The sequence below is a fragment of the Canis lupus genome, chromosome 24, assembly GCF_003254725.2.
Source record: "Canis lupus dingo isolate Sandy chromosome 24, ASM325472v2, whole genome shotgun sequence".
NCBI classification, from domain to species: domain Eukaryota; kingdom Metazoa; phylum Chordata; class Mammalia; order Carnivora; family Canidae; genus Canis; species Canis lupus.
Genome location: NC_064266.1, coordinates 33,151,971 through 33,207,978, shown reverse-complemented (window position 1 = coordinate 33,207,978; position 56,008 = coordinate 33,151,971). Strand labels below are relative to the sequence as shown.

General features: G+C 48.3%; 4 protein-coding genes across 8 annotated transcripts; 2 read left to right on the top strand and 2 right to left on the bottom strand.

Annotated features, from left to right (window-relative positions):
- The first annotated feature begins 1,928 nt into the window (after positions 1-1,928).
- TNNC2 (troponin C2, fast skeletal type) lies at positions 1,929-4,603 on the top strand. The gene is made up of 6 exons (XM_025470246.3): positions 1,929-2,075; positions 3,497-3,548; positions 3,672-3,815; positions 3,904-4,018; positions 4,155-4,291; positions 4,423-4,603. The coding sequence occupies exons 1-6, from the start codon at positions 2,073-2,075 to the stop codon at positions 4,452-4,454; spliced, it is 483 nt and encodes a 160-aa protein (XP_025326031.1). The 5' UTR covers positions 1,929-2,072; the 3' UTR covers positions 4,455-4,603.
- Positions 4,604-9,021: 4,418 nt separating this feature from the next.
- UBE2C (ubiquitin conjugating enzyme E2 C) lies at positions 9,022-12,867 on the bottom strand. 4 transcript variants are annotated; one of them, XM_025470239.3, is made up of 6 exons: positions 12,682-12,867; positions 11,928-11,955; positions 10,644-10,730; positions 9,744-9,981; positions 9,570-9,629; positions 9,022-9,271 (listed from the first exon to the last, which is right to left on the bottom strand). In XM_025470239.3, exons 1-6 carry the CDS (start codon positions 12,780-12,782, stop codon positions 9,213-9,215), a joined length of 573 nt encoding a protein of 190 aa, XP_025326024.1. In that variant the 5' UTR covers positions 12,783-12,867; the 3' UTR covers positions 9,022-9,212. The 4 variants fall into 4 exon arrangements, with proteins under 4 accessions (XP_025326024.1, XP_025326026.1, XP_035561562.1 ...); XM_025470241.3 differs by having other exon boundaries at positions 9,744-9,948; positions 12,682-12,864; XM_035705669.2 differs by lacking the exon at positions 12,682-12,867 and adding an exon at positions 12,489-12,609.
- An 847-nt stretch (positions 12,868-13,714) lies between these two features.
- On the bottom strand, positions 13,715-38,231 carry DNTTIP1 (deoxynucleotidyltransferase terminal interacting protein 1). Of its 2 annotated transcripts, XM_025470234.3 has the most exons (14): positions 38,062-38,218; positions 37,410-37,480; positions 36,442-36,538; positions 30,224-30,322; positions 24,587-24,655; positions 24,262-24,318; positions 23,948-24,004; positions 23,291-23,340; positions 23,061-23,106; positions 20,794-20,852; positions 20,632-20,692; positions 15,909-15,980; positions 14,187-14,242; positions 13,715-14,076 (listed from the first exon to the last, which is right to left on the bottom strand). In XM_025470234.3, the coding sequence occupies exons 1-14, from the start codon at positions 38,164-38,166 to the stop codon at positions 13,938-13,940; spliced, it is 1,038 nt and encodes a 345-aa protein (XP_025326019.1). In that variant the 5' UTR covers positions 38,167-38,218; the 3' UTR covers positions 13,715-13,937. The 2 variants fall into 2 exon arrangements, with proteins under 2 accessions (XP_025326019.1, XP_025326020.1); XM_025470235.3 differs by lacking the exon at positions 23,291-23,340 and having other exon boundaries at positions 23,946-24,004; positions 38,062-38,231.
- A 45-nt stretch (positions 38,232-38,276) lies between these two features.
- WFDC3 (WAP four-disulfide core domain 3) lies at positions 38,277-53,009 on the top strand. The gene is made up of 7 exons (XM_025470242.3): positions 38,277-38,389; positions 40,754-41,071; positions 41,549-41,680; positions 42,276-42,422; positions 50,668-50,799; positions 52,018-52,202; positions 52,781-53,009. The coding sequence occupies exons 2-6, from the start codon at positions 40,993-40,995 to the stop codon at positions 52,200-52,202; spliced, it is 675 nt and encodes a 224-aa protein (XP_025326027.1). The 5' UTR covers positions 38,277-38,389; positions 40,754-40,992; the 3' UTR covers positions 52,781-53,009.
- Positions 53,010-56,008: the final 2,999 nt, after the last annotated feature.

The following is a 56,008-nucleotide window of genomic DNA, read 5'->3' as shown; positions in this document are numbered from 1 at the left end:
CAAGAGTTTATATAAGTATATATATAAGAGTTTATATATAAGATCAAGAGTTGCATGCTCTACCGACTGAGCTAGCCAGGCACCACAAGGAAGTGATGTTCAAGTTGAGAAAGATGACAGGGATGTAGGCAGGTGAAGAGAAGATGGGGGTTACGGGCAGAAAACAAACAGCATGTACAAAGACCTGGAGGCTCTAAAGGGTGGCGTTTGGAGCTCTATTTTAGCTTGACCAGACCAGAGCAGCATGCAAGATGGGGAGGAAAGGGGATTGAGATTGGGAGGTTAAAGGGAATAGATAAATCTGGACCTTATCTATTTCTCTGAATAAATGCAAGAACAAATTAATGAACAAATGGTTGTGGAGGGTTCCAAACTCTCTGCTTCAAAGAAATCATTGTGGTTCCAGGGCTCACATCCAAATTGGACTCCCCTAGTGTCGCTGCCCCTTGGCCCTCTGCCTGGCAGGGGGAGGCCTTATGTAGCCCGGCTTGGCTCCACTGAGCTTTTCTTGGGAATGTCTATAAATAGAGGAAGATGGCAGCCCAGCTGCCACTGTCTATCTGCCTTTCCTTGGAATCCAGCCTCCTTTCGCTGGCCCTGGGCTCTGCGCTCAGTTGCCTTAGTGCTCTTTCTGTTGACTTAGCTGCTGTCCACAGCCTCGGCTACCTCTCCAACACCCAGCCCAGACCCTGGGTGTTGGGCTCAGTATGGACTAGACTTGCTCTGCCCATCCCTTCACTCTCCAGATGGCCGGCCAAGCTGCTCCAGACTTCTTCACCGAGCTCTAGGAAAGGGCCTGCTGCCCCTTTACCCACCTAGAGAACCTGCCCCCAGTCCCCCTCTCCCTCAAAAAAAGTGAATCACAAACACCGTTTCCCTGGAGCAGGTAAACTCGAAAGATCTGCTTTCAATGTTTATTTATTAATTAAAAGATTGTATTTATTTATTCAGAGAGATACAGAGAGAGAGAGAGAGGCAGAGACATAGGCAGAGAGAGAAGTAGGCTCCCTGTGGGGAGCCCAATGTGGGACTCCATCCCTAGACTGGGATCATGCCCTGAGCCAAAGGCAGACACTCAGCTGCTGAGCCACCCAGGCATCCCTCAATGTTTATTTCTCTTCCAAATGCATACCCATCTCCTGGATCTGTAGATTTCTCCTTTGGACAGGTCCCCTCCTGGCTGTCCCAACTTCCCTTCAGGAATAATAAGAATCATTGACATGACTATAGACCTTTGTGATTTAACAAAGCTCCCCAGTAAAAAGGGAATAATAATAGCTTCTCCCCTATAGATGACGACTAGGTGAGATCACATGGTTAAAATGCTTAGCATGGAGTGTGAACCTAGAGGTTCAGTGACTGGCTGTCATTCTCTCCTCCTCCCCTCCCCTGCCCTCTAGCATGGTTCAGACAGGACATTCCACTTGCCAAGCACCAACCCTATGGAGCAGGCACAAGCTCGGCGACTTACACCTGGGCCCCATTTCTCACTGGTCTCTCTGTGAGGGCGGGTCATGACTGTCCCCATCTCCACCTCACAGAGAAGGAAACTGAAGCTCAGAAACTGAAGCTCAGAGTGGCATGTCACCTGCCTTAGAGTACACAGCTTGCAAAGAAAGTATTGGGTTTAAGACTTCAAGGCTCGTGCTCTTTCCTGTCTGCCATGCTGCTTCAACTTTTCTGGATTCTGATTATCCTCACCCATCTTGGAGCAAGCGTGTTTCTTGAGCAGGGGCTCCCTAAAGCAGTGGAGCAGGGCGGGTTCTTCTCCCAAGAATCTAGGACGTCAAGGCCTGCCACCTGCTCACAGGCTTAAATTTCTCTGCAAGGGCCCTTGGCTAAATTAGGTAATGGGCCAGGACTCTGGAATGGGGGTGGGGGAGGAAAGGAGGAGGTGCTCACTGACCCCAGGATCTGATTGGCCAGGGCAATTAGTCCTGGGGAGCAGAGAGGTGGGAGGAGAGGGTGCCCCTACAAATCCAAGGTGCTGGAGCAGGCCAGGGTATCTTTGGGTGGTGGAGTGCTGAGGAGGTGACTGACCTGAAGCAGGGGAGGCCCAGTGACTTGCAACCATGGTAAGGACAAGAAGGAACTTCATCCCTTTGCTTGCTGGAGCACTTCTGGACCTCTTCCAGGCCAGATCCGGGTGCTCTGTAGTTCAGTAATTGGACGTTTAAAGATGGAACATGTAGGCTCCTGGAGCCTAGATGTCTAGGAGGAAGCCTGGGAAGAAGGCCTTGGACTTCTCTAGGAAGGGGAGGGCTGGGTGCTTTGGGATTGCCAACTCCCTGCAGACCTAAGGCTTTGGCAGTGTTGGCCACGGAGCTGTGAGGGGGGTGTTAGCTTGTCTCCCTCACGGTGGAGGTGGGGACCCTGAGGGCCAGAGTGAGTCACCTAGCAAGCCAGTGGCTGGGGTGAGCTAGCTGGAGGTCTTGCCAAATCATCCTACTGCCGGTGAGAGGAGTCCTCTAGAAGAAGGGAGGCCTACAGAGCTTCAAGCCAGCTAAGGTGCAGGATCCCAAGAGCTATGAGGGAGAGAAGGGGCAGAAGATGATAGACCAAGGTTAGAGACCCCGGCCTCCCAGAGAGGGAGGTCATTTCCCCTGAGGTCCCTCTCCCCACTTCAAGGGGTAACTAGACCCCACAGGACAGCTGCTGTTGCCCATGCCAGGCTAAAAATAGCCTGCCCTCCTGCATGGTCAAGGAGGAGGGAGGAGGGGAGGGTAAGGAGGAGGGCAGTGGCTAGCTGGCCGCCGAAGAAGGCCTTGGCCACCTCAGCCCCTCCTCCCCGCCAGCCTCAGTCCAAAGTCCCATAGCCAGATGGCTTGGCTTGGATGTGGCCAGATCGCCTCCCCCAAAATCTTATTTCCACCTCCACAAGGCCCCCATTATATTCTGTCCAGCATGATTATGATTTACTCCAATGGCTAAGTGATAAGAAGGGAGCTTAAAATCTCCATCTCCACAAGTTGTTGGAGGGAAGGGATGGGTGTCTGGGTCTTCTTGGCCTCAGTGTCCAGTGTCTGGCCTGACGCTTAGTTGGGGCTCAATGACTCTGCCTTGCATTATTGAGAACATTTACTGAGCCCCTATTATAGTACCAGGCTCTACTGGGAGCTGGGGGACACTGAAAAATGATGCTGGAATAGTGCTGGTACTTTACAAAACTCTTTGACGTCTCTGATCTTTTCATTCTTGAAAAGCAGCTGAGAAGAGCTAGAGTAGAATAAGTGACTTGCCCAAGGTTAGAAAGGGGGATTCCTGACTTGACATCTGATTAGCAGGTTTGGAGACCCTGGGCATAATCTGTTTCCTCCTTGTTCTTCAAAACTGGGGTTCAGGTGCTGCGGGAGCATGCAGAAGGTGTTGTTAGTTTGGAACTGTTCTTCTGGAAGACCAAAGGGCACTGACAGAAAGGGGTTGAAGAGAAGGGGGTTAAGGCAAGAATGAGCTCTGGGGCCACCCCTTCTGCTGGCTGACTCTGTGTCTCCTGCAGACGGACCAGCAGGCGGAGGCCCGGTCCTACCTCAGCGAGGAGATGATCGCTGGTGAGTGCGGGCCGGCGGGCGGGTGGCTGCGTGCTGGGCAGTGCTGGGGGCTGGGCAGGGTGGGAGGGAGGGTGTGAGGCTGACAGTCCAGCCAGGCCCACCTCGGTCCTCTGCCTCGCTCAGAGTTCAAGGCTGCCTTCGACATGTTCGACGCTGATGGTGGCGGGGACATTAGCGTCAAGGAGTTGGGCACGGTGATGAGGATGCTGGGCCAGACCCCCACCAAAGAGGAGCTGGACGCCATCATCGAGGAGGTGGACGAGGATGGTGAGCAGGTGGCCCTCCAGGGGCTGCGACTGCGGCGGGCGGGGTGGGCCCGCAGGGCTCAGGCTCACTCGCCACCTGCTCGCCTCAGGCAGCGGCACCATCGACTTCGAGGAGTTCTTGGTCATGATGGTGCGCCAGATGAAAGAGGATGCGAAGGGCAAGAGCGAGGAGGAGCTGGCCGAGTGTTTCCGCATCTTCGACAGGTGCACTGAGGGCTGAGGAGCCGAGAAGGCGCTGGGCTGGGCGAGTGCGCGGACCAGGCGGCGCGGGTGGGCGGTGTGGGGGTGTGGGGGGCGGCTCGCCCCCGCCTGTCCTGACACCCTGTCCCTTCGCCCCAAGGAACGCAGACGGCTACATCGATGCGGAGGAGCTGGCTGAAATCTTCAGGGCCTCCGGGGAGCACGTGACAGACGAGGAGATTGAGTCCCTGATGAAAGACGGCGACAAGAACAACGACGGCCGCATCGACTTCGACGGTGAGGGCGGGCGCGGGGCGCGGGGCGCGGGGCGCGGGGCGGGGCTCCCACGCGGCCGTCCGTGGCTTTGTCCGCAGGGCGGGAGCCCCGGCGGTGCGTGCGACTGACGCTTCCGCGCTCCATCCCCGCAGAGTTCCTGAAGATGATGGAAGGCGTGCAGTAAGAAGTCGCCCCCGCCTCCGCCCCGACGCGCGTCCCTCGGGCGAGGGCGGGCCCGGCACCCCCGCCCCGCCCCGTCACGGCCTCAGCCCCAGGAGGGAGGCGCGGCCCCTGCGGGCTCTGTGTGCAGGGGAATAAAAGCAGACACTGCGAGCGAAGCGCGTAGCCTGAGTGAGGGTGTCAGGGCCCGCCTGGCTGGGCCGCCGTCCGGGGCACCACCCGAGCGCCTCGGGGCTCCAAGGAGCGGGCACCCGAGTTGCGGGACGCACCGAGGCGCGGGACCCCGGGCAGGTTCCCGGGCGCTGGCGCTGGGCGTGCACAGCTCGGCCGGCGGGGTTGCCGCGGCGCCTGGCGCTGGAGGAGGGAGGCCGGCGGTGGGGGTGCGGGTTGGCGCTTGGAGCTGTCGGGGTGAGGGTGCCGGGGATGGCGGGTAGGGTGAGGGCGCGGCAGGAGGCTGGAACCCGCGGGAGGCCGAGGTGAGGCCCCTTTCCTTCCCCGCCGTCGTTCCTTTCTGGAGCCTTTGGGTCTGGGGTGCAAGCTACCGGGCTGGCGATGGAGAAGCGGGTATCGTATCCATCCGTTCCAGGCAGCATTCACTCTTGGTTGACTTTTTCTACTTCGTCTGTTCTGAGCGTTTATAGGTGCTCCATACTGGAGATGGGAGAGGAGGGTAGGGGCACACAGCCGGGAAGGAGGTTCTGACGTCATCATCTCCACCCTGCATCCCTGCCTCCAGCTCCCGCCAATGCCAGTGTGCTCAACATGGGGCCATTAGCAAGATCTAGCTAAAAGAAATCTGACCTGGCTGCTCCCTTGTTGAAATACCCTCAGGGCTCCCCTTCGCTTCTAGAATCAAGTCCAAATTCCTTTCCCCTCCTACCCCTCTCAGGTTCCAGCCACACCGGGTAATCTATCCTTACTGCTCTGGACAGTGGAGGTGCACTTTGAAGCTTTTGGGCTTTTGCTCATGCTGGAATGCCCTTCCTCCTCTAATAAGCCTGGCAAATTTTTCAGCCCAGCTCAGATACCATCTTCTCCCTTGATCCCTCTGCCACTGGCTGTGCTCTGGCTTCTATAGCTCTTTGCACACAACTCAGTTCTAGCAGGCCTCAGGGCCAAGCTGACTCAGTGCAGCGGTGCTTTAGCTTTAGTGTCAGGCTGCCCGAGTTTGAATCCTCATTGCTGGGGACAGATCACCCAGTGCTTCAGTTTCCTTTACTCTGTAAAATGGGGACAATGATAGATAGTATCTACCTTGCAGGGTTGTGAGTGCAAGCTAGTGTGCAGAGTGCTTAGAATGGAGCGTGGCACAGACTAAACACTATTAATAAATGCTATTATTAATATCATTACTGTCACCTTGAAACATTAACCTGTACTATTATTGTCATGGTCCTCCCTGTCCAACTCCTTCGTGTTCTCGGCTGCCCTTTCTGACACATTAATTTCCCAGTTCACGTTTCCAGCCAGGATCAGGGCTTGTCACCAGGACTGATTCCTGTGTGCAGTGCCCTGTGCTTTGCAGGCGGGTCTCATTCGTCCACACAACCGGAGAGGCAGTCGGATGCTGTTCTCCCTATTTTACTGTGGAGGAAACTAAGGCAGAGTGAAGGTACCTATCCAGGCACACAGACATTTGGTGGAAACGAGCAAGGCTCTTAACCATGGCACCGGCTACCTGTTGACAGTTCTACCTGCATATCCTGAGTACTTCAAGCTGGTCCTGTGCTAAACTGATAAATCCCCTCACCTTCCATCCTGTTCTGCAGTGTTCCCTATCTCAGAGATGGCACCCCAAGAGATCGGCCTCCTTTCCACCTGTAATTTACTCTGCCCTGCTACTTTCTCTCTTTTCCTTTACCCTTTTATCCCTCCCTTCTGAGCCCACTGGCTGTTGTGACTCAGGCCAAGCCATTGCTCACCAGGTTGCAGAAGAGTAGTTAACCTCCTTGCCAGTCACTTCCCGTAAGGCATCCAGAAGCAGCTTTCTGAAACCAAACCTGATCACATCATTGCCCTACTCAAGGCTTCGTTAGCTGCCTCAGGGTAAAGCCCCCGCATTTTAATTAAAAGCCTTAAAGGCCTTACAAGCCCTGTGTGGCCTGACTTCCAAGCTATTTTGCCTGTGTTCTATACCCCTGGACTTCTTGCTGTCCGGAGTGGCCCAATCTCCTTCTCCAGAAAGCCCTCCTTGACCCTCCTGGTCTTCATTAGGTACCCATTTCAGAGTTTTCATAACATGTGAGTCTAGCAGCTGACATTCATTATCTAACATGTCAGGCACTATTCTAAGGCCCATTGAGCCTATGAGGTAGCTATTAACACTTCCATTATACAGAGAGGTTAAGTCTGAGTGTATGCACGTAGCATGGGGTGGTGTGGGGATTCTAACTGTTCTGCCTGCTGGGCCTGAGCTCTTAACCAGCACTCTGTATGGCACTCCACCCCACTGACATGCCTATCTGGCCCCGGAACCTCAGCCTCTTGAGGACAGGACTGCGTCCTTTCCTCTGCCCCAAGCATAGGGCTTTTACAGTAATTGTATGGGGTGAATGGTAACAATACCTTCTGATACGGTATTAGACTTTTTTGTTGCAAGTGCCAGAAACCTAAAGCAAACAGACTTAAAAAAGGGATTTACTAGCTCATGAAACTGGGATGCTAAGGTGTCAGCTGGAGGCCAGAGCCTCAATGTCACCTCCATCTCATAGCTAGCTACTTCTCTGTGCTTGGCTTTTTTCCATCTGCAGCTGTGTGCTCCAGCTGCCCAGACTTCCTCCTCTTTTAGCATCCCAATTAGTAACATCGTTTTACTTTTTCCCAGGAATTAATTCCAGGGAACACTGGTTCTGAACCAGTCAGCCCCTGGGATTGACACAAGGCTGGCGGGCTAGCCATTTGGGGGTGGGGGAGCAAACACTTTGATCAAGGGGACCACACACAGAGGCATCCTAAGGCAGGCAAAAAAATATGCCCATTTGGCCAGCATTGAGTAAGAACCACTAGTGCCATGTTCTGAGCTTCCTCTTAAGACATCCTCTAGCCAGGGGTTTTCTTTTTTTTTCTTTTTTTTTTTAGCCAGGGGTTTTCAAAGTTGGGAGAGCTATCAGAATCCTGGAGAGCTTGTTGGAACCAAGACTTTGCATTTTTTTTTTTTTTAAAGATTTTATTTATTTATTCATGAGAGACAGAGAGGCAGAGACACAGGCAGAGGGAGAAACAGGCTCCATGCAGGGAACCCGATGTGGGATTTGATTCCGGGACCCCAGGATCATGCCCCAAGCCCAAGGCAGACGCTCAACCACTGAGCCACCCAAGCCTCCCTTAAGACTTTGCATTTCTAACAAGTTCCAGGTGCAAGTGGGAGGGCCACACCTGGAAGAGAGCTCTGCTCTACACTTTTACCTTCCAGAGAAATGCAGGACCTCAAGCCCCACCAGAGTGACTGAATCAAAATTTGCATTTGTTAGACCCCTGGCAGATTTATCTGCAGTAACAGGGTAGCACTGTTCCAAGCACCACTCTGCCCCCGCCCCCCATGTGTGAGATTTAAAACCGTGCAGAGGACATCAAATCCAATCCCAGACCTGCCTGCCAGTGCTACTCATGGGGGCACAGGGCAGGAAAGGAGCCTGGGCTGGCAGAGCACAAGGAAGGCGAGAACCTGATGCCCTCCTCTGCTCCCCTGCCCCTTCCCCCAGGCCTGCACTATCAGCTGCTGGCAGAGCGGACTAGGTTGGGTGAAGCTAAGATCCAGGTGGGGCTTGGAGGGCACTTGGCTGCTGGGTCAGTCCACCTTGAAGATCTTGCAGCACCTGGACCAGGGCCATCACCCTAGCCTGCTCTTCCCCCTGCCTGCCCCTGGAGGGACCCCAAATGGCCAGCATAGGAGTTCCCTCTCAGGGGCTCCAAGGGTAGGGCCTGTGGCAAACCAGTGTTGAGAAGGCCTCAGGGCTGGAGGCCCCTGGCCAGTGGGTGCAGCAGCTGGAGTTATCACTGGTGGAGATGAGCAGGAGTGTGGAGCCATCCATGGAGGGCCTGGGGTAAGAGGTGGGTCGAGAGCTGTCCTGGGGTGTCTGGCAGGGAAGAGGGGTTCCCTCGCTGTCTGGGCCTGCTGTAGGGTGGTGACCCGATCGCCTTGTCTGTCTCAGGGCCAGAACACCCCGACATAAGAGTTGGTAGCTGGTGCTCACCCCCCAAGCCCCTGCTGTACATGCATGTGTCTGCACATAACACTCTACAGCTGTTTTGCTCTAAGGTCTGGTTCAGTCTCATCTGTAACTTGGCTGGGACAGCTCTAATATCCACTGCCATTCCTGGTGCATGTCACAACTCGACAGAAAGAGGCATTTTATGACACCATCTTATCGAAGAGGAAACGGATGCAGTCATAAAATGACTAAGGTCACAAGGGAAGGAATCCTTGTCACCTCCTTGCTCAGCCGCTCAGCCTGTCAGCTGCCTTCAGGCTGTGGGTTAGATGAGCAGGGCAAGAGCCTGGATCCACTCCACTGACCCTGAGCACGCCCAACCCTAGGGTAACTACAAGGCAACTTGTAAAAAAAAAAAAAAAAAATCAATGTATTTATTTAATATATTCATCACAAGGGCTCAAACAGAGACTTAATTTAAAAAACAGAAACAAAACAAAACAAAAACGACACCACAGCTTCAGATACAGAGTCCTAGACAGAAATGAAGAGAAGGACAGACCATGTAGGGAGAAAATAAAAAGACAACACAAGGAGAGTAGGTTGGACAGTCAGGGATCTTGGCTGGAGACCTGCTTTGAGTAGGTTTCTTGCAGATACTTCTTAAAGGCTGGAAGAGAACAGGCAGGTCTCAAGGAGTGGTGGGGACAGGGGCTAAGGTGGGCCAGGGGGCAGGCAAGGATACAGGGGTGGGAGAAGTCTGGGGAGCTGGGGAGGATTTCCCGACAACAGCTTCTCCTTCTGCTGCCCACTCAGCTAGGTCTCCTGGATGGGTTCTGCTCCCAGGGGGGCTGGGGAGGCGGCTGGGGGCCTTAGTGAGCAAGTCATGTGCAGGATCCTTCTGTTTGAGGGATACTTTGGAGGTTGGGAAGGGACCACCTGGTGCCTGAGAAGGATGAAGGACCCACCTGTGGGGTTTTTCCAGAGCTCGGCAGCATGTGTGTTCAAAGGACTATCAATGTTGGGTTCTGTGGATGGACAGAGAATGGTCAGTAGGAAGGGAAAAGGCTGGCCAGGCGGGGGTGTCCTGGGAGTCCTGACGGGTTCCCAGGCTCAGGGGAGGGGCTGGTCTCAGAAGTCACCTCCTAGCAGGCTCTGGATGGACAGCAGGATAGTCCTGACATCATACAGGGCAGACCATTTGTCCTTCAGGATGTCCAGGCAGATGTTACCCTGGGTGTCCACGTTGGGGTGGTAGCAGGGTGTGAGGAACTTCACTGTGGGTGCGTTGTAAGGGTAGCCACTGGGGAACTCCAGGGAGAGCTTATACCTCAGGTCTTCATATACCTGGCAATGGAGAAACAGGGGTGGGGAGTAGGCCTCCCACCCCAAGTCCCAATAAACGGCTTACAAGGACCTTTGAGTTTGTCTGGGACTTGATAAGAGACAGAGTGTTACACTGGCTCTGTACTTTCTCTCCTATCTAGTAGGGACATCAGTGATCCTTTGGTCTGTGGGCTGTCAACTGGCATCCTGAGGGCTACCATAGCTGTGCTTTAGTCAGTCACAACATCAGCTGCTAACATGTGAAAATCAGGGTAGTTTAGACATACACCTGAATTTGTTTCTTAAAAAGATTTTATTGTTAAGCAATCAAAAGCCCCAGTGTGGGGCTTAAGGGCACAGCCCTGAGAACAAGCGTTTTACATTCATTCACTGACAGAGCCCGCAGGGGACCCCTGGATTTCTGACTTAAACCAGATGTGCAGCAATGGGAGCTGCCATCTTGGGACTTGTGCCCTTCCACTGGCTGAAGTCCTCACGTACCCTCTGTTCTTCATTCCGTCTTGCCCTTTCTAGGCATCTAAGATGGAAAGCTACGCTTTAAACCCAACCTCTTACTATCCAGAGGGAGACAAGGGCCACAGGCTCAGAGCACAGGAACAGAACAGGGAAGTGTCCTGCCAGGCTTTAAGCTGACCTGCACTTGGTTTTCACCTCATACCTCTCCCCAGACTCACCCACCTCAACCTTATACTTACTGTGCCAGCTGCTCCGTGGATGGTCCCCACCCATTTGAAAAGGTTGTCTGATTCAGGGAAGGCAGAAATCCCTTTGTCACCAGACATCTGGGGAAGAAACAACACCTGCTGGGCTGCAGAATATGGTTTTGGGGATCAGTGGGTAAAACCCTTCCCCTTAAGCTCGTCAAATTTTGATCCAAAATAAAGCAACCAGACCAAACTGATAGGCTTTTTTGAGGAAGTGATTCGATTCCTGGGGCTGAACCTGCCCCCGTGGGGGAGGAGTACTGGATGTGTTAAGGGCGGAGGGGTTATGCAGAGAAACAGAAGGCAGCTTGTTGGATGCTGGGAATTGGGTTCAACATGCTAGTTAGTACTGGTTGCAAACGAAGCCTAAGGACCATTCACAGACCGGGGAGATATACAACATCAGCATAGAAGGATTTAAATTGGATATTCAGGGTTAAAGTAGACAAGGTCATCTAGGAAAAATTATTTGAAAGTTTGACAGGTATATTCCCTAAGAAGAGTAAGGGTGGAGAGTTGGGTGTGGGAAGTAGGACCAGGCAGCACAGAGAGAAGGACTTGCCTGGCATCAGGGAGCGGTATTTTATTTTACTTAAAGATTTTATTTATTTATTCATGAGAGACACAGAGAGAGAGAGGCAGAGACAAAGGCAGAGGGAGAAGCAGGCTCCATGCAGGGAGCTGGATGTGGGACCTGATCCCGGGACTCCAGGACCACGCCCTGGGCTGAAGGCAGGCACTAAACCGCTGAGCCATCCAGGATCCTCGGGAGCTGTATTTTATTTTTTATTTTTTGGGGGGGAGCTGTATTTTATTTTATTATTATTTTTTTAAAGATTTTATTTTTTTTAATTTTTATTTATTTATGATAGTCACACACACAGAGAGAGAGAGAGGCAGAGACACAGGCAGAGGGAGAAGCAGGCTCCATGCACCGGGAGCCCGACGTGGGATTCGATCCCGGGTCTCCAGGATCGCGCCCTGGGCCAAAGGCAGGCGCTAAACCGCTGCGCCACCCAGGGATCCCAGGAGCTGTATTTTAGAGAGAACTTAAAGGTGGTGGTGGTGGTAGTGGTGGTTGAGGGGGACCTGGAGTAGACACTGCTGGAAGGAAAGGTGTAGGTGGGGCCCAGAAGAGAGGAAACCCGACTCATCCTTTTATCTCCTGTGCTGTGTCTAGCAAAAAGCCTGATGTAGGAGAGGCCACTACTGATAAGTGAATGGGAGGTGGAAGGTGGATCACCTGGCTTGGGGTCTGGGCAGGTAGTCACTCACCATGAGGGTCATCAGCTCCTGCTGCAGCCTGCAACGTAAGTGTTGGGAGTCATCTGGGGGCCTGCATGGGCCAGCGCTCCACCCGGTGCCGCTTCCCCAATCCCAACCCCGGGGTCCCTGGAAGAGCTGTCAAAGAGGCTTCTCCAACCCTGAGGCCAGCCAGACGCGGCAGGGGCACACTCAACCCCATTTCTGGCAGAGTTCTCTCCCTTCCTGATTCCAGGCTCAGGCAGTTTAGTTCAGTTAAGCCTTTTTTTTTTTTTTTTTTTTAATTAAGATTTTACTATTTATTCATGAGAGGCAGAGAAGCAGGCTCCACGCAGGCTCCACGCAGGGAGCCCGATGCAGGAACTCGTCCTGGGACTCCAGGATCACACCCTGGGCCGAAGGCAGGCCCTAAACCGCTGAGCCACCCAGGGATCCCTGTTCTGCCTTGTTCTTTGGCCCCTCAGCTTCTCTGACGCCTCTCCCTGTGCCGGATCCCTGTTTCTCCCCACTCCGTCCCCGCTTCCCCCTACTCCAAGCCACCGGGGGCCCAGGCACACTTTCATCTTGGCTCACCTGCGGAGGGCCCCGGCCACGCGCCTCCTCCTGTCCGCCTTCGGGGCCCCTCTGGGGGCAGCCCGAGCTCCCGGCGTGCCCTCCGGCCCCGCATACCTGCCCACTCCAGGAGGTGGGGGCCCGGAAGTCCGAGCTCTGGACCGCAGGGCCCAGGGCGTGCCGGCCCGGCCAATGGTACCTCCATACTCCTCACCTCTTGCCCACGGGGCCCCGGGCGGCGCCCCCGCTGGGTTCGGCTCCTTTCCGGGCGGCGGCGACGCTGGCGGCGGCTGGGTCTCGGTTCTGGGAGGCCATCCCGGCGGCGCAGGGGGGGAGGCAGGAACCCGGAGAGCACGGCTGCAACTGCGGGGCCGGGGCCCGCCCGCCCGCGTTTGAATCGTAACCCTCCGGCAGCACCGGCCAATCAGCGGCTCGCTTGGGTTTGATCCAGCCAATGGGGCGCGCCGGGGCGCTCTGTCACCGCGCAACTGCTAGGCCCGCCCCCCGGCGCAGCACTATTGGGCGGCGGGAACCTGCTTCTGAAGGGCGATTGGCAGAAGAGGCTGTCATTAACTAACGACTCCGCGGCGGAGTGGTGGCCTTTGGAAAACGCCGACCATTAAAGGGCCAAGAAAAAGTCCACGTGGGCCGAACCCTTTCGGGTTAAACGCCTGGCTGGGGAGGGAGCGACCGGCGCGCCCAGCGGGATTCCCTACTTCCCGGCGGAAGGCAGCGTCTCCGGCCTGACGACATTGGTACCCTTCCCTCTCCCCGGAAACCCCTACGACACATCGTGACGTCCCGGACACCTCCGTAGGGTCCGGTGTTTGAAAACTCATGGGAGGGGAATGACGGCAAGAGCGGGAGACTGCGACAAACAGGCTCGTTCCCAGCGTTTGCTGTGTGACCTCGGGCACGGCATTTAGTATTTCAACGTGTAAAACGGGGGTAATAAAAGCCTCTCCGCGTTTTTCTTCTGGTCTGTCATCGACCTCCTGGTGCCAGCCATCACATCCTGCCACTTCTGTACCTTAGGGGATGAAGAAACAAGCCGAGAGCCAGGGAAGGTTGGCACGGTGCTCCGTGGTGTTCCCAGCTCCGTCTCAGAAGCAGAAATGCCCTGGGCAGGGGGACCTTACTGGGTCTACCTGTGATGGGGGAGGGATACCTGGTCCTTTTTTTCCTACACCCACTTCTAGATCCCTCGGTATTTTGTTGGCCCCTACAACACAGACTGCACATCTAGCTCACTATTACAAACTGTTTAATTGTTTCTTAACCCGATAACTTTACAAACAGAACCACACGCCAGTCTGGGGGTGCTCTGTAGTGAGTCACTACAGACTAGCCCAGGCACAGCTTAATGCTGCTGAGATCCATCCAGGTGCAGTCCCAGCAGTGGCCTCCGCCACGTGGGTGCCAGGGCCTTGGAGGAGGGCTGCCAAGTGTAGCCAGGGGTCTTGGCTTCGGTCAGGTCTGTGGAGGCGCTTCAACAGCACGATGCTCGTTCTCTGTCCGTAGTGTCTCCATGTACTTTCGCATCTTCTCAACCATCCAGGAGGGCAGCACAAAGGATTTCAGCTCCTCCAACTTCAAGTCCAGGCATCCTCTGGAACAGACATTGAGGAGGGGTCAAAGCAAAGGAGGGTGTGGTCCCAGGGTCACCCCAAGGGGCTCCTGTGGGGGTGGGTGGGGCAGGGGACAGACAACCAGTTTTACCTATAGTCATCACTGGCTGCGAGGTCCCGGATGTCCTCCTCGATGAGGAGGTAGGCCTGGGGCAGAAGCAAAGAAGAGTGGTCATTGCCTCTGGTTCACTTCAACTCATTAACATTTGATTAAATGTGTGTTTAATGTAAGGGCTGGAAGGGAGGGGGGCATAATTCACAGTTTAGGAGGGGAGAGTAGTGAGTAGGGAGAGACTGTCTGGAGAATAGCTCCCTGAGTCAACCTTTCACTCAAATAGAAACTTTATGGATTAGGGAATGGGGACTGGTGTGACTTATTTATAGCCTTTTCCTCTTGAGCATGGGGCAGGGGGGGAGGATCAGAGGGAGAGGGAGAAGCAGGCTCCTCTGCTCCTGAGCAGAAGGCAGATGCTTAACTGACTGAGCCGCCCAGGCGCCCCCAGCCTCCTCCTCTTTTAAAAATGGACTCTGAGGTGGCATAAAGTGAAATGGCAAGAGAGTTATCAAAACACACAAGGGAACAGGGAATCAGGAGGAGGAAGCTGTATGTTAACTCTAGGAACTGAGATGATCTGGTTTTGAACTTGGCAAAAAGGGAAACAGGAGAAGCTGCACTGCTGTCTCTTCCTGGGCTGTACTGTCCAGGGGCCTGCAGCATGGCACTGGCACAATGCCACGGTCTGCAGTGGGAGAGAGCCTTCTCATAAGCTTACCACACAGGGGGTGTTGTTCATCACATGAGAAAGTCTTCTGTGGGAGACAGTTCTTTCTAGTCTTAGGGTCAGGGTTGTGTGTCCCCTGAGTAATCTGCCTTCATCTTATGAGGACTGTGAACTATGTAACCAATGAGATGTCCTTGAGAAGAGCCTACAGCTAAATTTGAGAAAACCCATGAAAGCATGCTAGTTTCCCAAGTCAGCAATGAAAAACACCTACCCATTTTAAAGCTAGTCTTGCTCATGGCTTTACATCCTGTCTCCTTTTTCCCATCTATTTCTTACTTGTGTTATGTTGCATTTTATGTATCAGTGCTAAGTTCCCTGAAATCTCACACAGGGTATAGGAATAAGTAGAGTAGTAAAACAGAAGACAGCTTTCCTTGCCAGAAAGGAGATGGCACATTGGTTTGTCTGCAAGGCCACTGAATTCTAATAGGAACAGTCCCCATGGTGGGACCGAGTCCTCAGATGGGGCACATTGCATGTGATGGACAAGGCCCTGCCAGTTTTAGAACACAACAGTGATTTCCCCAAGGCTGTAGCTCAATAAGCTATGAACTGTTTAAGCAGAGTTGATTCTGGATGGGGCTGCTAGGCATGGCAAACATGTTCCACTGCATGTGCTAACTCCGACGGACAGGAGATACTGCCTGGAGCACTGTGTTGGGAGAAGATCCTACAGCTGTGTCTGGTGGAAGAGTTGTGATCCATGAGTGCAGTCTGACAATGGACCCACGAGGGAAAAGTAGTGTTACGTGTGTCATATACCTGCCATTCTTATGCACAGCTAATATAATCTGAATATGAGGGATGATGTATGAGGGAGTGAGGGACCGGTGTGTGGGAAGGGAATCCAGGGATTAAGTCTGGTCTTCAGCATGAAGGAATGGGCTCTCTCCACCTGACAAGTCTCCCTTTCCACATTTATCAGGACTTGAGAATCTCAGACATGGAGGGAAGCTGCCACCAATAGCTGAAGCCTTGGCCCCTGGGCTGGGTGGGTTTCTGACAGTGCACGCGTGAATGGTGCTTACCATCTTCCCCCCTGTTGCCCGCATGTGATGCTGCTCGGCCAGCCAGTGCTTGTCCTGGGGGTCAGCTGCATACTGTGAGGGATAAAGTCACAGATGTTAGCCTAGTGTGAGGAAGTTTCCTCATTTGGTCCCGGAACAGCTCTCACCAAGACCTCGGCCCAGCCTGGTGAATGCAGAGCACTTGCCAACCTCTTCACAGCAAGCGGAGCTGAGCCCAGGAGGCCAGGGGATAGCACCCAAATCCCAGAGGTTTAGCACATGTCTAATCTCTACCTCTTCCTTTCTCAAGCACTCTGGCAGCTGGTCAGACTGGTGACTATTATTCTAGAGCTCTATTCCTTTTCAAATAACCTGAGGTAGTTTACCACACATGTCAACTGTTATGGTGACCATATTTTCTGAAACAAAAATCAGGACAGGTCATGCTCTGGGGGAGGCAGATGCACTTAAAAGAACTTCGTTTTGGGGATCCCTGGGTGGCGCAGCGGTTTGGCGCCTGCCTTTGGCCCAGGGCGCGATCCTGGAGACCCGGGATCGAATCCCATGTAGGACTCCTGGTGCATGGAGCCTGCTTCTCCCTCTGCCTGTGTCTCTGCCTCTCTCTTTCTCTCTCTCTCACTGCGTGCCTATCATAAATAAATTAAAAAAAAAAAAAAAAAAAAAAAGAACTTCGTTTTGGGAGGGGGGTGGAACAAGATGGTGGAAGAGTAGAGTCCCCAAGTCACCTGTCCCCACCAATTTACCTAGATAACTTTCAAATCATCCTGAAAACCTACGAATTCAGCCTGAGAATTAAATAGCTGGAACACTACAGAGAGAAGAGTTCATGCTTCTAACAAGTACAACTCGTTTTTAGCCACTCTGCACTGAGCAAAATGACTAGAAAGAACTCCCCACAAAAGAAAGAATCAGAGCAACTCTCTCCCACAGAGTTACAGAATTTGGATTACAATTCAATGTCAGAAAACCAGTTCAGAAGCACAATTATAAAGCTACTGGTGGCTCTGGAAAAAAGCATAATGGATTCAAGAGACTTCATGACTGCAGAATTTAGATCTAATCAGGCCAAAATTAAAAATAAATTAAATGAGATGCAATCCAAACTGGAGGTCCTAACGACGAGGGTTAATGAGGTAGAAGAATGAGTGAGTAACATAGAAGACAAGTTGATGGCAAGGAAGGAAGCTGAGGAAAAAAGAGAAAAACAATTAAAAGATCACGAGGAGAGGTTAAGGAAAATAAATGACAGCCTCAGAAGGAAAAATTTACGTTTAATTGGGGTTCCAGAGGGCGCGAAAGGGACAGAGGACCAGAAAGTGTATCTGAACAAATCATAGCTGAGAACTTCCCTAACTTGGGAAGGGAAACAGGCATTCAGATCTAGGAGATAGAGAGATGTCCCCCCCTAAAATCAAGAACTTGGTTTTGGAATTAGGTTTAAATTCTGGTTCCTGCCTTTTGTTAGATGGTGTCAACCTGGACAGTAATTTCCTTGAAACTCGGCTTCTTCATCTGTGAAACAGACAGTATTAATATTTATCTTATCTGGGGCTTGTTAAGGATAAAGGAGATAGTGCATAAAAAATGGTAAAGATAGTATCTGACACACAGTAAGTGCTCAATAAAAGTTTTATAAAATAGGTAGAACATTTGAAATAGAGACAAAGCTGAGAAATCTGTATGGCTACTAGTCTTTGAGTTTATTTTTTTTAATTTTTTTAAAAATTTTTTTAAATTTTTATTTATTTATGATAGTCACAGAGAGAGAGAGAGAGGCAGAGACACAGGCAGAGGGAGAAGCAGGCTCCATGCACCGGGAGCCCGACGTGGGATTCGATCCCTGGTCTCCAGGATCGCGCCCTGGGCCAAAGGCAGGCGCCAAACCGCTGCGCCACCCAGGGATCCCTAGCCTTTGAGTTTAAATAATTATTTCACTTCCCAAGTAATATAAAAAAATTTGAAAGTATGCATTTTTTAAAAAATTTATTTTATTTATTTTTAAAAGATTTTATTTATTCATGAAAGACAGAGCGAGAGAGAGAGGCAGAGACACAGACAGAGGGAGAAGCAGGCTCCATGCAGGGAGCCCAATGTGGGACTCAATCCCGGGTCTCCAGGATCATACCCTGGGCTGTAGGCGGCGCCAAACTGCTGCGCCACCAGGGCTGCCCTCTTTTCTTCTTCTTCTTCTTCTTTTTTTTTTTTTTTTTAAGATTTTATTTATTTATTCATGAAAGACACAGAGAGAGAGGCAGAGACACAGGCAGAGAGAGAAGCAGGCTCCATGCAGGAAGCCTGATGTGGGATCACGCCCTGAGCCGAGCCAAAGGCAGACACTCAGCCGCTGAGCCACCCAGACACCCCAAAAGTATGCATTTTCTAACTCAGTTTCAATCTTATTTCCAGGGATTTCTGATTCCTGCAGAATCACCCACACATGTTCATATGAGATGTTTGGGACAGACAGCATTTTTTGTAATAGCAAAACTGCTGGAAAAACATAAATATCCACTAATAGGGGAATATTGAAAAATTATGGAATATCTATGCTATGAATTCTTATTTGTTAGAAATAAAATGAGGGAGATTAAATTTAATAACATGGACAAATCTCTAAGTGGTCAGCTTTATAGTAGTCAGCTTACTTTTTCTATAAAGGGCCAGCTAGTAAATATTTTAGGTTTTGCTGGCCATATACATCTTTGTCACATATCCTTCATTTTAATTTTTATTATTGTTTTTAAAGATTTTATTAAAAATATTTTATTTATTTGAGAGAGAGGGAGAGTGCACACAGAGGCAGAATGAGAGAAAGAAGCAGACTCCCCCTTGAGCAGGGAGCCTGATGCGGGGCTCAATCCCAGAATCTTGGGATCATGACCTAAGCTGAAGGGAGATGCTTAACTGACTGAGTCACCCAGGTGCCCCAAGGTTTTATTTTTAAGTAACTTCTACACCCAACATAGGCCTTGAACTTACAACCCCAAGATCAAGAGTGCTCCACCAACTGAGCCAGCCAGGCACTCCCACTTTAAGTTTTTAAAATCACTTTTTTTGTCTTAGATTTTATATATTCATGAGAGAGAGAGAGAGAGAGAGAGAGAAAGAGAGAAAGAGAGAGGCAGAGACCCAGGCAGAGGGAGAAGCAGGATCCATGCAAGGAGCCCGATGTGGGACTTGATCCCGGATCCAGGATGGGGATGGGGTAACTGGGTGACAAGCATTAAGGAGGCACGTGATGTAATGAGCACTGGGTGTTATATACAACTAATGAATCACTGAACTCTATCTCTGAAACTAATAATACACTATATGTTAACTAAACAATTAAAAAAAAAAAAAAAAGAAAAAGAAATGTGAAGCCACTTGCCCAAGGTCATACAGCTGCTAAGTAGTGGAACCAGGACTGAAACCATGGTCTTAACCACTATGCTCCTGGAATTCCAAGGAGGTCCCAGAGCACATACACTGGGGGGGAACGATGCAGGAAGGGTTTTAGAAGAGGTGGATCTTGCAGAAGGGGCAGAGAGGGGAGGAAGGTCATCAGAGGGAATAGCAGGAGTTGAAGACACTTGAAGGAAAATGAAGTAGCACGTAGGCCACAGTGTCTAGGTGCTGAGGATCTCAGGGTGTAAGACTGAAGAAGTAGAAGCAGCAGGTCTGCCCTTCAAAGAATCTTAACTTGCACAGAATGTATTGGACAGAGCTGTAATTCTGGAACTCCAAGCCTTAGGTATACATGCAAAAATGCATATCTTGAACACACATGCACTATTTTTCCAATATATTTGGATACTTTTGTGATTAAAAAAACACAAATTCGGGCAGCCCGGGTGGCTCAGCGGTTTAGCACCGCCTTCAGACAAGGGCCCGATCCTGGGGACCCGGGATCAAGCCCCACATCGGCCTCCCTGCATGGAGCCTGCTTCTCCCTCTGCCTATGTCTCTGCCTCTCTCTGTGTTTCTCATGAATAAATAAATAAAATCTTAAAAAAAAAAAACAAAAAACCCACTTCATTGAAGAGGGTAACTGATATCATGTTCCCTATTATTTTCTAAATAGTAGAGACCAAAGTACCTCTCTTTGAGAAGGGTTAGAACTGCTGCTTGAATAAGGTAATGGTTAAGAGCTCAGGCTTTGCTGAAGACAGACCAAGACTGAGTCTACTCACCATGTACTGGCTGAAAACTTTGGGCAAGTCATTTAGCCTTGTGTGTGTGTGTGTGTGTGTGTGTGTGTGTGTTTTAATTTGTAAAACAATAACAGCCATCCCTATTTTACAGGATAGCTCCCAGAGGTAATGCAAGTGCAGCAGGTGAAATGCTGTTTGGTCTGCAACAAGCACATAAGGAAAGTAGTTGTTGTTTTTTTAGATTTTATTCATTTGAGAGAGAGTGAGAGCATAAGCCTGGTGAGGGGCAGAGGGAGCAGCAGACTTCCTGCTGAGCAGGGAGCCTGATACTGGTCTTGGTCCTGGGATCTGGGATCATGACCTGACCTGAAGGCAGATGCTTAACTGCCTGAGACACCCAGGAAAGTAGTTGTTATTGAGGGGCAGAGGTGTTCATTAAATTACAAGAGGTGAAGGTTAAGGGCAGAGGGGTAACTGGAACCCAGAAGTCCTGACTCCCAGATCAGTATTTGTTCCCAGAATCTCTGTGCCCTCCAGAACTCCCAACACGCACACTGCAATGGCCTGCCTGCCTCCCAGCTTTCACTTACCTTAAAGAGGTGCGGGTGCTTGATGTAGATTCTCCCTCTGGTGCCCCCCATCCCCAGGGCCCTGAAAAGGAATGGAGGAGTGGTAAGGATTCCAGCAGCTACAGTCCTATGGGTGAGCCCCTGGGGTGCCCCCTCCCTCAGTGCCAAAGCTCTTAAACTTACTTGTTGGCTCGAGATCCCAACACAAAGGTGGTAGATTCATTCAGCCGGGCTGGGTCCCACTATGCAAAAGACAGAGATTGATGAGGATGAGGCTGACCTGGTGGGCAGGATAGAAATACTCTTCTCCTGCCTTCTCCTACCACCATCCATCCTCATCTACTATTCCAAACCGCTGATTCAAGAAACCAAGTACTGACAATAAAGACGTAAGATATAGTCTCTGGTCTGGGGCCGCAGACGTAATGTATAACCTTTTTTTTTTTTTTAAGATTGTATTTATTCATTCATGAGAGCCAGAGAGAGCCAGAGACATAGGCAGAGGGAGAAGCAGGCTTCTTGAGGGAAGCCTGATGTGGAACTCAATCCTGAGACCCTGGGATCATGACCCGAGCCAAAGGCAGATGCTCAACTACTGAGCCATCCAGGTGCCCTGTATATATAATTATACCAGCATGAGACAGGTGGGGATATAGGTGTTGGATGTGAAGGATGCCATGGGGGAGGGCAATAGGAAGGTTCCCTTATAGAGCAAATTCCCAAGTTAATTGTGGAAGGGCAGATGGGAGGAAGAAAGACCAATATAGGATGAATGGCAGGAAGTGAGAGTGGACTTGGCATGCTGGAGAAACCACAAGCAATTCTGTGCAGCTATAAGGCGAGAGAGCACAGATTAGGGAGTGGTAACAGATGAGATTGGAGAGGGGCAGTGAGGGGCTAGGCCTGGGTGTGCTGCTTTTAGGGGTTTGCATTTTATTTATTCTGTAGGCCCTGGGGAGTCACTGAGGTTTCCCAACAGGGAGAGCCAGATTTGCTTGAAAGACAGCTCACTCACCCACAATGTGGCTAATGGATTCAAAGTGGCAAGATGACAGGCAGTGAGTGGTTTAGAGGCTGCTGTACTAAAGGTTTCTGAAAGAAGATGAGGGTTTGAGCTCTGACAGCAATAAGGATGACAACAAGGGAAGAGAAGCTGTGATCTATTGTGAAGCAGAATCAACCAGGACCTGAGTGGACGTAGACGGAATGAGGGGAAGAGGGAAAGATGACTAAAGTCAAGAATGTCAAAGAGGGTCTCGGAAGAAAGATTCTGACTGTAACTTCGGATAGGCTGAGTTTGAAGTGCTAGGGAAATTCCAGGCAGGGAAGCCTAGCAGACAGCAGGAGACAAATTTTATTATTATTTTTTATTTTTTTAAAGATTTTATTTATGAAAGCAGAGAGAGAGAGAGAGAGAGAGAGAGAGAGAGAAAGGCAGAGACACAGGCAGAGGGAGAAGCAGGCTCCATGCAGGGAGCCTGATGTGGGACTTGATCCAGGTCTCCAGGATCAGGCTCTGGACTGAAGTGCTAAACCGCTGAGCCACCAGGCTGCCCCAGGAGACAAATTTTAAACAAGAGACATGTGCAACAAAGAGGTATGGCAGCTTTGCACACTCAGGTCCCTGAGATCCTAAGAGTGAATGAGATCATTCATAGCAACTTTAGAAGCAGGAGTGGGCCAGTGAGACAATTCTGAGGAATGCCCACTACATGGATCGCTGCTGAAGAAGAACTCACGAGAGAGAGAAGGAATGTCTGGAGAAAAACAGAAAGGTCAGGGAAATGTATGATCTTTGGCTCTAAAGGAGAGTTTAAGACGAAAGGCATGGTCACCAGGTAGGATCAGAGAGGGCCAGTAACCCCGAAGGTGGAGCATTTCTACTGGGATAGCCTCAACCAGGCACGTGGAACTTTCACCTACCTTACTAGGCTTCCATATGTGATTTTACCTGAAGAGAAGATTCTATTGCTAAAAGAGCTTGCCAACAATCATTCTGGAGGAAACAGAGGCTAATGGTTACGAGCAAAGGCTCTGGTGGCAATGGAACTTGGCTTTGAGACTTGGCTTGACCATTTGGCAGCTTGTGACTCTGAGCAGGTCTCTAAGCTTTAATATAAGAGCAGGTCTCTAAGCCTTAATTTAAGATAACAACACTTAATACACTACACCACAACAGAGTAACAATATATCTCGTAAGATTGTTATAAAGATTAAATGAGATGACATACAAAAGATTTAGGGCAGGGTCTGTCATATATTAAGCACCCCTAGTTCCAATCCCAGTTTAAGATCTTCTGGGAGGCCAGCAGGGTTGCAGGTGCCGGGTGGGGGTTGGGGAATAGGTTCAGTGGCTCTGGAATGGCGTGCACACATCCCTCATGGTGGGTCCAGGGCCTTGACTGGGTCTCTCTGGGACAGTGGTCACTGCCGTGCTTATATAATCATACCTTGGGGCCTTCTCGGCGAATTGGTTCACAGGACTTTGGTTTCCATCTGATTGGAAGGAAAGAAGAAAGGTGACTCCTCCGAGGTGAGGCCTAGGGCTGGACCAAGCCTGCTGGTGGTGGTGGGAGTTCCTCACACACTCTTGCTTTGGCCCTGGTGGTCTTTCCTCCTTGTAACCCATTGGAGGAGGTATGAAGACAAAATGCCATTCTAGGATTGGCTCTGGGATTACCTAGCCATGCAGGCAGGTCCAGGAAGCTCTCTGAGCTGTCGTTTCCTCCTCTGTGAAAAGGAAGGAACAACAGCAACTGTCCCTCCTCCTGTGTTTGTGAGCCTCAGAGCTGCTTCAAGGGGGGGACCCAGTCATGATGTGACGGCCTCACTGCTCTGTCTCTTAAGCCAGTGGTTTCAGACTGTCCCTGCTGCTCCCAACCAGACCGGTGTGGCTTTCTCGATCAGACTTCCACATAAAGTTTTATTTGAAAAAACTATTCCGTTGCTTCAAAAACCATTGTAATACTATTTTGCTCATTAGCTTGGTTGACCTTGGATAAAAATTCTGTTTCCCGATTTACAAAATTAATTACACCTTCCCTAGAGGGTGGTTGCAAGGATTAAAAGATAATGTACGGTGTTTAGAGCAGTTATGCAATGTTAGAAACAGCTCTGGTATTTAATCAAGCTGGGCTGAACAGTTCTGGGGCAAAAGCAGGATAAAATAGTGTCCTCTTCTTGCTGCCTTCTTTGCCCATCCCTCAAACCAGACTAACCCTCCTCCATGGCGACTCAAATAGCTGGATCTGATTTCAGCAGGTGAGGAACTCTGGCCTCTCTCCCTCCAGGCCCACCCTCGCCCCACTCTCAACACACTGCTGCCCCCTACTCACACCATGCCAGCGGCTGCCCGGTCATTCGACAGCATGTGTCCAGGAGGCCGTCCTTTCCTCTGCCAGAAAGAACAGCCGTCAGAGGCCTGACCCTGTGGGAAGCCCCAGCCCACCACACTGGCAGGCCCAGGGTCATTTGTTGGAGATGGCCTTCCAAAGAGACCAAATGATGCTTGAGAGCAAACAGGGAGAGTTAACAGTCTCCAGGGGTCATACTTCTCATGCTAGAAAGGCCCCACATGTGTGGAAAAAGCCCTCTACCTTCTTCTGGAGTTGTAGGGCTTTTTCTCAGGCAGAAAATATGGAGATGAGTTACCTTTTTGGGAACAGGGCTTCCTCGATGGGCACATTCCTCTTCTGTCTGTCGGCCACGCTGAAGAAAAATAGAAGGGAGGGGTCAGTGGAGAGTCAGTGCCTGGGAGCGGCAGGTCCCTGGGGGCTGGAGAAGACAGAGTCCTGGACTGTACACTCAGGCCCCTCCCTGGGCTGGGCCTCGGAAGCTCTCCCAGCATGATGCCATTTGGACCTGGTCCTACGAATGAGTAATCTGTGGAAGCTCCCCGGGTCCACAGAGTTCATCTGCCTCCCAGCTGCATCGGTCTCCCCCTCTAACACCCCAGACACAGACAAGTGATTCTGACCTTTATCCCTGGAAGCTCATGGGCCAATCTGGGTATTACTTTTTCTCCATCTGAAAACAGGAGTTTAGCCTGAAGGGAAAAGACCAAGTGTTAACAGTCACTATTTTGGTGGGTAATAGCTGGGTTAAAACTCCAAACTGGGTTGAAATGTTTTCATGGTCAGTAAAAGGCACCCCAAGATGTGCATATATGTAGATATGTTTTTTTTTTTTTAAACCTTAAGTACAGTTGACCCTTGAACAATATGGGTTTGCACTGCACAGGCCCACTTATATTTTTTTCAATTAAATAAAAACAGTACAATACTACAAATGTATTTTCTCTTCCTTATGATTTTCTTAGTAACATTTTCTTTTCTCTAGTTTATTTTACTATAAGAATACAATCTGTAAAACATATACAAAATAGGTGTTAATCAACTGTTGATATTATTGGTCAAGTTTCTGGTCAACATAAGTCATTAGTAGTTTTTTGGAGTCAAAAGTTTATATGGGGGAGTGCCTGGCTGGCTCAGCTGGTAGAGCATGTGGCACTTCCCTGGTTTTCCTCCTACTTGCCTGGCCATTCTCTGTTGGCTTTCTTTGGTGGCTTATCATCCTCAATGTGGTTCATTCTGTCTTCTTCCATTTGGTACTCTATCTGCTCTCATCATGCTCACAGCTTCAATTAACATCAATAAATTGATGACGCCCATATTTTAAAAAAATGTGTGTACAGTTGACACACAATGTTGACTATGATTTTTTCTCTTGAGCTGTGGCCTCTTCTTTGAGCTCCAGATTCATATAACAGTCTTCCTGGTGTCTGTTGTGTGGAGGTCCCAAATTTGCTAAGTCCAATACTGGGTTCATGAACCTTCTCCAAACATTGCAGTGAAGAGTGTACAAGCCTCTGTGTGAAATTTGTGCATGTTTTGCAGTAATTCATACTGTCTGCCTAACCAGACTGTAGGTTTTAGAAGAATAGGAACCCTGTGTGGTCCTTTGCCATTTGTTCCTTCATTTTCTCCTTCATTCATGCATGCAGTCATTTAGCACACACTCAGTGTCCACACATTCAGTCATATTCTAGGACTGGGCATACCGCAGTGAACCAGTGAACTCTTGTAAAGCTCAAGCTTTCAGCAGAGGTGGGGGTGGAAAGGGAAACAGAAAATAAATTCATCAATAAGTAAGGTGACAGAGATTACCTGAAGGTGGGGAAGGAGATGGGGGGGCTACTTTATTTATTTTAAAAAAGATTTTACTTATTTATTTTAGAGACACAGAAAGAGAGCATGAGCGGTGGGGAGGGGTATAGGGAGAGGGAGAATCAGATTCCCTGCTGAGCAGGGAGCCTGACTTGGGGCTCAATCCCAGGACTCAGAGATCATGACCTGAGCCAAAGGCAGACCTTAGCTGATGAGCCACCTAGGTGTCCCTGGGGAGCTACTATAGATGGAGTGGCCAAGGAAGGCCTTTCTGATGAGGCAATATTTGAGCTAAATCTGAAGAAAAGGAGGCAGCTATTGAAAGAGTTAAGGACAGAACAGCAAGTGCAAAGACCCTGAGCTTGGTGTAAATGGAGAAGCAGAAAGGATTCCAGTACAGCTAGAAGACAGCCAATGAGGGAGTAATGGGATGGGATGAGTTAAAGAAATGGGCAGGAGCCAGTCCAGGTAGGGCTCTGGTGATCACGTTGAGATATCAGGGTTTTATTCTGCTTGCAGTGGGAAGTCACTGGGTTTTAAAGAGGAGAGGAACACACTCTGGTTCATCTTTAAAAGGATAGGTCTGCCTGCTGTGAGAATGGATGGGGAGAAGGCAAGAATGGAAGCATCTCAGGGCTGATACACACATCTGGGAATTAACAGCAGTTAAACTGGTTTAAAGTGTCAGGACTGGAGGGAATCAGCTAGAACGAGAGTGAACCACAGAAGAGAAGACGAGCTGGTCCAGGAAGCCAAGGATGAGTGGATGTAAAGTCAAGGCACTGGAAGTGAGAAAGGAGTGTTCCAAGAAACATGAAATGATCCCTGTGACAAATGCCACCAAGAAGTTGGGTAAACTGAGGATAGTTAGGGTCCACAGGATTTGAAAACATGGAGGTTACTGATCATCCTGATATAAAAGAGGGGTTTCAGTGAAGTGGTGGGGACTGAACAAAATGAGCAAAAGAATGAACAGGAGGTGACAAAGTGGAACCAGCAATAGCCACCTTCCCCAAAGTTGAGCTGTCAAAGGGAACAGAGACAGTGTGGCAGCTAAAGGAGACCATGGGTTCAAGAGTGGAATTTCTCCTCATTGTATTCCTAGTGCCCAGTGAATGAATGCATGTGTACAAAAATATACAGAGGGAAACTAAAAAAAAAAATGTACTAAAACGTTAATAGAAGTTATTGCTGGTAAGGAGATTATTAGAAATCTTAGTTTTCTTCCTTATGATTTATATTGTCTAATTTTATTTTTATTTATTTATTTTAAAAAAGATTTTATTTATTTATTCATGAGAGAGACAGAAAGAGAGAGGCAGAGACATAGGCAGAGAAGCAGGCTCCATGCAGGGAGCCAGATGCGGGACTCAATCCCGGGACTCCAGGATCATGCCCTGAGCTGAAGGCAGACACTCAACCACTGAGCTATCCAGGCATCCCTATGTTGTCTAATCTTAATATAAACCAGCAGCAGGTAACATTTATTGAGTCTTTGTTACTGATCTAAATGCTTATGCTTTAAGAGTATTACCACAGGTCCCAGGTCCCTCTCTTTCTCTCTGCGTCTTTCATAAATAAAACCTTAAAAAAACAAACAAAACAAAACAAAACAAAACAAAACAAAACAATCCTATATATCCATTTTGCAGATGAGAAAACTGAGATTTAGTAAGGTGAGGTAACTCACCTCAAGTCATACAGCTAGTCAGTGGTAAAGTCAGGACTCCTATCTGGACAGTGCAAATCAAGAGAAAGCCTGCATTCTTAACTATCATGCCACATTTTTCTTTTTTCTTTCTTCTTCTTCTTTTTTTTAAAAAATATTTTATTTATTCATGAGAGACAGAGAGAGAGAAGCAGAAACACAGGAAGAGGGAGAGGCAGGCTCCTTGCAGGGAGCCCCATTTGGGACTCGATCCCAGGACCCTGGGTTCATGCCCTGAGCCCAAGGCAGACACTCAACTGCAAGCCATCCAGGAGCCCCATGCCACATTTTTCTTAACAGATGTATATTACTTGATTAAAATGAACAAACAAAAACAACTACCATGCAAACAAAAAATGCAAGGCAAAGGGTTACAGAATAGATTAGCCATTTCTCCCTAAGAAATTGCCAGAAAGGGGTAGCTAAGGAGATTAGGGAGCATGACTGAGATGGCCAATGATGTGGTGCTTCAAGTGCAAACAAGCAAATCAAGCCTTAACCCAAACAAAAACCCCTCTCTAATTGTCTCATGTCCAGTCTGAAGAATCTCTTCATGCAACAAGAAGTTCTGTATGCAGTTTAGACAAGGGGACCCCAAAGAACTTCCAAGTATCCTGGGCAACCTAAAGCCAGGCTCTGTTGTGAGGCAGTTGTGTATTATAATTATGAATAGAACTTCCAAGTATTTAATATCTAGCAGGTTCTGTGTTGTATGCACCCACACTGTGCTGGTAGTAGATGTGTATTTATTTTCTCATTTAATCCTCAAAGCAAACCACTGGGATTCCTACTCTCAATTTTAGGGATAAGGAAACTGAGGAACAGAAAGGTCAAAAAAGACTTGTTTGAAGTTTCTTGATTTGTCTGGTTTCCAGCTGGACTTTGGGCTTTCTACTTTCCTGTGTTCCAATTCCTGTGCTCTGATCACCCATTGTCTCTGTTCCACACTCCAGCTTCCCAGTCATATCAAAACTGGAAAGGGGGACTGCGCACGAGGTAGTTGCAGGGACTCAGGAGACTGTAAAGGTGTACCCATCCACGATCTGGGAGTACAGATCATGCCCAGTTCACTTTAATATTGTCTTTCATGGAGACTCCTGAAGAGTTTCATACATTTCCCTTCCAATCTCTAGGGCAGATTCCCAAACCAATCTCCTTATGGCCACCAGAGTGAGCTTTCTTTTCTCTTTTCTTTTCTTCTTTCTTTCTTAGATTTTATTTATTTATTTATTCAAGAAAGAGAGAGAGAGAGGCAGACACAGGCAGAGGGAGAAGCAGGTTCCATGCAGTCCCGATGCGGGACTCGATCCCGGGACCCCAGGATCACGCCCTGGACCAAAGGCAGGTGCCAAACTGCTGAGCCACCCAGGGATCCCCCAGAGTGAGCTTTCAAAATGCAAATCTCAGTAGGTAGCTCTTTTGCTTAAAACTCTACACCTATCATTTGGCTTGATTTGTCTCTGCTTACCTTTCCAACCTCACCATGTATCATTCTCTCTCCACTTTCTGAAACTAGTAACCTTGGCTTCTTTGTGTCTCTTGGATGGACTCTGCTTTCTTTTGCCCCCAAGCTCTGAACCTTTTAGTGTACTCTTCATTGCCTCATATGCTGAGAGCATTTAGAACAGTTCCTAATTACAGATCTATTGTACAATTAACGGAGCAACGTCAGGAATCTGGGGGTAAAGACTATGTCTGTTTTGACAGCGCTGTTGGGGCCTGGCACAGAAATGGCACACAGGAAGCTCTCAGTACATATTAGCTGGAGAGGTAAAAAACTCAAGAAAGCATTCTGGGATGCGGTTGAGACTGAAGGTTTATCAATTTAATTTTGATTCAATTCAAACTTATAAGACCATTAACAAACTGCCATGTTTTATCATCAGCAGATGTTATAAATGACTGTAACATACTACAGTCCCAGAGTGAAGTAATGAGTTGGCCTCCTACGAGTCTGGTTAGCTTAAATGTAAGACCATGAGAAACAGATGAGCTTTTATTGTACTAATGATATAGTTCCGCCCTCTCCAAAGCTGAGGCGCAGGCCCTGGTCTTGCTCATTTCTGAGGCTGTGCCTGAGCAGGCTGGCCAGCCTACCTTCCAGAAGACATTACTCTCTCTCTCCTGAGAATCACCCTCTTAGGACTAAGCTCAAACCAGTCTGTGGCTCTGAGTGTGAAGAAATTTCCATCTCTAACAGCTAGTGGTTTCACAGTCAAGTACAGAATCTGGGTGATGCTGACAATTCCTATTAATAAGAACAGCTGACAGCGCAAACAGGTTCACTTCTGTTTTGGGAACATGGGCATTTTTAGACCTGATGTCATGCCTCCTGAGCACAGCCCATGAGGCAGGGAGGCAGAAAGGGTGACAGGCCCCACAGTACCAAAAGGGGCTATGACTACTTGGAGAGTGAAGTCACCACTTGCAGAGGTGAGAGAGTCCCCAGCTATTCTACCTCTGGCTTGTTCTGAGCCACAGTTTCTTCATCTGGACACTAGGGATTAAAATATGCCTCCTGGGAAGCCAATGAACTAAAGCGTGTGAAAGCATCTATCCTGGCACCTGGCACAGAGTAGCCACTTCCCTTCTATCAGCAACAGCTCCAGGTCCTCTCTGGAGGTTAGTGGCTTGTCAGACATCTCCCAAAATATCATAGAAGTGACTACACTTCTTAGCAAAGCCCTGAGGACTAAGCCCAGGCCTACATCTCTGCATCTCTTGTCCCTTCAGGTCTCACCTGCTCCAGGCAGCTCCGACAGGCCTCCTGGATCAGCTGCTCTGCGTCCACTTCTTCCCCGACATTGTCTCTGACGTTCAGTGCTGCCTTCTGGAAGAACTAGGGAGAAGTGCAACAGAAGACAATGTCAGAAGATCTGCTAATTTTCAACAACTTGAAGGAAACTGATTATGAAAGAGAAGCTTTTATCTTACTCTCATACAGAAGGGAAAAGCGATTATGAATGTGGCTTTCACATCAGACAGATTTAGAGTTCAATCCTAGGCTGTACTTTATCCTGTCTTAAGGAGGGTAATGATCATCGAAGTGCCCAGAGTCTGGTCATTACAGCATTAATGTTAAAAGTGTGGTGACATTATGGATGATTTCTTTCTTTTTTTGCTTATCTATAGTCTCTCAATTTTTACAATATATCTGTATTAGTTCTGCAGAAGAGAGAAGAATGACAGTGCCTGCAGTGAACAACCCAGGGCAAGCCAGAAGAGTCTGAGAGCAGAAGGTCCTCCCTGAATTCTGAGTTTGCCCAATTGGGACTGGCAGCATGAGACTTGGTCAGAGTCCATGGACACCAGCAGTCTCAATCAGCAGGGGAAGGTAAAGGGACAAGGTTCCTCCACTGGGGATGAGGGAGAGCTGGAGCCTGAAAACACTGAGGAAGAGGTGATGGGAGGTCCCAAGTGGAGGCACTTGGAAACACATTCATAATAAGAGTCCGAGTAGTGTCTTTAGAAGACAATGTCATACAGAAAAATTCTGCACCTATAACCACTGCTCCTATTATGGGAGACAACTATGGGGATGTATTTTCTTTAAAAAATTTTAAGTAGGCTCCATACCCCCCAACCTGGGGCTTGAACTCATGACCCTGAGATTAAGAGTTCCATGCGTGGGGTCCCTGGTTGAGCAGGCCGACTCTTGATTTCAGCTCAGGTCATGATCTCAGGGTTGTGAGATTGAGATCCACACAAGGTTTCATGCTCAGTGGGAAGTCTGCTTCTTTCCCTCCCTCTGACCTCCCTCCATTCACATTCTCATAAATCAATCAATCAATCAATCAATCTTAAAAAAAGAGAGAAGAAAAAAAGAGTTGTATGCTGTACTGCCTGAGCCAGCTACTCCCCAAGGGGATGTACTTTTATTTTATTTTATTTTATTTTATTTTATTTTTTAATTAATTAATTAATTAATTAATTAATTTATGATAGTCACAGAGAGAGAGAGAGAGAGAGAGAGAGAGGGGCAGAGACATAGGCAGAGGGAGAAGCAGGCTCCATGCACTGGGAGCCCGACGCGGGATTCAATCCAGTGTCTCCAGGATCGTGCCCTGGGCCAAAGGCAGGCGCCAAACTGCTGCGCCACCCAGGGATCCCTGTACTTTCATTTTATATTTAGCAAGGTCAAATGCCTGCTATCGTTAATGTCCAACCAAGGAGAAGAACAAGAAGGTTTGGATTAGAAACCTCACAAATTCTTCAGGCCAAATTAAACAAATGGTCAGATGAAATTTCATTTCATTTCATTCATTTAAAGATTATATTCATTTATTCATGAGACACACAAAGAGAAGCAGAGACATAGGCAGAGGGAGAAGCAGGCTCCGTGCAGGAAGCCCGATGTAGGACTCGATCCTGGAACTCCAGGATCATGCCCTGAGCTGAATGCAGGCGCTTAACCACTGAGCCACCCAGGCATCCCATGAATTTCATTTTAAAAGAAAAACCCTAATGAAAAAAATAAAACAAACAAAAATAAAACAAATCCCTAAGAACTAAAGATTAATACTAGTGTTCAATATTGATTACTGGGTAAGTGGGTAAGTGAAAGCTAGCTAAAACAATCTGGATTCTTCACAGCCAGCCTGTGAGGTGGGAAGTGTAATGAACATACAGGGGGTGACTGTAAGCAATCTCTGAACCTAAGAATGAAATCTGGTCCCACAGAAGGCATTTGCAAATGCTGCTGGGAGAAAAACAAAATTGTACAAGCTTCTGGACAGAAATTTTCTTGAAAGATGTTTTCCGTTCCTTTTTTAAGAAAAAAAATTTTATTCATTTATTTGAAAGAGAGCATGCGCATGTGTGCACATACACATGAGTGGGGTGGAGGGTGAGAGGGAGAAGCAGACTTCCCACTGAGTAGGGAGCCAGACTCAGGGCTTAATCCCAGGACCGAGATCATGATGTGAGCTGAAGTCAGATGATTAATGGACTGAGCGACTCAGATGCCCTTGTTTTCCTTTCTATCCACCAATTCATCTCTAGAAATCTATCCCCCAGAGAGACTCTCACAAGTGAATGAACATGTGCTCTCCAAATGTTCAGTGTAGCACTATTTGTAATAGAGAAAAACTGAAAATAATCCAAATGTTCTTGAGACTATAGAATTAAATTGTGGTACCTCCATACAATAGGGTACTCTGCAACTGTTACAAACAAATCAGGCTGATGGGGTACCTGGCTGGCTCAGTCAGTAGAGCACATGACTTTTGCTCTCATGGTTGTGAGTTTAAGCCCCAAGTTGGGCCTAGAGATTACTTTAAAAAAAAAAAAAAGAAAAAAGAAAAAAAAGAACCATGATCTAGAAACATGACCAAATTATATCATTTTTTTTTTTAATTTATGATAGTCATACAGAGAGAGAGAGAGAGAGAGAGAGAGAGAGAGAGGCAGAGACACAGGCAGAGGGAGAAGCAGGCTCCATGCACAGGGATCCCGACGTGGGATTCGATCCCGGGTCTCTAGGATCGCGCCCTGGGCCAAAGGCAGGCGCCAAACCGCTGCGCCACCCAGGGATCCCCCAAATTATATCATTAAATGAAAACATTGAGCTGCAGAACAGTGTGTGTAAAATAATGCCATGTACTTTTTGAACGTGTGCACACGTACCTGCCCATAAATAAATATAGGAGACCTATGGTCACTGTTAATAGTTTGGTATCTCTAGGAAGTTTTAGTGACTTTAGGTTTTTACTTTTTAAAATATCTGTATTATTTTCCCCAATATTTTATGAAAAATTTCAAACATCAAGTTGAATTATTCCATCAGTGAACACTAACATCTACCATGTTGAGTCTATAACATTTTACCGTATGTTATCACATATCTATTTACTCATGCCTTCGTCCATCCATCAATCTATTTTATAAGATATATTAGAATATTAAAAAAATAGGGATGCATTTAATAATTGCAGAAATAAAGCAATAATGATGAATAATGTCTTAGATGAGATCAGCCATACCTAGAAGTTATTATCCTAATCATTTTTAAGACATTGGATACTTGAAATTTGGGGACAATGTCAAACAAAGTGATCAGAGGAGGTCAGTCAGCAGTGTGAACTTACCTGAAGTGAGGATATAATCTTTTCAGCCTCTTGTCTGAAAACAAGGGTGATGAAGAGGTATCCTGACAGATTATATTAAGAAGGGAGCCCAGAGTTAAAAATTGTGTCTATCCAGCATTTGTCCAGGAGAGAAAGTTGTTGAATTATGGTATCTGCTATTGGGAAGCAATAAGGAGAGGGCTTTGGAGGCAGGCAATCCTGGACTGAATCTTGGCCTAGTCTTTTCCTAGCAGCTTAAACTCTTTACTTCTGCATATGTAAAGGTGAGGTAGGAGAATACATGGTGCAGTCTAGAATATGCAATAATTAGGGGTAGTAGTAACAGGGTATACAGCAAAGTATGGCTGGGATCTGATTATAGCAAGCCCTATGTGCCATGTTAAGGAATCTGGGTTTTATCTAGAAGGTAATGGAAAGTCACCAAGGGATTTTTTTTTAAAGATTTTATTTGAGAGAGAGAGAGAGAGAGAGCGCGCGCGCGCACGCAAGCATGAGTAGGGGGAGGGACAGAGGAAGAGGGAGAAACAGGGCTCCTGAGCAGGGAGCAGGGATCCTGACATGCGGCTCAATCCCAGGACCCAGAGACCATGACCTGAGCTGAAGGCAGGTGCCTAACTGAGCCACCCAGGTGCCCACCAAGGGATTTTATTTTATTTATTTGTTTTTTTAAAGATTTTATTTATTTATGATAGACATAGAGAGAGAGAGAGAGGCAGAGTCACAGGCAGAGGGAGAGGCAGGCTCCATGCCAGGAGCCCAACGTGGGACTCGATCCTGGGACTACAGGATCGCACCCTGGGCCAAAGGCAGGCGCTACATTGCTAAGCCACCCAGGGATCCCCAAGGGATTTTAAATAGAGGAGTGACACCCTTATATTTATACTTTAGAGGTCACTGGCAGCTGTATGGATGCAGGGGAAGAAGAGCAGCAGTTGGAAATTGTAGTAGGAGCCTTGAACCAAGGCAGAGGTGAGGAAGAAGAAAGGTATGCAAGACAGATTGTGAAGTGGAATGTACAGGACTCTGGGTGGAGAAGGTGAAGGAAAGGCAGAGCCCTAGGTTTCTGGTTTCTAAGTGAATGTAGTCCAATTCAAACTTCACGTGTCCAAAACTGAGCTCCTGATTCCCCCTGCCTGTTCCTGTTTTCCTCATATCAAGTCAGTGGCAACGTTGTTGTTATAGCTGCCCTGGACAGATAACTTGCATGATTACCTTAGTTGTTCTTTTACCCTGCACATCTGAATCATCAGCAATACCTTTGTCTTATTTATTTTTTATTTAAAGATTTTTATCTATTTGACAGAGAGAAAGAAGAGAGTGAGCACAAGTGAAGGGAGAGGCAGGAAGAAGCAGACTCCCCACTGAGCAGGGAGCCTGATGAAGGGCTTAAGCCGAGAACCCTAAGACCACGACCTGAGCCAAAGGCAGACACTTAACTGACTGAACCTCCCACACCCCTTTAAAATACATATGGAATGGGATTCTTTCCCAATACCCTTACTGCTAACACTCAAGCCACTATCCTCTCAAGCCTCCTAACTGATTCTCCTGCAGGTGATTCACATCAGTCAGACTGACCCTTTAAAAATGTTTAGATCAGGGCAGCCCTGGTGGCTCAGTGGTTTAGCGCCACCTTTGGCGGGGCATAATCCTGGGGACCCGGGATCAGGTCCCACGTTGGGCTCCCTGCATGGAGCCTGCTTCTCCCTCTGCCTGTGTCTCTGCCTCTCTCTCTCTGTGTCTCTCATGAATAAATAAAATCTATAAAAAATATTAAAAAAATGTTTAGATAAAAAAAAAAAGTTTAGATCCAGTGCTCTGCCCAAAAGTCTAAAAGGGCCTCTATTTTACTCAGAGTAAACCCCAATATCCTTACCATGGCCTCAAAGGTTCTGCATGAACTGGGCCCCTATTTTCTTTGATTACCTCTCCTTATTCTCCTCCTGGCTCAGTCTGCTCTAGCCACACTGGAGACTTTTTTTTTTTTTTAAAGATTTTATGTGTTCATTCATTAGAGAGAGAGAGAGAGGCAGAGACACAGGCAGAGGGAGAAGCAGGCTCCACACAGGGAGCCTGACATGGGACTTGATCCCAGGTCTCCAGGATCCCACCCTGGGCTGAAGGTGGCACTAAACCGCTGAGCCACTGGGGCTGCCCGAGACTTTGTTGCTTTGAGTGTCCAAGCACACTCCTGCCTCAGGGTGTCTGCTCTTGTTCCCTCTGCCTGGGGTGTTTTCCCCTGATGTGTCCACACAGCTTGTTTTTCTCTCCCTTTATTCAGGTGTCTGCTCACATGTGGCTTTCCTGGACACAATCTATGAAACAGCACTACTGTTCCCCACTGGTTACTCTCTCCCCCTTCTCTCTGGCATTTCCTAGCATAGTACTTATTTGTTTAAAGAGGGCAGAGACACTGTTCATTTTGTTTGCTGCTGCATCCTCAGTGCCTGCTATAATGGTGGGTGCTCAGTACATGCTTCTTGAATGAATAAACAAACATAAGAGGAAGAGGTTTAGGAAGAAAGAGTTCAGCTCTGGACATGCTGTTTCAAGCATCTAGGGGACAATCAGGTAGAGTCATGTGGAAGTTTATTTATAGGCCTAGAAAGGAATTTTAAATAATAATAATGTTGATCCTGTTAAACAAATAAGAAAGACACTTGTTTGTAACATGGTGCAGAGCACATTAAACTTAAATTATTTTATCCTCATAATAGCTTGGCGAAAGAGGTATTCAAATTACCTCTAAAGAGGGCGAAAAAAGTTCTCAGGGATTCAGAATTGGAAAACCTGACTCATCTGTTTGTACCAAAAAGAGCGAGGGGGATTGTAATGTAGGAAAGGTCTGCCCTTGCATCTCTGTACCTCTCACCTTCATATACTTGTTGAAGACCGTCTGGATCTCCTCGTTGATGCTAGGCTGCAGGACAGCTCGAAGGAGGTCCATGGAAATGGCAGGATCTGTGAAACTGCATTCAGGAGGGAGACACAGTCAGGGGTCATGTCCCAAACATATCTTTCCTAGTCTGCCCAGCCAATTATTGACACAGGCTCCTTTAATAACAGTAATAGCTTCTATTGAAAACAAGCTATGTGCCCAGGTTCTGTGCAAATGAAACATATGTATGGCTTTATTCCATTTTCATAAGAACCCTACAAAATAAGTATTATTTTTTAAAGTGTTTTATGAAATACAAAGTCTATACACTTTTTTTTTTTTCATTTTAACAAATAGTTTTAGTGAACATCCACTTAATCACTACTCAGGTCAAGAAATTTAATCAGGATCCCATGGGTCCATTGTGCTCTCTCCCTTCACTGAGATAAATACTACTATTAGCCTCACTTCTTTCTTTAAAAAAATAAAAAAAAAATTTTATTTATTCATGAGACACACATAGAAAGAGGCAGACACAGGCAGAAGGAGAAGCAGGCTCCATGCAGGGAGCCCGATGCAGGACTCCATCCCTGGACTGAGAGCATGCCCTGAGCTGAAGACAGACGCTCAACCACTGTGCCACCCAGGTGCCCCAGCCCCACTTTTTTCTAAACCTCTATGCTATTTTGCCTCTTTAGAGCCCTCAACCACAGAGCGAGTGAGTGTTAGGATCTTAGGCACTGCTGAATTCATGATTCCTCCTATTTTGTACAAGAGTTCAGAGGTGGCAATGATTCAACCAAGGTCACATCCAGAGTGACAAAAGCCGAGTCTCCTTTTTCCTAGTCCATTGCTCCTTCTAACAGCTGCTGATCTCTCTTCAGCTCTGTGTAGTGGGGACCCCAAGGGTGCCATCCAAGCCAATCAATGCCGGGGAGGTCAATACTCAGGCCCAGCCTTACCTTGTTGTCATCTGTGAGCGGCGGCCCCTTCGCTGCACCTGCCTGTGCTTTATCATTATGTTCCAAGGGTTCTGTGGGGACCAAGGGAACAGATGTCACCGAGGCTTGTGACACTAGGGTACAGGTGGACGGTGAGTATGAAGTTAAACGTGGACACCTCTGCTTCTCAGGTACTGTCAGCATCTCTCCCACCCTCGGGTAGGCGGGAGGGCAGCGGTTGAAAGGTCCTGCCGGGGTGGAGGAACTGAAGTTTCCTGCCTGGAAAAGTCCCAACCCCACCCTTTCTGGGATGGGAGAGGGAAGGGAACCAGTGTTTACCGAGGGACCACTCTGGGGCTGCTAGCGTGCTGGGCGCTCTGCTCGCCTTTACACCCCATCCCCGTAACAACTTTACGAGGCAGGCACCAATCCTCTCCATTTTACAGAAGAGGAAACTGGAGCTCAGAGGTGACAGGACCGGCTCACATCGCCTAGCCTGGAGGGCGGCACCAGAATTTGAATCCGGGTGGTCGGACTGCGAAAACGCCACCGCCCTGGGCAGCACCAGCCGCCGCGTTCTCTCGCCCGCGGGCCAGGGTCCCGGGAGCCCGAGGCCCAGCCGGCCCGAGCCCAGCCCCAGCCCCGGCCCCGGCCTTCCCGGGGGCGCCCTCACCGTGAGTACCAGCTGCCCCGCTGCGCCCGCGTCGCCCAGCTCGGAGCCGCCCCGCTCTGCCCCGCCGGGTCCCCGCGGCTGCTCGGCGTCGCCAGTGGCCCCCATGGCTCCCCCGGCGCCCCCCAACCTCAGCCCGACTCTGCCACCGGCCGGAAAGTGGCCCTGTGACGTCATTGGAGGGCGCCGCGAGCCGGCCCGGAAGCGCGACGCGGCGAGCCGCGGGGTTTCCATGGGAACCGCAAGGCCGCGTCCCGCTGGGGCCCGGAAGCAGGCAGGCGCTGTGGGCCGCGCGGCGGGGGCTTCTTCTGCGGCCCGGCCGGCTCCTCGGGTGCGGACTGTGGGTATTTGGCCCGGGAGCGCTCCCCGCTGGGCCAAGGCGGGTGGAGAAGTGCGGGGCAGGAGGACGAGAGCGGGCTCTCGGGGCTGGAGCTTAGGTGCGGAGGGGAGCACAGCGGGGCCCGCAGTTCAGTCTTTGAAAGCCGTAGAGTGCGCCTAATGCGGGGACCCGAAAATTCAAGAGGGGGTCTGGCCCATGCCCTTCCAAACACCCACCGGGTCCCTCGAGGCCTAGGCTCCAGGGGATGCCTCTTGCATCTAAAGGCATCATAATGAAGGTTGGGTCTTGGCCCGTGGACTCTCCCAAGCCCCAGCGACCTGGGCTTCTCTCTCCAGGAAGGTGATCCTGGGATGGGCGGGAATGCAGAGGTTTAACAGCTATGGAGTTTCGCAAAGCTCCCCTTAGCTCTGGCTTAGAGGTAGGATGTCCGTAAATAGAACTGGATCGATTTACGGGTAGTAGAGAAAGTTCCTTTTCCCAGGTCACAATGTGGAATAGTAAAACGTACATGAGTTTTTATTTGTATTTTGTTTATTCATGAGAGACCGAGAGAGGCAGAGACATAGGCAGAGGGAGAAGCAGGCTCCCTGGAGGGAGCCCGATGAGGGACTCCATCCCTGGACTGGGATCAGGACCTGAGTCAGAGGCAGACGCTCAACCGCTGAGCCACCCAGGCGCCCCAGTACCTGAGTTTTTAATGTAGAAAGATATGAGTTCAAATCCAGCATGATATGGTGATTAAGAATATTGACTATGGAATTGGTCTGCCTGCCTTTGGTCTACCACCCTCTGTGTGATCCAGGTTTCTTTCTGTGCCTCAGTTTCCCTATCTGTAGAGTGGGGACAATGGTACCTAACTAATAGGGTTGCACTTAAGGATTAAGTGAGCTAATTCATGTGAAGAACTCTGGCACAGGTAAACCCCCAAGCAATGCTATCTGTCACTGCTATTATTAAATTCCAGTAACCACCATTTACTAGCTTTATGACGTTGGTCATTCTTTCTCAACCCCTCTGAACCAGTTTTCTTACCTCTGCAAGATTATTGTGAGGATTAAAATAGATAATACATATAAAGCACATGTTAGGTTATCAACAAATGTTAATTATCTCCATGGTCCAATATCAACCTTAAAACAATAAGGCAACTCTTTGGCACCAAACTCTGGCTCTATAGTGGATATTTTTGCTTTATTTTTATTTTATTATTATTTTTTAAAGATTTTATTTATTCATAGAGACAGAAAGAGAGGGGCAGAGACACAGGCAGAGGGAGAAGTAGGCTCCTTACAGGAAGCCTGACGTGGGACTCATCCGGGGTCTCCAGGATCACACCCCAGGCTGCAGGTGGCGCTATACCGCTGCGCCACCAGGGCTGCCCTATTTTTTATTTTTTTTAAAAATATTTTGTTTATTTGACACATAGAGAGAGGCAGAGACATAGGAAGAGGGAGAAGTCGTCTCCCTGTGGGGAGCCCAATGCAGGACTTGATCCTAGGAGCCCGGGATCACAACCTGAGCCAAAGGCAGTTGCTCAACCACTGAGCCACCCAGGTGCCCCGAGATTTTTGCTTTAAGCCTTGAATTTCCTCTGCTCTTTAATCTTACTGGGCCAAGCAACGTCAGTGGATACCATTAAATATCATGTCTGACCAAAGTCATCATGGACAGGACATGTCAACAGTACAGATAAAAGTAAAACGAAATAGAAGAAGAGGAGATAAAGTAAGGGAGTATAGATGGTCTAGACTACTTGAATCATAGCAACTTCTTTTTGGTTCTGTCAGCTAGCCTTCATGCAATCCAAAAATGGCCTGAATGGGCTAGAGGGACCAAGATGTAGGTGTTTGGTGCATTTGTATTAGTTCTGAACAAACTCACATACGGTTTTGCTGTAGTTTTTTTTTTTTTTTTTTTTTTTTTTTTAAGATTTTATTTATTTATTCGAGAGAGAGAGAGAGAGAAAGAGAGGCAGAGACACAGGCAGAGGGAGAAGCAAGCTCCATGCAGGAAAGCTCAATGTGGGGCTTGATCCTGGTCTCCAGGATCAGGCCCCAGGGCCGAAGGCAGCACTAAACTGCTGAGCCACCCCAGCTGCCCCTTTCTGATGTTTTCTAAGTAGTCTGCTCCACTCTGTTTTTTGGATTGCTAGGAGCCACACCGCATTTTGTTAGTTTGGTTATGATTAAGTCCTGTCTTTGGTCCTTCCCTCTGTCTCTTTGGCTGCAGCTGTGTCCTTCCAAAGCCCTTTAGGGCTTTCTTTGATCCTTAATCCAGTGGCCATCCCTTCATTTCCCCAGCTACCAACCAGGTTCCTTATCCCTGCCCATGAGTGTTGTGTATATTGCATTACAGAGTTTGATCACCATCATCACATGTGCCCTTTGGGAGTGCCAGGCATTTTCCCACACACCAGCAACCACTTTTCTTCTTGTCCGGAGAAGACGTCCTTGGGGAATATTGCGAAAGGGAAGACTTTGGGGCTGGGTTTGGGCCAGTCTCCTAGTCCTGCCCTTCCCTTGATTGATGCTCTGGGTGAGGTGTACACCTCCGGCCTGGACTGAGCGCTCATCTCAACTCTCCGCGCCATCATCATGTCTAGCTGCTGCTTCTTCCTGAAGGCACTTCTTGCTCTTGGGTCCCTGACATCCTGGGTGGCTGCAGGAGAGCATGGTGAGCTATTATGTGGGATCCCTGGCTGACAGTAACAGAAAATGACTAAGAATAAGTCATCCCTTTCCTCATCCTGGAGTGAGAGTCCTCATTTGTGGAGATGGTCATATCTGTAGGTCAGGATTGGATGCACAGATTCTCAGGACAGCTTGACAGGGTAGGTCTTCTTGGTTTTCTTTACTCTCTCTGGACAAGGAGGTAGGACTTCCAGTCTGGCTTACTAGAGGTTCTAGCTGTTACCTAGTGCTCTTTAAATGTGAACAGGATCAACCCCAACCTTTCCTTCTCTTTATTTACAAAGTGGCTGGACATTCAGTAGTGGTTAGGTGAGTGTCAGGGGTTGTGTTGGGGGAGGGGAAAGGTACTTTGGATAGGAAAGTTTGGAGAGGTTGAACATCCTTGAAGTGCACTTGGCTTCTATACCCCATCTTTTGAGGCTTAGCCAGTCACTCCAACCTTGTGTGATATCTTTTGCAGTGAAAGAAGGAGAATGCCCTCCTGATAAGAACCCATGTAAAGAGCTGTGCCAGGGGGATGAATCGTGTCTGGCTGGGCAGAAGTGCTGCAGCACTGGCTGTGGTCGGGTCTGCCAAGGAGGCATTCCAGAGGGTATGTTGACTGGAGGGGCAAAATCCAAGTGTGCTTCCTGACCTTGCCTCTGGGCTAGAAAGACCCAGAGAGCCTCCAACCTCCTAGATAGGCTCTTGAAATCTAGCTTGCCTGAAGTGCCTCATCTCCATTTTGGTGTTTCTTCTTCAATCACTGAGTCCTCAGTTCTTTGTCTTCTATCAGGAAAGAACACACAACTGACGATCTCTTTTATTTGAACTCAGGGCTCCTGCGAAGGCTGGAGGGCAAAGTTGTGAGGGGAAGCCTGTTAGAGGTAGTTATCAAAAGAGTAGACCCCGAGCCAGGCTGAATAAGACTTAAACAGCCCTTTACCTCGATTTCCTCATCTGTAAAATGGGGATAATTGTTTGCACCTCTTGGAATTGCTGTGAGTTTCAAATGAGAGGTTCCTGGCACAAAGTGAACTCAGTAAATGTGAGCTCTTATCATTGTTACTGTCTCTGCTGTAGCGCCAGGGTTGAGAGTCCCAAAGAAGCTCAGTTCCTTTAAATCTCCCTTTTGCTACACCTATGGGTGCCACCAGGCACTTCTTTCTCTCTCTTCTCTTTATGGCTGTCTCCCTTTTTTGCTACAGGGAGGAAAGGAGATTGCCCCAGGGCTGTTCGGAAACAATCCTGTTTTCAAAGGTGCGTCACTGATGAGACTTGTCCGGGTATAAAGAAATGCTGCACGTTTGGCTGCAACAAGAGCTGTGTGGTCCCAGTCCCTAAGCCAAAGCTGGGTAAGAAACACTACCCCGGGGCCCATGGGCTCTTTGGCCTGAGTGCTTCTTTCTCAAATAAGCCTGCACCATCTTATTGTTGGTTTTACTTTACTTTGAACAACAAAAATTAAGTGGCTGCCATATTCTGAGAACTTTTCTAAAAAATGATAGACAAAGGGTCAGCCATTGATGATCTGGGAATGGGGTCCAGGCAGGCAGAGGAGGCTGCTAGAAGGAGGATCGTGGCATGCAGAACTTTCTGCTCTATTGCTTGCCTCCTCTTTTGGTCCCTGAGAGGCCTCCAAAAGGTATCAGAAATTGATGATGCATCTTCCGTAGCTTCCCCTTCTCATTTCCCTCTTGTTTCTGGATTTTTATGGTTTATTTGCTTGTTTGTGCTTCCACATATATTTTGTTATCATATTGTCCATCACTACCCCCTTCCTCTCAAATAGGAGGGCTGCTTTTATTGGAGAGGTGTTAGATGTATAAATTAATTTCAGGGGTGCCTGAGTGGCTCAGGTTAATTATCTGTCTTCAGCTCAGGTCATGATCCCAGGGTTCTGGGAGCCCAACGTGAGCTCAGCAGGGAGCCTGCTTCTCCCTCTCCCTCTGCTACTTTCTCCTCCCATGCTCTTTCTCTCTCAAATTAATAAATCTTAAAAAAATTAATTTAGGGAAAGCTGACATTTTTATGTGAATCTTTATGTCTTCCCATTGTCCATGTGCATTTGGTGTATTTCAGGGTATTTTATAGTTTTCAAATACTTCTTGATAAGTTAATGCCTAAGTTGTTTTATTTTTTTCTCATCTGCATTAAATGAGGTCTTCATTTACACCTTCCATTATGTTTTCTAAAGAAACCGGAACCATTCTCTCTGAGGGCATGTGGCAGCTATTCCAGTAGAAAAGCCTAGATTTTGGTAATCAGAGAGCTGGGTTCAAGCCTGAGGCTCACCAGTTACTGGCCAGCAGGTCCCTGGCCAAGTGTCTTCTGCTTCCCCGAGCCTCAGTTCCCTTCTTTGTAAAATGGAAAGAATGAGCCTTGGAGGTTGTTGTAAAGATTCAAAGTGGGTAAAGTGTTTAGCCCTCAGGAGACATCAGCTTCCTTCCTGTTGCCTGCTAAGGTGGGCTTTATTAGGAGTGCAGTTGCTTACCAGCCCCTTTTATCAAGAACAAGGATTCCTCTTCCTGTGGAAGACTCTGGAACTCCACAGCATGTGACCACCTCTTTCTTTCCAGCCAAACCTCCCCAGGTAGCGGGCCTCTTCTCTGGACCTTGTGGGGCTGTGTTTGGCTTGGACAGCTCTCTTGGGCTCCCTGCCCATAAGAGAGAATAGAGGGTTGTACTCCTTGCCAGGACTCTTGCGGCCCAGCTTTGGAACCAGAGCCTGGGAACCTGTGTCAGGCCAGTCACTCACTGCCAGCCTGTAAGGCCCAGCACAGTCTTCCAGTGTGTGAGGCTGATGGCTGAGTCATGGGGGCTGAGGGTGAGGCTGGCACCTAGGCCAGGCCCTTTGTGAGCTGCTCTGGGCCTTGGCCAGCCCAGATGGGGCTTCTTCTTTCCTTGGAGCCAGGCAGCCTGCAATAGTGACCTCCCTGCAGATCTCCCAGAGTGTACTTACTGGCTGAGCGGGCGTCCTAGTCTGGTGAGAGTAGTTAATGACCTGTCTACGGCTCCAGGCCTGGGCTGAGCTACTCCATGGGACAGGAAGCTGTCAGTCCTGGGCTCTGAACAGTTCCTGCTTTCCCTCGGCTCTGACATTGCCAGAGGTTTACGTAGCCAGTGCTAGTCTATTTGGTAAGGTGGAGGGACAGGCTGGCTGAGGGTTCAGAGTAGACCCTGGGACCTGCTCAGGTGGGGCAGTTCTGGTTTGAGCATGCAAGTGAACCTTGGCTTCTAACTGCTTGCTGTGTGGCCTCAGGCAAATCCTTTTCATCTCTCTGAACCTCACCTTTGTCCTCTGTACAGTGGAGATAAGCTTATTTACCTCAAAGAGTGATAATTTGGTGTCTTAGTCCTTTGGGCTGCTAGAACAGAATTCCATAGACTGGGTGGCTTATGAATAACAGAAATTTATTTCTTATAGTTCTGGAGGCTGAGAAGCCCAAGGTTAAGGTGCCAGCAGATTCAGTGCCTGGAGAGAGCCAGCTTCCTGGTTCACATACTACCATGTTTTCACTGAGCCCTTACACGGTGAAAGGGCAATATGAGCATTGTCCTATTCATGGGGGCCCCCCTCCCAAAGCACGCATCTCTGAAACTCATATTAGGGGTTGGATTTCAAGACATGAATCCTGGGGGAACACAACATTCAGCCTGTATCATACAGTTTAGAAGACTGTATTTTATTTTATTTTAATTTGTTTATTTTTAAAATATTTTATTTTTTTATTCATGAGAGAGACACTGAGAGGCAGAGACATAGGCAGAGAGAGAAGCAGGCTCCCTACAGGGAGCCTGATGCAGGACTCAATCCTGGGACTCCAGGATCATACCCTGAGATGAAGGCAGACAGGCATCCCAAGAAGAAATTTATTTTAAAAGCCTATAGAAAGCCTGCCAAATAATGCTCAGCAGCTCATGCTGTGATGCGCAGCACCTCTCTGCTCACGTTCCCTCCTGCCATCTGAAGTCAGATCTGTGTGTCCCCTCCCTCACTACTTATCAAGTGTCTGCAGCTGACATTATGTGTGTCTGGTGTGAGCAAGGCAGCCGAGGTTATAAATAATAGGCAGAGATTGTGATGAGAGCTGTGAGGAAAATCAAAGAGAGCTATAGGGGAGGTGTCATTTTAACCTGCAGGATGAGAGAGAGCTGGCTGTAGGGTGTGTGAAGAGTAGGAAAGAGCTTACTGATTCAAGGAAGTGAAAGGAGGTCAGTGGAGTTGGAGAAAAGAGAAAGGGAAGGAGGAGGAAAGTGGCTCCGGTTAGGGAGAGTCCAGACCTCCAGTGAGTCTCTGGGGCCTCTGTCAAAGCCCTTGTTCTAAGTGCACTGGGAAGCCTTTGCAAGGCTTATGAAAGCAGAGAGGAGAGGCCTAGTCTGGTTTTCGTTTTACTTTATTTTATTTTATTTATTAATTTTAAAGATTTTATTTATTCATGACACACACACAGAGAGGCAGAGACACAGGCAGAGGGAGAAGCAGGCTCCATGTAGGGAGCCTGATGTGGGACTCGATCCCGGGGCCCCAGGATCACATCCCAGGCCAAAGGCAGTGCTAAACTGCTGAGCCACCCTGGCTGCCCTGTTTTACTTTATTTAAAAAGACTTTATGTATTTATTTTATATATATATATAGAGAGAGAGAGAGAGAGAGAGTGTGTGCTAGCAGGAGGAGGAGCAGAGGCAGAAGGAGAGGGAGATAATTTCCAGTGGACTCCATACTGAGCACAGAGCCCAGTGCAGGGCTGGATTGCATGCCCCAAGATCACGACCTGGGCCAAAAGTAACAGTTGGACACTTAACTGCCCAAGTTACCCAGGTGCCCCTTGGTTTTAATTAATTAGTTAGTTAATTAATTTTATTATTTTTAAAGATTTTACTTATTCATGAGAGACACAGAGAGGCAGAGACATAGGCAGAGGGAGAAGCAGGCTCCCCGTGGAGAGCCTTATGCAGGACTCGATCCCAGAACCCAGGGATCACAACCTGACCAAAGGCAGACACTCAACCACTGAGTCACCAAGGTGCCCCTGGTTTTCTTTTTTCAAATATATGTATATTTTATTTATTTTAAAATAAGCACTCTGTTGGTGTGTGAAGAAGAGATGGAGACAAATGTAGCAGATGGCAGGCCCATTAAGAGGCAGTTGAGGCAGGCTTGGTGGGGGAGGTGCTTAGACCAGGGTGGTAATGGTGTGGACAGGGAAAAGTGACAGACTTGGAGTACTTTTAAGGTAGAGTTGACAAGACTAAGTGAAGAAATAAGTGGATGTGTGTGCTGAGGGAGAGGAAGTGTCAAGAGCTGTACTAAAGTGTTTGTCTTGAGTAGTTGAGTGATGGGAGGTCTTGGAGGCAAGAGGTTTTGGAGCAAAGATGCAGATTACAGCCTAAGAGACGACTCTCCTTTGGCTACCTTAAGGTGCCTCCCCTCCCCCATGAAACCCAGTGACCCATTGTTTTGCTTATTACAACCTGTGAATTATATCCTTTGGGTGGATGGATGGCCTGGGCTTCCTGTGTGTTTGGATGACCTTTTCCTGAAACCTCACTGCTGGTTGTTCAGAGAAGACTTAACATAGCAGGCTTGAGATTGATATTCTTAGAAAGGTCTACTTGCAAGACCGGCCTTGACTGGCTTCTGGGAACTTAGATTTTGAAAGTGTTCCTACTACCCTAACTGGTAAGAATCATACCTGCTAGGGCAGCCCTGGTGGTGCATCGGTTTAGCGCCGCCTGCAGCCTGGGGTGTGATCCTGGAGACCCAGGATCGAGTCCCACGTTGGGCTCCCTGCATGGAGCCTGCTTCTCTCTCTGCCCATGTCTCTGCCTCTCTTTCACTCTCTCTGAATAAATAAATAAGTAAATCTTAAAAAAAAAAAAAAAGAATCATATCTGCTAAGCAGAGAGTGCCCAATAAAAACCCCAGGTCTCTAATGAACTTCCCTGGTTGACAACCCTTCACACTGTGTTGTCATGACTTATAGGAATCCACTAGAAGAGGACTCATGGAAGCTTGTGCTTGATTTCCTCTAGACTTTGCCTCATGCATCCTTTCCCTGAGATGATTTTGCTTTATATCTTTTCCTGTAATATAGCGTGGTCATGAGTACAACTGTATACTGAGTCTTGTGAGTCGTAACACATCACCCAACCTAGGAGTTGTCTTGGAGACTCCCAACACACTGGTTTCTTGCTAGGTTTTACTAATCCCTGCAATTCTCTACCACTGGGTCTTCATTTTTGTCAGAATACAGCTGAATGAGTCCTAGCTATTTCTTTTTAAAAATATTTTATTTATTTACTTTGAGGGTGGAGAGGGGAGCAGGGTGGGGGGAGGGGAAGAGGGAGATGGAGAAGCTGAGCAGGGAACCTGAGACCCAGGGGGCTCTATACCCAGGACCCTGAGACCATGACCCAAGTGGGACGCAGATGCTTAACTGACTGAGCCATCCAGGTGCCCCATGACTGAGTCTCAGCTCTTGTTCTTGTGTAATCCTTGTAGAGTGTAGGGAATCATAATGAGTGGCTTAAAGGACCACATCATTGGTCCTAGTGTCAGAGCTGGGAATTTGGGAACCAATTCTGCCACCATTGACCTCAGGCCAATCCTACCCCTTTCCTGGCTGGCTGGCTGGCTGTCTATTTGCAAGAGGAGTAGGTTTGATAACTCAGAGAGTCCTTGGCTTAAGAAGTTTTGGGATTTCACTTTTCAACTAGCGCCACTGTCCTTCCCTCAGATATAGTGGAAGGTTACAGCTGGGGTAATAGTAAAGTCTAAGAGTATTTCCTGGGCTTCAGCTTTTTATTCCACCTTTTTTTTTGGTGATATCTTGGGTCTTGGGATAGGGATATATTTGCAGGGTGGGGATGACCATTCCCATTCTGACTCTCATTCCTGTTTGTCATCCTGATTCCTGGTAAGATAACTGTGAGGTGCCTGGAAACCATGTGGTATGAGGAACTGAGCTTACCTAGTTTGGGAAAGCTGAGACAGTGAGAGGCAGAGGATCCTGTCTAGGCTGATAGCACAAGCCATGTTTTCACAAGGTCTCTGGACATAGGACCTGGACCAATGGACAGAACTTCTAGACAGCCAGATTTCAGCTGAGGATAAAGTGTAAGGATGGGGGTGCCTGGGTGACTCAGTTGGTTAACTGACTCTTGATTTAGGCTCAGGTCATGGTCTCAGGGTCATGAGATTGAGCCGTGCATTAGGCTCTGTGCTCAGTGTGGGGTCTGCCTGAGGTTCTCTCTCACTCTCCCTCTGTCCCTCCTGCTCATGTGCTCTGTCTTTCTCAAATAAATAAATTAATCTTTAAAAAAAAAGTATAATGATGGCATAGTCTGGCTTGGAGGTTGTGAGGCCCCCTGAATTCCAGCATTTGAGCTGAGAGTAGGGAATTATTTGGCAGGGATTCAGGCATCAGACATGGGTGATGTAGTGGGTGGCCATGGTGGGCACTGGTCAAAGGACGCGTTCTGACCCCCAGGGTTTCAGCCTATTCCCCAAGAGTCTCTTCACTGTCTAGTATTTGACACAACCCCAGGGACCTCAAGGAAGTCTGGCCTGGAAGAGAGTAGAGGTTTGGTCTTTATGCCTGGTCCTCAGTATGAGGGCAGAGAGCAGAGTGCTCCTGGTATTGGTCACTTCAGGGCCAAGCTCAGCAAAATGGTATCTGGGAAGTGTTCTGCTCAGTGTAATTCCATGAAAAGTTAAAGTTGCTAGGTTTTTTCCACCAGAGAGATTTTTTTTTAATGCCCCCAGCCTTCTCAACTGTGGGATGAAAGACTTTGCTCTTTGTTAAATAGATTTTAGTGTTCATCTGGCAGGTGGGGAGGTGTGGAGGGCTACATCTGGCAGTGACCATATTTTCTGGATTAGAAAATAAGATTTGATGTGATCTGACAATGGCATAGAACCTTTGAAATAGGGGCTGTTCAGGAAAATCCTGTGATGCAGGGTTATTAGACCATGATTGTTTAGCTGTACGTGTTTTCCTTGGAGTCCAACACTTGCCTTTTCCATCATGGCAGACTTCCCAGAGCCAGACATATGCAATTATTACATGTCCCTACTCAAGGGCACTGGGCCAGTCCTGCGTTGGTTTTCTACAATGCTTTTAATAGCCTGCCTCTTCTTTTCTCTACTTAAAAAAACCTGAAATAAACACTGAGATGAATGAGTCATGGCAAGTCAATTTGGCTTGGATGAGGCTTCCTAGGGAGTGCCTGCACCAGAGGACCTGGCCTGGTGCCTGCATGTTTTAAGGATGGTGTAGTAGAAAGAGTGCTTCCTTGCAAACCAAGAGGCTGAGTTTTGTCCTGCTTTCCTGCTGACTCACTCTGTAGTTCTGGGCAAACCCCTTCTCTTCTCTGAGCCTTATTATCTTCAGAGGGGTGGTGAAGGAGTGCATCATGGATGTGCTTGACTCTGTACAACAGAAAATTAACCAAATAGGGATTCATTTTTCTCATATAAGAAGTCCTGAAGTAGGGACCAGGGCTGGGGTGGTGGCTCCATGATGCTAACAAGGATGAGGTTGTTTATTTTCCTTCTCCTTTGCATTCCATAGCTCCATCCTCAGTCTAGTTGCCCCCCATGGTTGAAAGAAGACGGCTCTATCTCCCTGTGTTATGTCTGTCTTTGCACTGGAAGAAAGAGAAGCCAGGGGGCAGTTTGAAAGGTGCATTTTCTGGGTCAGAATGCAAAAGTTTTCCCAGCTTATGTCTTAGTTTGTAGTCTCTCCTAGTTACAAGGTAATTTGGGGAAGCAAATCATTGTAGCTGGCCAGGCTCATTGCCTCACAACAAACCTGCGGTTTTATTAGCAGGTGTTTCAGTTATCCATGGCTGCATAACAAGCACTCTCCAAACTTAGTGGCTTATGATAACAGCATTTGACTCTTTCTCACAGCTGGCCCAAACAGGCTCAGCTCGGCAGTTCTTATAGCCACATGGCACAGCTAGGTCACTCACGTAGCTGCATGTAGCTGGTAGCTCAGCCGGGAAGTTGATGATGGCTGGACCTTTCAGGATGCTTCTCTTCATCTAGCTTATCTCATCATTCCACAGTTGAGCCCAAGCTGCTTCATAGTGTAGCAGCCTGTTTCCAAGGGGGGGGGGGCGCTGTTTCCCAAGCCCCAATATACAAGTGCTTATCCAGCCTTTGCTCTCATCACACTTGATGGTGTCCTGTTAGTCAAAGCAAGTCACACAGTCCAGCCCAGAGACAATATAGGAGGTGTGGTTCACTGGGGACCACCACCATGGATGTCTACCACAGGAAGGGGGGAGAAAGAGTGAATATGGGGTGGGCAATAGGTCTGTTTGCCACAGTAGGTTAGAGCTCAATAGTGTTTTCCAGACTGTGAGTCTTGAGATTAGTTTAGTAGTTGAGGACCAGCATTTGAAAAAATACATAGAAAGACTATAGAGTATATAGATATATGCACATATATATATATATAAAGTTTAAGCATGTCTGTGGATTAATATACACAATGAAGAATGTAATTTTGCACTCAAGAATCACAATGAAAACAACTGGAAACACTGGACTTGAACACCTCTGGGCCCCATGCTCTGATTCTATTGCAGAGTCTGGTGGTGAATGTCCTGCTGACCCCCTTCCATGTGAGGAGCTATGTGACAGGGATGAGTCCTGTCCCCAGGGGCAAAAATGCTGTAGCACCGGCTGTGGGCACGCCTGCCGCGGAGACATTAAGGGAGGTATGTTGGCTCCTTGGGGAAGAAATCCTTGAGTTCCACAGTTGGTTGGGGAGGGAGCCGTTGGTGGCCTTATTGTCTTTCCCTTCCTGGGGTGAGTCAGAGTTCTCATCCTTCCTGTCCTCCTAGCCTCCAGCCCAAAGCCACCTTTCCTCCTCAGGCTCCGGAGCCCATGCTGGCATTTTAAGAACTAGGGGAAGGCAGTGTGGGTTAGTAGGAAAAGTTCTGAGGTTGGAAGACTGGTAGCATGGCTGCTGGTCTTGGTCCCACTGCTGACTGGCTCTGTGGCCTTGGGGAAGCAAACTCATTGAGCCAGTTTCTTCCTCAGTAAAATGAGGGAACTGCCCAAGATCATGGTTTTCTGACCAAATTCTTAGGAACATATCTGCAACAGATAAAAGCATTCCTGATCTGATTTCTTTGTTTCAAAAAATATATATTTAAAACAAATCCATATTTATGAATGCTCCTTTTATACCAGGTGCTGTGAAACTTCCATTTCAGAATCACTGTCTCAGGTGTGTGTGTGTGTGTGTGTGTGTGTGTGTGTTTTAAAGATTTTATTTATTTATTCATGAGAGACACAGGCAGAGGGAAAAGCAGGCTCTTTGCAGGGAGCCCGATATGGGATTTGATCCCCAGACCTCAGGATCACAACCTGAGCCAAAGGCAGATGCTCACCTGCTGAGCCACCCAGGCATCCCTCAGATGTGGTTTTTAGACAACATGTAGATTCCCAGGCAGTGTTCAAGGTTCTGAAGACATATTCTTGAAATTATGTAGTTTATCAGGGAAGGTAGATCAGATCAGGAATTGTAATAAATCCTGATGAGAGGAGCACAACCCAGGGCACCAAGCCTTGTCTGGGATGGCAGAGGAGGCCTCCCTGAGGAAGTGACCCTGAGAAGCCCAGGCAGAGGGGAGAGAGAAGGGGGCTCCTTGGCACCCCACCCAGCCCCACACACAGAGATATCAAACCCAGGGACCTCTGGGGAACTCTATGGGGTATCATTTGAAAAGTTTTAGTCCAGATGTTCTCGTGGGCCCTACCGATTTTCAGAGGCTCTAGCTTCCAGGTTTCCCAGGCAGATCTTTGGTTAAGATCTAGTTACAGTCAGGGATGGATTTCTCTGGAACTTCCAGGTCTCAGTTGTAGCCAGGAACTTGGAGTGGGTGGAGCCGACCGTCCTGTCTCTTTATCTGTGCCTGTTTATCCTGCAGGGCGGGGTGGTGATTGTCCAGACATTTTGGTGGGCCTGTGCATTGTTGGCTGCATGATGGATGAGAACTGCCAGGCTGGGGCAAAATGCTGCAAGTCAGGCTGTGGCCGCTTCTGTTTCTCTCCAGTTCTGCCACCGGAACCAGCCATGAACTCCAACTGGACCTCAGGTCTGATTCTGCATTAGGTGAGTATGGTCTGTCATCACTGATAATAACTGAACTGCTATGTGTAGAGCACTGGGTTAGGTGCTGGGTAGGGGATTTCAGAAGGTCAAGACAAAGTTCTAGTTGGGGAAAAAGATCCTATGTCACAGATGAGAACCCTTTTTTATTGACATCATGGTCTTCTAGGCTCTCAGAGTGGGTATGCCTCCTTGGTAGTTTTTCCCACCTGAAGCCGGATTTGATCTGGGCCTTAGAGGCTAGGCAGGATGTGACAAAGGGAGGACAGCACAGAGAACATGCTGGATGGGTGGTCTGGTGGTTAGCAAAGGCACAAAGGGTGGGATGTATGTGATGTGTTTGGGGAGCGGGGTGGGGTGGGTGAGAGTGGGCTGTTTTTGTGCCAGGAGATATAAGGTTGACATCTGAATGAGGAGAGTCTTCACTGCAAGTTTGGACTGGATTGTCTGGAAAGCAGGACACCATTCAAGGCTCTGGGTAGCAACACATGCCGAACTTCTCTAGGGTAGAGGGGAAACATCTCTAGGATGGGGGGAGCCAGGAGGGCACAGCTTTGACCTGATGTTTCTTCTTTTTGTAGAGAGCCCGATGCTTTAGCTGTCCTGATTTATCCTGAGCTGCTTGGTGACTGCAGGGGGCTTGTTCTGGCTGCCAGGAGAGGGTGATGCCCTGGGGCTGTGAGCCTCGTGGGGGCTCTCGTGGCCCTCTTTGCTCTGCTTCTGTTCCTGCTGCTGCCTTGAGCATGGGAAACAGAGTTGTGGGTTTGGGCAATGGTGTGCAGTGTCCCCAATAAAGACTTTGCTCACCTTCTTGTCTGTGCTGTTTGAGGGCCAGGATGAGGAGAGAGAGCCAGGGGTCTGAGCATGTTTACAGGATTACAGGATTAAGGCAATCCATCCTTTCTGAGAACACCAAACCTGGGTGCTGCTCAGGTAGGTGAGAGCTCAGCCTAGGCTGACTTGTCACAGATGTCTCTCGCAAGCTTCAGGAGTGGGACCATCAGGCTCCTTCTTGGGCCTGCTGACCTTTCTTTTGTTGGAAAGTATGAATGGTGATGGAATGGGGGTGGGCGACTAGTTTACTGTAGTCCCTTGGTTGTTCCCACCTTGGAGTTCCTTCCTTGGGGGCCCGTCCCTTAGCTCTAAGACAGGCAGTTTGTCCTTTCTGGGTAGCTTTGCTGTAGGGAGGGATTGTTCTTAGGGTCTCAGAATATAAACAATTAAAAATAATTTTAAAATGCATACAAAATGGATCACATTCTATGTCTTGGAGAAGTTTATGTCATCACATTATTCTTGTAATGGGACACCGTGAAAATAGCTAATTTAACTAGTCATCTCCTGGTGGACATTAATGCTTGTACCTATAAGTGTTGGCCTACTTTTGCAGGTAAATCTGGGGAAATTCTTTGTAGTAGAATTCTAGTTCCTTCAATAGAGCCTGACCCCAAAAAACGCCCTCAATTAGTGTTTGTTGAATGAATGAATATAATCCCTGAGTCTTTCCATTAGGAATTTGTTGAGCTGCAAGTAATAGAAAACCCAACTAATAGTGGCTTAGCCAATAAAGACATTTAATTTTCTCATATTAGATTTCGGAGAGAGGCTGTGAGGCTGGTCCAGCAGCTCACCCACAATACTAATGAGCAGACTCCTTCCTTCCTCCTGTACCAATGTCAGTGAGACTGTCACCTGGGATAGTTGCTGCAGATCTGGATGTCATGGCAGGAAGGTTTGTGGTGAGCAGAGTGGTGGAAAGACCTTCACCTCAAATGATATGCTCCATTTTTAAAAAAATATTTATTTGTTCATGAAGACACAGAGAGGCAGAGGGAGAAGCAGAGCGTGATGTGGAACTTGATTCCAGGACTCCAGGATCACAACCTGAGCCAAAGGCAGACACTCAACCACTGAGCCACCCAGGTGCCCCTGGTGAGCTCCTTTTAGTGATGGCGACCATCTTCCCCAGAAGCTGACCCCTCCCCACATTTTCCTCATCCTCTCATTGGCCAGAGGTGTTGCTGCCCGGGAGGACAGAGAAGCAAATGTCTGCAAATAGGAAAGGGAAAATGTGACTGTTCTTAGATTATACATGCTTTATCCTTGAAGCTGAGGGAGGAGCCCACCTGGATATAAAAGTCAAGATTCTATTAGCAAGAAAGAAGGGGAGAATGATTTTGGGGTAGGTAAGTAATGAACTGCGTGTGTTGCATGGGGTCAAAGGATATATATGTTCAAAATGTGGACAGCCACAATAGCCAAACTGTGGAAGGAGCCTCGGTGTCTATCGAAAGATGAATGGATAAAGAAGATGTGGTTAATGTATACAATGGAATATTAGCCATTAGAAATGACAAATACCCACCATTTGCTTCAACGTGGATGGAACTGGAGGGTATTATGCTGAGTGAAATAAGTCAATCGGAGAAGGACAAACATTATATGGTCTCATTCATTTGGGGAATATAAAAAATAGTGAAAGAGAATAAAGGGGAAAGAAGAAAAAAGAAGTGGGAAATATCAGAAAGGGAGACAGAACATGGAAGACTCCTAACTCTGGGAAACGAACTAGGGGTGGTGGAAGGGCAGGTGGGCGGGGGGTGGGGGTGACTGATTGGCGGACACTGAGGTGCGCACTTGACGCGGTGAGCACTGGGTGCTATTCTGTATGTTGACAAATTGAACACCAATAAAAAATAAATTTATTAAAACCCCCCCCCAAAAACCAAAATGTGGACAGAAATTACTAAGTAGGCAGGGATTTTATAACAAAAAAAAGAATAGTAGTGCTCACCTTGAATATTGCAAAAATATCTTTATAATTCCCAACACTAATGGAAAAAGGTGAGTTACAACTTCAAACAACAACAACAACAACAACAACAACAATTTCTAGGTCGTTTGGGTGGCTCATTCTGTTAAGCATCCGACTTAAGTTTCAGCTCAGGTCATGATCTCAGGGATGTGGTATTGAACCCCATGGTGAGCTGAGTCTGCTTAAGACTCTCGCTCCCTCTGCTTGCCCCCTAGATACATAAAAATCTTAAAAAAAAATTTCCACTACCGCTATCTTTTTGTGCCTCTTCTCCCTCTGTTTTCACACTAGCCTGTGAAATTCTGGTTTCTCCTGGGTTCTGAACCAAGGAGAACTGAAAAAGATGAGTAGACATGTCTATGTTGCCTGATGCCAGGAGGAGTGGCTGGCATAAGCATCGCAGTGGCCATCCCAGGGACACTCAGGGCTTCAGGCTCAGTGAAAGGAAGTAGGAGGACCCACCAGGGTCAGTATAATAGGCTGCTAAACTTTTGGTAGGTTCCTCTTCCATGGTTTTGCTTATCATGTTATGATTTATTAAAAAAACAAAACAACACATGCACACCAGCAGTCCTGGGATCTTAAAATACTGCTTTTGATGCAAAACAGCAGTCCTGGGATCTTAAAATACTGCTGGGGTGATTTTCTGTTGGGGGTGGGGCTAAGACTGGAAAGGAAGGCCTGAGCCCCAGCACAGCTCAGGCTGAACACTGGGAGAAAGGTCCCTTCCAGATTTTTCCTCTTCATCGGGGGCAGCCCACTCTGTCCACATAGGAGCAATGACATGGGGAAGGGGGAGGGGAGACAGAGAGAGAGAGAGAGAGAGAGAGAGAAAGCATGAACTGAAGGGCCGAATTTGACCTTGGGATTGTGTTGGAGTTGGACGTCAAGGATTGAGATGGGGTCCAATTCCATGTCACCCCACCCTCCTCCCAGGCTTTTCTAGGTTGCTTTTCCTACCGTTGTACCCCAAACCAAAGAAGCTATCAGAACC

Coding starts and splice junctions, on each gene's coding strand:
- TNNC2 (XM_025470246.3), top strand. Junction 3,549..3,671: donor CAGCGAGGAGATGATCGCTG/GTGAGTGCGGGC, acceptor TGCCTCGCTCAG/AGTTCAAGGCTGCCTTCGAC. Junction 3,816..3,903: donor CGAGGAGGTGGACGAGGATG/GTGAGCAGGTGG, acceptor TGCTCGCCTCAG/GCAGCGGCACCATCGACTTC.
- UBE2C (XM_025470239.3), bottom strand. CDS start 12,782: ATGGCCTCCCAGAACCGAGACCCAGCCGCCGCCAGCGTCGCCGCCGCC. Junction 10,731..11,927: donor AGGAGCTGATGACCCTCATG/GTGAGTGACTAC, acceptor TTTCTTCCCCAG/ATGTCTGGTGACAAAGGGAT. Junction 9,630..9,743: donor CATCCAGAGCCTGCTAGGAG/GTGACTTCTGAG, acceptor GTCCATCCACAG/AACCCAACATTGATAGTCCT.
- DNTTIP1 (XM_025470234.3), bottom strand. CDS start 38,166: ATGGGGGCCACTGGCGACGCCGAGCAGCCGCGGGGACCCGGCGGGGCA. Junction 15,981..20,631: donor AGCACCCGCACCTCTTTAAG/GTAAGTGAAAGC, acceptor TATCCCTCACAG/TATGCAGCTGACCCCCAGGA. Junction 14,077..14,186: donor GCAGCCAGTGATGACTATAG/GTAAAACTGGTT, acceptor TGTCTGTTCCAG/AGGATGCCTGGACTTGAAGT.
- WFDC3 (XM_025470242.3), top strand. CDS start 40,993: ATGTCTAGCTGCTGCTTCTTCCTGAAGGCACTTCTTGCTCTTGGGTCC. Junction 41,072..41,548: donor GGTGGCTGCAGGAGAGCATG/GTGAGCTATTAT, acceptor TATCTTTTGCAG/TGAAAGAAGGAGAATGCCCT. Junction 50,800..52,017: donor CCGCGGAGACATTAAGGGAG/GTATGTTGGCTC, acceptor TTTATCCTGCAG/GGCGGGGTGGTGATTGTCCA.